The sequence below is a fragment of the Podarcis pityusensis genome (assembly GCF_964106645.2).
Source record: "Podarcis pityusensis genome assembly, chromosome: 3".
NCBI lineage: Eukaryota > Metazoa > Chordata > Lepidosauria > Squamata > Lacertidae > Podarcis > Podarcis pityusensis.
The window spans coordinates 41748809-41820897 of NC_138026.1; the positions used below are offsets into that span (position 1 = coordinate 41748809).

At 41.8% G+C, this 72089-nt stretch overlaps 2 protein-coding genes across 9 annotated transcripts; both read left to right on the forward strand.

Moving 5' to 3' along the window:
• The first annotated feature begins 9108 nt into the window (after positions 1–9108).
• LOC308474066 (hormonally up-regulated neu tumor-associated kinase-like) lies at positions 9109–32468 on the forward strand. Its single transcript, XM_081000061.1, has 9 exons — positions 9109–9446; positions 10201–10493; positions 12322–12377; positions 13818–13956; positions 15573–15700; positions 18344–18479; positions 20227–20404; positions 28946–29168; positions 30859–32468. The coding sequence occupies exons 1-9, from the start codon at positions 9201–9203 to the stop codon at positions 31623–31625; spliced, it is 2166 nt and encodes a 721-aa protein (XP_080856187.1). The 5' UTR covers positions 9109–9200; the 3' UTR covers positions 31626–32468.
• A 2651-nt stretch (positions 32469–35119) lies between these two features.
• On the forward strand, positions 35120–47948 carry LOC308473338 (uncharacterized protein). Of its 8 annotated transcripts, none has more exons than XR_013984051.1 (6): positions 35390–37157; positions 40208–40261; positions 41304–41485; positions 44195–44642; positions 46189–46239; positions 47070–47268. XR_013984051.1 is itself a non-coding variant. In XM_080998751.1 (5 exons), exons 1-5 carry the CDS (start codon positions 35332–35334, stop codon positions 47400–47402), a joined length of 483 nt encoding a protein of 160 aa, XP_080854877.1. In that variant the 5' UTR covers positions 35120–35331; the 3' UTR covers positions 47403–47948. The 8 variants fall into 8 exon arrangements, 4 of the variants coding, with proteins under 4 accessions (XP_080854877.1, XP_080854875.1, XP_080854876.1 ...); XR_013984052.1 differs by having other exon boundaries at positions 44601–44642; XM_080998751.1 differs by lacking the exons at positions 35390–37157; positions 41304–41485 and adding an exon at positions 35120–35334 and having other exon boundaries at positions 44601–44642; positions 47070–47948.
• The last annotated feature ends 24141 nt before the right edge of the window (positions 47949–72089 follow it).

Sequence of the window (72089 nt, forward strand, 5' to 3'; positions counted from 1 at the left end):
GCCTTAATTTTCTCCCTTTTTTTGCAACAGTGCACAATAATTTTTTATGAATATATACAGTTTCAAGGACCACATAATGTCAAACTCTCCAATTCTGCTTGCAGAATTATAGTATATTGCTCAAATGTTGTAATTCAAGAAAACAAGAGAAGTCCTGAAAAATAAATTCTTAATGCATTTGGCCAAAACACGAAGCCTGCGTATTTATGCAAACTGTCTCACACTTCTTTAATGTACACTGGTGAATTCCTCAAGACGTCCAGCAAGTCATCTCTTGTAAATGCAAAGGGAAATTTGGCTCTGCCTGTTCAAAGCAATAATTCACATATATATATATAACCTCCCCACCCCTCCCCAAATAATATATTTGTTGTGAAAACCGTTGGCGGTGAGTAATTGATCAGGGCTGTTCTTTTCATCAAACGTGCAAAGCTTGCTCCTTGTCTGGTGGCAGACACCCATATGGAGCATATGAAAAAGGAATGAATGAAACCCACGCTGGAAATAAAAAATAGAAAGGGCAAAGGTGAAGCCTGAGCAGCAAAACTTGCTCTCCATATGGGAAACAAAAGACTGACAGTGTTTGGTGGTGGTGAGGGTTGTGAGGACTTTCTTCTGCTGCTGCTCTTTGTTTCTTCAGGAATGGGCAAATAACACCTCCTCTGAAAATGGACTACCTGTTTCATTCATATGCAAGTAATGGATTCACATGTTAAGTCTAAAATGGTCCCACTCCAACCTTCATCAACTTCATCAACCTGGAACTCTCCAGATGTTTTGGACTACACCTCCCATTAGTTGTGCTGTGCTGCAAGCAGTAGTGGTTGGCAGGGCAGAGCTCTTTGCCTAACCTGATCCTTCATTACCCATCACTGCCATCACTGTAGCGTACCAGGAAGTGGGAGGCAGTGGTTAGGTCAATGCAGTGCAGGTGCACCAGCAGGAGGTCAGGTAAGCAGCAGGTCGCTACCCAGCCAAATGGGTGGGGTATAAATAAGTTGATGATGGTGATGATTAATCACCATCATTATTATTATTTCTGACTGGGACTAATGGGAGTTGAAGTCCAAAATCTCTGAAGAATGCCAGGTTGCCAAAGCCTATAATAGTGGCCCCAGTCCCACCTGAAAGGAAGCAAATTTAAAACAGAAGAGCAGGAACTCACCTGATGAATCTCTTGCTAGGCCATAACATTTAGTCCCACTTCCCACACCACCGTCTCTCTCCAAAGAGCTTTTTGCTGTTGCTGACAGTTTGACTGGGGGAGTGTGTGTGTGTGTGTGTTTTGCTGGACTGAGGATATATGCATATATGAAATTATGAGCATGCTTTCATTATGATAATTTTTTAAAGGCTAAAGCAGAAGCAGTTGCTGTGAGGAGCAAAGTTTTGTCAAACATTTGCAACAGTTGATATCAAGCCAGCATATTTGGTTTTATAGTTGTCTTTCTGGGGAAATGCATCTTATGGTAGCGAGGAAAGGGATAGATATGGAAAATGACATGGGGACTTATCTAGAAAATGGAATCTTCTTAGGGGCAAATGAGATGTGGCAACAATCGTGCTACTTGAAGTTTAGTACATAGTCACATAAAGCAGAGAGATCGAGACTGGCGCTGTAGCAGAGATAAAGGGTTAAATCACTTCCCCCTTCACAACATAGTCCTGATCTGCCTTTTACACACACAGCCTTCCAGGGCTGCTGCTTGCATAAGAAGGGAAGCTCCTATTGGCGATAAAGAAGAAAATGAGAACACCCTTTGTAATCCCCTTGTAAGGACAAGTGTAGACAGAAACACCCTTCAAATCTTCAACAAGTGGGATTGAACCGAAATGTCTCACAGTGGTGTTATTGAGCGAATCCAGAATCGCTTACATGAACCCCAAAATAGCATGGGTTTGTGGGGGGAAGTACAGAATTAAAATGGCTGATGAATGTGGATCTTCTGAATCCATCATCCAACACCACGAACCCCCAAATGCAGCATAAAAGAATAAATGTGAGTTGGTCAAATTTTATCAACAAGTTCATTTCAAAAGTCAATCCAAGGTTTCAATACTGCCACAAGTCACATGCAAAGGGGTTGCCATATTTATTTTAAGGTACTGGAATATGTTACTTAATATAAAGGGCAGAAGTAAGTCTGGAGGTGTTGTGAATTAATAACTTGCATGAAAAACACACACATGTTTTGGGGGTGATTTATTACGGATGGGCAAATTTGTCAGTTTAGGTTTCTCTGATTCTTCATTTTCCCCATCTTAAATTCAGTTCCCTGCATTGCCTCAGCACTCTGTAATTTTCCTTTTAATCCTCATGATAATTTGTAAACATGTTAGTGCAAATTTCCCCTAATAAACACATTTTTATATGCAGTTTGACTAATATGCACATTTTTGCAAGTAATTCCTCCAATGCAATGCATTTGTGACTGTGTATTTTCACCAATATATACAATTTATGTATACTTTTCCTCTACTATATGGATTTTTGTGCACACTGTTTGGCTGGAGCACGCTATCCCAAAATTCAGAGAAGTGTGAATTTCAAAGGGTGACTGTGTTTTGCTTTGAGTAATGATTCAAGAAGTGTGAATTAGTCCATTTCTCATTAAAATGAAAACAAAATCTAATTTCTTCCTCATTCTTAGATAGAGCAGAGAAAAAATAGTGATAGAAGGAGCAATGGATGGGCACAATGGGCGTGGGTGAAGAGGGAACAGTGACCCACATCTTCTTCTGGTAAATACCTATGAAATGGAGGCAAATCACTTGGCTTCTTTTGTGTGGGATGATTATGTCTTCTCTCTCCACCCTAGAAAGTAATACCGGAAACTTAGCAAAGTGTTGCCCTAAACTGGATTTCTTCCCTCACTGCACATGTAATTGCTATATAAGGGAGAATGGGGCCTTTAATATCTGCATGCCTCTGGCTCACCAAGTAATGAGGGGAACATATTTATTGGTACAAAGGTTGGTGTTTATTGATACTGCCCATTTTTCACGAGTTTTAGGACTCAGTAGGGAAGGCCCATTGACTTTAGAGAACATGTTTTACAATCAAGCTGTTTCAAGATTTATACAGCATAACACGTTTAGCTATTAAATAGTAAATAAAAGGCAATGGTAAATACTGAGCCTCCCTCAGCCACATCCTTAATTATCTGATTTATAAAGCAAATCACCAGCTCAGCTTGGGGATTTCTGTTTACAAATGTATAAGCACTGCTCGGTTTTACGAAGGCTGATAAAAAACACACACACAACCAAACATCTTTTATACAGTTGTAATGTCCTTCTTTCAAATAAAGCTCCTCAGAAATGTAAAAATGCTTTGTTGCTTTTTAAGAAAGATTTTTGTTTGGTCGGATTTCCCCCCCATCCATTTCAAATCTAGACCACTTTTGGCATCTTGTCAAATGACTGAATAAGGCCTAGGATGTAGGGCTGTTGTTTTGGCCTCTGGTATATTTCTGGGATTGTTTGGTTTTTGGTCCTTAATTTTTATTTTTGTAGAATTGTGTGTTAGCCATTGAACCATTTATTAAAAAAACAAGTCATAATGACTGTATTAAAAGGTAAAGGTAAAGGTACCCCTGCCCGTACGGGCCAGTCTTGCCAGACTCTAGGGTTGTGCGCTCATCTCACTCTATAGGCCGGGAGCCAGCGCTGTCCGCAGACACTTCCGGGTCACGTGGCCAGTGTGACATCGCTGCTCTGGCGAGCCTGCACCAGCGCAGCACACGGAACGCCGTTTACCTTCCCGCTGGTAAGCGGTCCCTATTTATCTACTTGCACCCGGGGGTGCTTTCGAACTGCTAGGTTGGCAGGCGCTGGGACCGAACGACGGGAGCTCACCCCGCCACGGGGATTCGAACTGCTGACCATGCGATCGGCAAGTCCTAGGCGCTGAGGTTTTACCCACAGTGCCACCCGCGTCCCACTAATGACTGTATTAGAGTTTAGCTATGGATATAAATTCTATCTTTTAATTTTATAGATCCCCCTGAAAGAGATTCAGCTGGGTTGTGAGATCCATTTTCCCACTGCCTCAAATAACTCTTTTTCCAGTACAGTTGAGCTTTAGCTGTGTGTGTGTGAATACACGTGACCATTCTATAGGCAAGTGGTGCCTTTGCTTAGGTAAATATTGCTCAATCTTGTGGGGAAATATGGTGAAAAAGGTCTGACCCAAAGAAGAACCAGGTCAACTCATAGGAAAATGAAACCATATAAGTAAAATCAAGAGTTATTTACCAAATACGTATAATATATTAGGAACAGTATTAAATTTCAAGTTGTTGCTTTCTCTCTTTCTCCAATTCCCCTGCACCCTGCCACACCACATATCTGCTCTGGAGCATTGTGGGAAACTTCAAAACAAATTTGGGGGCACATGCAGGAGCAGGAGATGGTGGGGAAGTTCTGTTGCACAAGTAAAAGTTCTTGCATTAATGGGACAACTTCATTGGCTGAACCCACTAATAACAGAGCCATAGGTGGCACCAGAGGGCAAGCAAGTTCTCTGGGAGTGGTGGGACTTGATGATGTTACATCACTCCAAGAGGGAATTGGACACAAAAAATATGGGTGCCCCAATAGGGCAAGTCCTGTTGCTCCCAGGGGGACTTACTCTATTGTAAATAAAAAAAAAGTCTGGCAGCAAGAAGCTACATGCAGGAGCTGTTCCAGGCTGAGGGCAGCTGGATAACATAATCTGGAGCTTTTAAAGATAGCTTTGGACTCATGATATAAAATGGACTCATGATCTAATCTAGGTCATGATCCACCTGGATCAAATTAGCTTAGCCCACTTTTGAATCCAATATCGGAAGATTCCTCTCTCAAACTTAGAGTCACATCCAGCCAAGTTTCAGGAAAGAAAGTGGACTTCTTAAAAGTAAACCTAAACATATCTCACTCAAATAGTTCCCAGCCTATGTAGCTTTTGTATTCACCTTAGGAACAGATTTAAAACAAAGCAAATTAAGTTTCACATATGAAAAGCATATTTTGCACATGTAGCAGCGATGTTGCAGGATCTTTCTGCACCGAATGGGTAATTCCAGGATTTTTTAAAGACGTCTCTTTTTCACTACATTAGTTCTATCCTTCCAATAGCAACCTCAGTTGTTACACTGCATAATAGAAAAGAAAAAGAACAAAAAAACAGAGCTCCATGAAATGTGTAGCTCCACCATTAAATCCAAGCACATTAGGTATTACACAGGATGGAGTGCGAAAGGTATCAAACATTTATTATTATTAATTATTATTATTATTATTATTATTGTTGTTGTTGTTGCAAATTCTCACATCTGAAATGGATTGAACAACGCTGCTTCAGCTGGAAAAAGCACAACAGCTTTCCCAAAACAAGTAGCTGGAAGAAGAAAAAATGAAAAGATACATTGGAAATTATAATACATTGGAAAGCCAGCTTCTCAGTGAATCAAAAACAGTTCGGTCTGATGTTAAAATTAAGGACTGGGCCATCTGCTATTGAACTAACAATCTCAGATGAGGATAATGTATCACTTGTCAGCCATGACATCGCATACAGATCAAACACTTCTTTGTGCCAGGGCAGAAACCCACAGGAATTTGCCATCTTTTGCAGATGCACATTTGCTATCTAGGACTGATGTGTTGCTGAATTTATTGATCCAGAGAGGAAGCGAAACTTCAAGAGCTGGGAAACCAGGATTGTCCATAGAACTGCAAGCTAGTACGGGGATTGCAGATAAAAAGCAAACACCAGCTGAACCTCAAAATAGATTTCCTTCGTACATGACATTGAGAACTCAATACATTCTTTCATGCACACTTGCTATGAGCAATATAGAATGCTACTGACTGGATGCAAAGTTGCACCATATTACCTAATGTTGTGCTTTTTAAACCACGTATGGACACAGGGAGATGTGTGGACACACCTGAGTCTACGGATGTCCCAAAAGACCCCTTGAAAGGAATGTGATCTGCAGTACTCTTGCATGGCGGCCATTCTTTTCAATAGGCTTTGCACAGAAGAATTTTCCACTAGGGCTCTGCAAAAAGCCAATTCAGAGGGATCTAGAGAAAGTCAGGTGGAATCAGCCCTGGATTGCTCTAGGCTGGGTTCTGGAGTGATTCAGAGTTAGACTCCCAAGTTAGACAAAGTACCATAGAAAAATGTGTTTATTAGAAGAAATCCATACTAAAATGCTACTGAATTTTCATAAGGACTTCTTAAAAATCACAAACTAGTGTAGAAATATGAAGGACTGAGCTAAAGATTGCAAAAATGAAAAGCTGAGAGAAACCAAAACAGACTGGTTCACCCATCCACAGTTAGATCCAAACTTAGCTTTCCACCAATGAAAGAGCTCCTTTCTTCCATCTATGGAAAGCATGGATTCCAGTGAAGCGATTCCCGTAGCAGAAGGGTGGAGGGAGGTGGCAATTTTTGTGATCCCTCCCCCTCCCCCTCTGATGCCCACCTCAATATCCCAGAGGATTGCCCCCTGCCCTGTGGAGCAGGTTTTTGAAGAGCAAAAGGAGGTGCAGGTGGGAGAGTCAGCCACTGGGAGCAAAGTCTAGACTAAAGTCAACGTTTCACGAGGGCTCTGAGGATTCCCTGTTATGGTTCCTTAGCTCCCTTTGCAGGTCTACAACCTCCAAGACTCTTTGGGAAGAAGGAGTGTCTGTTGTACCTGTTTAAATCTGGTCAGGCCCCTCTCTAAGAATAATGTGATCATTGTTGCATTTGCTTTTGAGCTGCATGGTTCTTCTGTAGCATTTCCTCATTGACTGGTCTGTATTCATCCTGTAATATACTCCCCAATGCTGAGTTTTGCTGCTTTTGGCATATTTGTTCATTTTTATTTGTTCCTTTTGAAGTCTCTCGTCTCCCCCCCCCCCCCAAAAAAAGGCTTTAAAAATATTTGGCAGTGTGTGCAATTTCAAGTCCCCCCCCCCCCAGGTGTCAGATTGGGCTCTTCCCCAAACATAGCAATAGTTAGTTTAGCTGTGTATCATGTTATAAAGTTTGTTCTGCATTTAAGGAAGCTTCCACCCCACTCCCTGGATTTCTTTTGAAATGTGTCGAAAAATATGGGGGGTTCTATTTCATGCTGTGTTTCTTTTTCTTCTTTATTGACTGGTACTATTTGCATCCATCCATCTTTTTTACTTTGGTTTTCAGAAAAGGAGCAAATGGATTAGGTGGTGCTAGAAGGGGTGGAAGAATGTGTAGAAGAGAAGAAGCCACCACTCCCTCATGGCTCTTTCATATGTGAGTGATTGTTTTGCTTGAAGAATGGACTGATCCGCAGCATACATTTAATGCACATGACTTCCCTCAAAAAATCCTGGCACTGCAGTGCTTCGGCCCCCACAGAGCCTCTACAAACGACACTGCATTCATGTACTCTTTACAAGTGACAGTTCCCAGGATTTCTCAGAGAATTTTACATTGAATGTGCTTTGAATGTATGGTGTGGATCTGCCAAGTGTTTATCAAACCAGGGAGCATGGTGGGGAGCGTGCAAACACCAAAAATAGATCCATGGTGAAGGAGAATCTCCACCTCCATCGTTCTGCCTGGACACTGAGGTCCAGCGCCGAGGGCCTTCTGGCGGTTCCCTCGCTGCAAGAAGCCAAGTTACAGGGAACCAGGCAGAGGGCCTTCTCGTTAGTGGCACCCGCCCTGTGGAACGCCCTCCCACCAGATGTCAAAAAGAAAAATAACTACCAAACTTTTAGAAGACATCTGAAGGCAGCCCTGTTTAGGGAAGCTTTTAATGTTTAACAAGGTATTATATTTTAGTGTTTTGTTGGAAGCCGCCCAGAGTGGCTGGGGAAACCGAGCCAGATGGGTGGGGTATAAATAATAAATTATTATTATTATTATTATTATTATTATTATTATGGTGGGAAAGCTTTGAGTCTGAAGGCCACATTCTCTTCACTTCAACCTTCTGGAGGGGAACACATGCCAATGGTGTGTGGAGCCATAGGCAAAAGGGGATGAAGCACCGGATTCGAATTTGACCTTTGCACAGAAGGCTACGTTCCTACACTTGCACACACCCCTCTATCCTCCACCCAGTTCCCAGGAAGCCATGTTTGTTTAAAGTAGAATGACCCTGATTTAAATATCTCCTGGGATAGCTCAGTCGGTAGCGCATGAGACTCTTAATCTCAGGGTTGTGGGTTCAAGTCCCGCACTGGGCAAACGATTCCTGTATTGCAGGGGTTGGCCTAGATGACCCTTGTGGTCCCTTCCAACTCTACAATTCTATTACTTTATTCAATAAATAAATAAATAAATAAATAAATAAATAAATAAATGTAGAGCACAGATAGGGCCTGAGGGTTTAATTGTCTTGCTTGCGATCTCTTTGTCATTCCACCCCCCTTTGTGGGGGTGAGCACTGTGATGTTCATTGTGAACAAAGCACGCGAAAATGGGACGTTCAACCCACTGGAATAAAGGGGTGGAAATGTGATTGCAAGCCATGCAGTTAACATCATGTGTAGTTAGTTCCCAGCGATTACTAAGAGGTATGAATCAGTTAGTGAGTTCATGGGCGTCCGGGAGAACAGCATGAATCTCTCACCCAGCGTGAGGTGAGAGTGCAGCTCCCCAGAGGATTCTTGAGGTGGATGAGGGCAGAGGACCAGCAGCACATTGGGGTCAAGCCGTTCTGAACACATGCTAGCACCACCTTCTGTTTAACTAAACTCAGTGTTCACTTGAGATACCCTGATGCCTTTACAGGAGGAGTGGACACGCTGTTTATCTCTGGAAATACAGGTAAAGCGAGCGACACTCTAATTTAGCTGATTGGTGTTCAGGGCTAGTGAACAGAGCCCTTGGTGCTAATGCTGGCCTCTGTAAACGGGAAGGGTTTGTTCCATGAGATTATGTGACATCGGAGCTGTCAGTTCTGGGGCATTAATTGACATCGTGTATCAGGTTAGGTTAATAATCTCCAGCTTGGTTCTGCTTGAGCAGGCCTGCATGCCGGCAGATAGAGATCAGTGATGAAAAACTAGCCTCCAAGCGAGGATGATCACACACGGCGCGGCCAACGACTTGGCCATTGTACCTCGAGACCTACAGGCACAGAATCTGTTAACCATTCTGTGTTGCCTCTGGGAAGCAGCAGTCTTCGGGAACTGGGGTGTCATCAGCCAGTCTCACTCCCCCGGGGATGCCTACGGCAATCAAAGCTGCTCCAGATGACAGAGGAATGGATCATGCAAACCAGGAAAGGATATTACCAGAGTGGGGGACAAACCATAGGGATATACCTGTTTGTTTCAGCAAGATGTCCCAAGAGTCTAGGAAGAATTTCCCCCATACCAAGCAAGTTGGGAATTACCTAGTGGGCAAAATGATCAACAAGGGCTCCTTTGCCAAAGTGATGGAGGGATTTCACATCCCCACTGGGGAGAAGGTAAATGGAGAGTGGCTAGAAGAGAGTGAGGAACGTTTGCCACTAATTTCATGGTGATGTATGCTGAAGAAGTTTAGGGCTTTGTTTCTTCATCTGCAAGTGCAACCTGGTGCTTTATTTAGCTGAAGCAGCAATGCCCATCATAGTAATAATATATTTACCTGCTATCATGCTCTGGAATATTGCACCAGATCTGATATGTTAATATTACTGTGTTAGGTATGTTGTGTGTATAATTAGATGTTTTCCCTAACTTTTATGAATCACTGTTTTCCTATTTGTGATACCAATGAAACTTGTTTGATTCTTATTTGATTCTGAGTATCTGAAGTAGCTGTGCACCTACATTTTTGTAAATGTGTTGATGGATACACTGCTTATCTTCCTTGAGAAATTCAACATTCAAGTTATCTAACAGAAGTGTAGAATTTGGGAGGCGGCATATGTCTGTACGTGCAGACATTCCACTGTGTGTTGCACAAGGAACACTTTTGCTGGAACAAATTATTAGATCATCATTATATCATGATCTAATTTTAGCAGATATTAACTGCAATCAAAAACTTACAAAGCTATCGACATTGAATATTATGACTTATTGCATGCAAACCACTAGCAGAAAAACTGCATCTTGATCCCATCAATGCTAAATAATATATATAAAAAATACATTTTTGTCTTTGACACTGTGCTGCTAAAGAAAAGTGGGTTGTCTGTATTGTTTAAAAAAATTGACAGCGTTTTTGTTATTTAGGTAGCCATAAAAGTCATAGACAAGAAAAAAGCCAAGCAAGACTCCTATGTCTTAAAAAATATGAAACGGGAACCTAGGATACATCAGATGATTAAACATCCCAATATTGTTCAGCTCTATGAAACATTGGAGACAGAAAACTCCTATTACATGGTGATGGAACTGTGCCTAGGGGGAGATCTCATGGACAGAATTTGCGAGAAAAAGAAACTGGAAGAAAGGGAAGTCAAGAAATATACCAGGCAGATAATGTCTGCAGTAGAACACTTGCATCATCATGGGATTGTCCACAGGTACAGCAGATTTCCTTCCCTCAGATTTATATTTCAGGGGGCATGATAAAACTCGTTTCATGAAAGTATCTGCTGAAGTCTTCCATTCAAATTAGTGAGATTATTAAGTGCTTAACTTTGATCAATTATGCCATATGTATATACCAGGCATGTCCAAAGTCTGTTTTGGGGTAAAATCCTAAAAAAACCCTCAGCAACTTCAGTCCTAAAAAAAAGCCCAACAACTCACACATGTTCACTTCATCAAATCTGGCCCTCTTTGAAAAAGGTTTGGGCACCCCGGTATATACAGTGGTACCTCGGTTTATGAACTTAATCCGTTCCAGAAGTCCGTTCTTAAACTGAAACCGTTCTTAAACTTAGGTGCGCTTTCCCTAATGAGGCTTCCTGCCGCCGGTGCCCTTCCACTGTTTGGCTTCCATTCGTAGACCGAGGTAAAGTTCGCTAACCAGAGCACAACTTCCAGTTTTGCAGAGTTTGTATACCAAATAGTTCGTAAACAGGGCTGTTCTTAAACCGAGGTACCACTGTATTTCAGAAATATCAAATTATTTACTCACATAGAGCATCCATGCAGCCTTAAGGCAGTGAAACCATTAGGGTGAAGTGAATATCTCATGGGACAGATGAAAGCATGGCACCTTGTCATTTAATTTGTTATTACATCCTTACTGCTGGAAAGAGAGAGAGAGGAAACCCCCCCCCCCACAACATTTGGATTTCCTGCTTCAGGTAATGAAATGTCTCAGGCTAGCTCAGTGTACACACACAGTGTTAAAGTAAACAAGTATGGTTTTGAGTGCAAACTGGGATTTATTAGGAGAATGAGCAAAAATGTCCATCATTTTGACAAGTGGGTCATTATATGTGGAGCACAGGGTCAGTGCCTCTGTTAGGCAGTGTGAGGTAGTTACCTCAGACAACCGATTTTGGCTGCCGTGAAAGGGAAGCAAATTTCTGGTTCTTGTTGCTATTATTATCATTATTATTGCTGCTGCTGCTGCTGCTGCTGCTGTTACTTCTGCTATCACTAGCAGAAACTTTTTGCCTCAGGTGCTAAACTGGAGTTGAGAGATAGAAGGGATTAGTTTGTTCAAGTCACTAGCAATGTGTAGTTTGAGGGGGTTTCTCCCCCCTCCAACTCACCTTCCTGAAACTCCCACTTTCTCTTCCCCCTGGAACATGAGCTTTGTAGTCTAATTCTGGCCTCATAGAGAAAGCCATCATCAGTCCCTGTTAGGGCCTGGAATACCTGTGCCAGTCCAGGTACTGATCCCAGGCCTGCTTCCCACTGCCCCATAATATGTCACTCTGTGGTAATTTTTTCTTGGTGGGTGGGAGGGAGAGATGCTTCAGGTTTCTGGACTTCAGTGCCAAGGTCCAGCATTGGCTGCATACTTTGCTGGAAAATATTGTTATAAGGCAACGAGTCTCTGGGGAGCTCTAGGGCAATTAAGTTATTACACTCAGAAAGGTTAGTTTAACATTATTTGCAGAGCAAAATATTATGTGCTAGATCCAGATTTGCTCTGGATTTCTACCAATTCTCCTCCTGTCCACACCCCCCCAGTGCCAACTTAGGGTTGCCATATTTCAAACAGTGAAAATCCCAAAATTGTTGAGCTTTTCCGCCAAAAATGACACTGCCAACGTGGGTTGTCATATGTCTGGAATGTCCAAGGGAATTGCATGCTGAACTGACTAAAATCACCTCCCCACCATTCCTCCGGTAGGAAGTGCCCAATGAATGGAATTTTACTCACAGAAACTCTGTATCCAATCCTGTATTTCAGGACAACACATTTACTTTCTCTCCTGCTTTGTTTAGAGATCTGAAGATTGAAAATTTTCTTCTGGATGAAAACAACAACATCAGAATCGTTGGTAGGTGTACTGTATGGCCGACATACAACTCTCTTCTGCAGAGATTGTTTTTTGTTGCCTTGCACTTATACATAATAACTAGTGGCCAAATAAACAGCTATGGTGTCTGTGGGTTGTGATGGCCAGAGTGGAGAACCTAAAGCTGGGGGCTGGGTGTGGCTCCACAGGCCTCTCTGCTAGGACCTCAGAACTCTTCCCAGCCATGCCCACTCCCCTGGCCACCCCTTCTCTCCCCAGACCACATCTTCCACGCCTGCTGGAATCTGTTTTTGAACTGTGCTTCTTCCTTGCCTGGGTGGAGAGATATGGGTGGCTGTCATAGAAACCTCTGACTTTTGCATGGCTGGAATATAGCTTACTATGCAAAGATATGAGTCACAGGTCTTGTTTCACCCACTCTTTTGGGGGGGCCTCTAAACACATCCACTTTTGCCTCTGGCCCCACCCAGTGCCACCACTGTTGTGTGGCCCCTGGAAAGCTTCCCACAAGGGTATGCAGGCTTGTGGATGAAAAAAAATCACCACTCCTGCTGCAGAGGATACTCAACGTGAGATAAATGTGTGCCCTGGGGACAGAAGGACCTAGGAGTGGAAGGACATCTCTCCCACCACCACAACAATACACTCCAGAAAGAATCCATAATAAACAGATTAATTTGCTCAATATGCTTCTGAAGATCTGAAAGTTTTCTGGACTCCAGGCTGGGCTTAGATCAGGCCCTGGCGCAAGGTAATGGCCTCATCACTGCACACCATGACGAGAAGCCAAAGGCCCTGGTGCGGCCTTCCCTTCCCCACCCCCTGTTTATACATTACTCATTTCCCCTGGTACCCAGGGAGGATTCTGCCACACTCGCTTTCTGCTTGTTTAAATTAATTGAGCAGACTAGGCTCATACCCAAAAAAACACATTTTATATTAACAAAAGTCTTTAAGCAAAAGTCCACCTCAGTCTATAGAAATTCCAGAGGAGTTGGGTTAGACTTCATGTTTCACAAAAGATACCCTACAAAAATGAAACTGGTGACCACCTGTTGTTACTGGGCAGCCCACACTGCTTAGCCCTATTCTTTCATGTTTCTATAAACAATCATTCCCCTCTTTTTCTCCTCACATGTTTTGAATGGTAAGATGCTGCCCACGTTGACTTTTGAAGAGTCATCACTTGGAAAGGTACACACTTGCCACTGTCCTCATTACCTGCCACCCTCATATAGTGGACAATGGGCTGCTGCGCCCTGGACTTTGTTCCAAGGTTCATCTCTAGTGTATCCAGGAAAAAGTGGGGAGTGATGTAATATGAAAACAAGCTGCACCAATCTCATTTAGATTAGAATGTTGCTTGCTTTGGTTAACTGGTCAATCTAAACTCTAAAGATATCTCCAAGATGTATGTTTGTGTGTGAAAATGTATAATTTTCTATGTGTTTGTTTCTTCAGATTTTGGACTGAGCAACATCATGAAGTTTGAGGGCCTTTCTCAAGAACTGTTAAACACTCAATGTGGGAGTCCAGCCTATGCAGCCCCAGAACTCCTGGCTCATAAAAAATATGGACCCAAAGTCGATGTCTGGTCCATGTAAGTAGATTGTGAATATTTTATTGCTCCTAAAGCACTTTAGTAGAGTTCTAGTCATGTAGTGTTCCTGCCAGCAAATGATGGGCTTGTGATTTTGAACAATTCCCCTGGCAGCCCCTTCTTCCCCCACAAAGAAAGTATTCAAGAAATTTACATGCACATCATATACTCGAACATGTACTTTATCTGGACCTGTAAGAAAAAGTATTCTGCACAGTGCCCTGGAATTTTATAATGAAGGGTGGGGTATAGATATCTTAAATAAATAAATAAATAAACCAACTCAGATATTTATAAATCAAACTATTTCTTTTTTACTTTCTGGTAGGTAGCTGTGTTGGTCTGACACAGTCAAAATAAATTAAAAAATTAAAAAGTTGTCCAGTAGCACCTTAGAGACCAACTATGTTTGTTCTGGGTATAAGCTTTCGTGTGCATGCACACTTCTTCAGATATTTCTTTTTACATTGCTGATAATATCTAGTCACATCCAGTCTCCAAGAATTACATTTATCAATTATATCCCAGCAATGTTCAGGAGAATGGGGGCCTCGAATATGATAATTTTAATTTTAAGTGTGTGAGAGACAGAAAAACTTAGCTGGAGCTTTAGACATCAGTATACCAAATGAAGTTAAACGCACCTCAAGAACGGCAAGTGGGTTTCTTGATTTTTACAATGAGAGTAAAAACAAGAGTACTTTGATCTCTAGACTCACATAGCATTAGATTTTTACACTGCAATCATTGTATATGTTAAATTACTTGGTGTTGGTGATATATGAAAGTGAGTGCCTTTAGGACTACCAAGGCCTCTTTTCAACACCCTACCAGAATGTGGAATTCCTAAAGCATGGAAAATTTGAGGGTGAGAGAGGCGTTAGTATACAAGATGTTAATAGGGAGCAACAATAAGTTGTGAGGTTGACTTGTGACTGGAAACAGACAAGACATGAAGCAGGGGGATTTATTGACTGTCACATGCTACAGCTCTTCCATCCCTCTGAAACTGAGGGTATGAAAACTGGAATAAAACAGGTGTTCTGTAAATGCAGCTGATGGTGGATGAAAGCTAATCACATTACAGTCCTCCAAAGCATCTTAAATCTGATGCTGCAGTTTCTTTTAGGCTTGGAACCTAAGTTAAGTTAATGTGAGGAAATTAGGGAATTATTTTTTTCCGACTGCACCCCCTTGAGGGGCTCTCTGGATGGCCAGAGGCTCCTGTACAGCGTGGGATGAGGTAAGACTGCTGGGGAAGGGGAGGAAACATATTCTACAACTGGCATATTCCATTCCAAGAGTCACTAAATGCACAGCTTGCTTCTAAATAGTCATGTAGTATGTAATGGGGTGGAGGTGCACTTATTTTGCAGAAAAAAGAACAATTGTGTGGAAAGGGCCTAGAGTAGATTCTTGTAGATTGCTTGCTTATTCTATTATGTATGGATGTGAGCAGAAACCATCAAGTTTGGTTGATAGTAGCAACTTGGTTGACAAAGTATATAATGCTAACACACATCAATCTATCACTGTATTCCCAAGCATCACACATGCATTTTATAAAGCTCTTCTTGCTCCACTGATGTGACTGTTACTATCTTTCTCCCTGGCAGAGGAGTTAGCATGTTTGCCATGCTAACCGGCACGTTGCCCTTCACTGTGGAACCATTTAATATCAAGCAGTTGCACCTCAAGATGGTGAATGGTGAAATGAATCCCATTCCACCCAACATTTCCACTGGTAAACCATACCTGGCTTTGTATTATACACATGGAGTTTGATCCAGCCAAAGTAAGCACTTTTGAGTTCCTTTGACTTCAGGGTCAGCCCAAGACGTTTTGTTGCCAGAGGCAGAGCTGTGAATGCCACACCCTCCCATCCCCTAGCCACAGATTAAGGGACATACTACCCAAGGCCCACTAAGTTATTTTGGCACCTGAGCAGAAAAACTCATAAGCACAAATACCTTTCCCTGGTGGTCAAATTACAATCATAGTATAATAAATTGCAGGCATTTGTTGCCTTTTCAGGACACCCAAAATAATCTGCCTGAGCCACCCACTAAACTCTGTCTAATGGTAGAACCGGCCCTGCTTGTCTTCCTTGGAAAAGATGTAGGTACATGCTTTTAACACTCCCGTTGAACTCTCTGAACTTAACTTTGGCTGGATTGTCCTCATAATGCTTAATGTTCATAGAAAATGTGACACAAATAAGTTGTGATTTCATCTGCCATCAATCTTGTTAAGGAGTAACAACATCTATGAAGCACTTGTTTGTGATTTATTTTGAAATGAGTGGCTTTTTCTTTGCAAGCATCTTTGGATCTTCCCAGGGCATTTCCTGGGCACACTGCCCAGACATTGTTAATACTCCTAGGTGACCCTGCCACAGCCAGCAGGCATTCATTGTCATTAAACAGTATTTGCAAATGCTCAGTCCACCAGTGACAGCTGTCAAATGACAGTGATGTTTGGTCCAGCAAAGAGAACTATTGTGCGTGTTTCTCTGAGGATGGAGGCTATACTAGCATCACTAGTGTCACGAGCACCACTTTGGATGCTACTCATGGCGCCTTGCAAAATGAGCCACAGCTAAAACACCACCTTCCTGTACCATTTTTAATGACCTGCCACTGCTTCATGGCTTTTCCATAATTTTAAATATATGAGCATATTTAAATTTTATGCTAATAAAGTTTTGTGTGAAAGAAAATGCTGATGCAGTTTCTCCTCCTTTTTGGCAATGTATTAATGACAATAATTATAAAATCATTGTGACTAGGTGGATGGGACAACTCAGAAACACCTTCTGCAATAAGAGACAAGTTGTGCTGGTCACTATGTAACTTGATGAGAACAGGAAAGCCATTTATGCACAACTTCCATTCAAAAAAGATTCGGGCTGGTTTTTGTTACAAAACCAAAGTTTTTTTAAAAAATGGTTGTTGCTTTATTATGTTTCTGTAAATGCTGGAAGCCGTCCAGCGTGGCTGGCGCAACCTAGTCAGATGGGTGGGGTACAAATAATGACTGGTCCCACATCTAATGGGGGTGCCTTTTGCATGGTCGCACGCAGCCCCCAGATCCCAGTGTGACTCCTGGTAGTTCGGGCTGGCTTCATCCTCCCCAGGCTGGATACCTGGAGGTCTCCGCCTACCTCAGCCAATCACCCAATCCCGCCTGGGAAGGCGTTGCCAGGGGATTGGCTAGGTAAGGGGAGGGACCGTCCTGCCCACACAACAGAAGGTGAATCTTACCTGCGAAGCGGCAGTCGGCTCCTACTACTACTGTGTTCACAACAATTCTGCATGCATCTCAATCTGGCTAACCCAACTTGTAGTGAGGTCACCCATCATGACTTGAAAACAGGGCAGCGACCTGCCAAGGCAGCTTTATGCTTCTGCTCCTCCTATACCTACTGAATTGCCAAGCAGCCCAGGTCAAATAGAGTACCACTGTTATTGGAAGTGTTGTCTGCCACCCTGCAACATTATAGTTGTCAGGTCACAAGGCCAAACCTGGACAGCTCTACCCAAATTTAGGCGGTGAGTGAAATGTGCTTCCCCACCCCAGGGTAGACTGAAGGTAGACTTACGGAAGATCTAAAATCCAGGCCTGAAGACACTGGCAGAATTCACTGCTCTTCTGACCAGATGAAGGTCATGTTCATAATGTGTGTGCCAAACATAGTCAATCTAGAGGCTCCATACTGCCTGTCAACTGTGGAATTTTATTGTTCACCCTTCTATTTCCTTATGTGCCTGAAAGAAGATCTGATATTTCAACAAAGGTTGTCCTGGGATTCTCATTTGGTTAAACAGGCTGCAGAGCTCTTGATTTAAGCTTTGGAGTCCCTACAACAGCTTAGGTAAATTAGGTGGGTTGCAAAAGCACCCGATGATTCATTCTGGTTATACTGTGGTGTCAGTGTTTAGAACTTCAAAGCTTACTATTTTAAGCATTAAAAATTAGGCCACCAAAAGTGGGTTCTAAAAGGAATTTAAGTACCGGTATATATAAAGTACAAATGGAAGTATAAAGCTTCTTGTGTAATGCATGAATTCATGAGTCTGAATGATGCTCATGGGCCACTGGTGGTCCCAGACCACACTTTGGGAACCCTTGAACCACACCTTTCTAGCAGCAACTCTCCAGGTTTTTAGGTAGGGAGTCTCTTTCCCAGTCGTACATGGAGATGCCGGGAATTGAATTTGGGACATTAAACACCTGTTTATCAAATAGTTAACAAAATTAAATCCTCTGAGGGCATGTCTTTGCTGATGGTGAACTTAGCAAGTACGAGGTCTAAGGCCAGAGAAAGACAAACTGTAATGCAGGCTATTGCTATAGCTAATATTGTTTTGTTGGAATTTCTGCCCAGGAGCTGTTCATTTCATGCACTCTTTACTTGAACCTGATCCAGCTAAGAGACCTGCTATTAAAGAGGCAATGAAAGACAAATGGCTGAATGACGGTAATATCAGGAAACCACTGAATCCATGTACATATAAAAATAGGTAATTCTTTTCGAATTTTGTCTTCTTTGTTCATTTTCGCCTTATGAATAGCATTTCCTAGGCATAAGGCCAATGCAATTATTTCTTGTCCTTCCTTTAAAACAAAACAAAACTAGAACTGGATCATTTTAATGGGGCACATATAAAGTCCAATCCAAGCCTGTTGGAGGCACTTCCTGGTTCCTCTTAAAACTTTTAAAGACTGACAGAATTTGAATAAATTGGTTCCGAATAGCGTTCTTAGACAACATTGTCCTATAGGAGAAATGCCCCATCCCTAAGCTTAGGACTGAAACGTGTGATTTTTAAATTAATATACAGAACTTTCACTGACTGAGGCCAACAGCCATTGTTTGAGCTGTTCCACTTCAGATTGCTGGTGGGGACTCTATACGTGACTGACAGTGGGTTACCTGCGTTTCAGAGAGAGACACTCCCAGCCCTTCCTGGCGATGCCAGGGATTGATCTAAGGGCATTCTGCATGCAAAGCAGATGCTCTGCCACTGAATTACACAGTTTTTCTCCAAAAAAATTTGCACTGATGTAGTGTTACTGGCTGAACATATAACTGAGTGGCAGTAATTATACAAGTGACATAATATGTACGTTACCCAGTGCGGTGTAGTGGTTAAGAGCGGTAGTCTTGTAATCTGGTGAACCGGGTTCGTGTCTCCGCTCCTCCACATGCAGCTGCTGGGTGACCTTGGGCTAGTCACACTTCTTTGAAGTCTCTCAGCCCCACTCACCGCACAGAGTGTTTGTTGTGGGGGAGGAAGGGAAAGGAGAATGTTAGCCGCTTTGAGACTCCTTTGGGTAGTGATAAAGCGGATTATCAAATCCAAACTACTCCTCCTCCTCTTCCTCCTCCTCTTCTTACCTCTACTGAGATCCAACCCATTACCATTGTTGCTCTACTGCAGCAATAAGATTGGAGAAATGGTGGGTGAGGCAGGATTTAGGAGCTTATAGGCAGGCTGGGGAACTCAAGGGAGATTTGCAGGCGGTGTTCAGATAAATTTTGAAATTGGGATCAGGAAGAAAACAAGGGTTCTTTTGTTGTGGAGGGGAATAACTTTGTTGAGTGAGCAGTTAACCAGATTGAGCCCAAGAGTTCCCTCCATCCCTTAGAAAGGACTGACAAAACCCGGGTCCAGGAGGAAGAGACGCTGGATGAAGATTGGATTGTTATTCTTTCTTTTTTATTATGATTGTTTTATAAAATTGATGAATGTTAGAAAGATGTTGAAATGAAATTATTTGGCTCTAGGAAAAATGTTTAAAGAATTATGTAAGAATATTATGGTTATGAAAAATTGGTAAAAATAAGATTTAAGTTTTAAGTTTTAAGGTTTTCATAGTAAGATAAGATTAAAATAGATTAAGGTAAAGTAATGACAGAATATCATGAAATATGGAAAGGATTTGCTGTGACAATTAACAACTAGGATACAAAAAAGGGAGGAGGAGGAGGTCAAAGAAAGAAGGTAATGACAGTTAAAGAGTTGAGAATATGGGATTTGTTTTTAAATGTTTGTGACATATTTTTGTTTTTTAATTGTGTTGTGTTATTTTTTGATCTTGATTTTTATTAATCTGTATTGTTGGATTGTGGTTTGTCTTTTCTCTGTTTTTTCTTTCTTTTTTCTTCTTTGTTTTCTTTTGTAATTCTAAAATTTTCAATAAATATCATTAAAAAAAAAAAAAGAGTTCCCTCCATCCCTGTCACCAAAGCATCTTGTTTTTCAGACTTCGCCCTGATGAGCTGAATCCTGTTGTTTTGAGTTACATGACGGAAACACTGGAACTCAATCTTTCGGATGTTGTCAATGTCTTGATAAACAACAAGCCATCCTATATAATGGCAACATACTACTTGCTGTTGAAGAAATTAATTAGATATCAGAAAGAACACGGGACAATGAAGGTGAGGTGTGAATCAGTGACTGGATTAGTGAATGCATGTTGCCTGTACCTTGCCTGCAGTTCTGAAAACATGGGGCCTGCATCATTTCTTGAACTCCGGGGAAGCCAGTTCTCAGTGGATTTTTAGTCAGTGTATTTCTAGCTAGATGTAAGTCAGGTTATTAATTTCTAGATCTTCCTTCCTTGGGTTTACTAGATCTTCCATCCCTGGTTTAGATTTCTGCATCCCAAGAAGGGGGTGGGCGTGGCAGAACCACTGGGGAGCTATGCTTGCAATGCACATTTGGTGGTCCTCAATCCCAGAGAGTAGATATGGCTGCATTTTATCATTCCTTTTCCTGGTGTTGAAGGGTTGGTGTTTGGGCAATGGTGAGAGCTAAGGATGCTGCATGCCAAACATCTCTAATGGAGGGCAATGAGATAATGTGGATACTGCACCTGCCCAGCGTGATCCTACATTGATGGAGTGGGCAACATTTGGCAGGAGCAGAGGATAGATATTCTGGCTTGTTAATAGACATGGTCTTTCTGACGGCGTTTCCGTGCGCTGCTCTGGTTTGCCAGAAGCGGCTTAGTCATGCTGGCCACATGACCCGGAAGCTGTACGCCGGCTCCCTCGGCCAATAAAGCGAGATGAGCACCGCAACCCCAGAGTCGGCCACGACTGGACCTAATGCTCAGGGGTCCCTTTACCTTTACCTTTACTCTGCAGTTTCTAATGGAGTTGTCTGTCAGATGACAGAGGTGTGGGGGGGGGGGGAATCTGAGTTGTCCTAGGGAACGATTATGGTTCTTAGACTGAATACTACTTTAACTTAGAGCAGGAGTGGGGAACCTTTTTGGACCAGTGGCCCAGATCAATAGAGATTTTGAAAATATTGCATTGTTTATAAATGATTTTAAGTAAAAAAATAACAATAAATTCTCCATCTTCAAGGGCCAACTTTGACAGGTAGGTTGGACCACCCACCAGTTAGTTATCCGACATTATAATGATGTCAGGTGATCGAAAACTTAGTGCACAGCACTTCCCAGTCACCAAGCATAAGACTTGCAAATCCTCTTGTGCAGCATTTTCTGAGGACATGAAAAACAGCTGTTTGTCAGACACTTGGAAAATACTGCACAAGGGGCTTTGCAAGCCCTGTCCTTTGGTACTTGGGAAGTGCTGAGCACCAAGACTGCATACACACATTTAAAGCACATCATTTCTGCCAAAGAATCCTGGGGATTGTAGCTTACCCCCTCACAGAGTTAAAGTTCCCAGGATTCTATGTAGAAAACAATGTTCTTTAAATGTATGGTGTACACACAGCCTATGCGTGTTCATTGGTATCATTTTTGTTTAAAGCAAGTAGCTTTCCCACTTGGAAAGTAAAGAATTGCTTAAAATGACCTGGAGCAGATTAACTTGTGTTTGCTAGTAGCTAGAAAAGCTTTCTTGCTTGACACAAAAGTTGTTTTTGTGTATGTTATGCAAGCTTCTGCCTTGCCTTGGCAATTTACCTTGCTGTTACGTTATCATTTTTGTTGGGTTATGTTGCTGTTAGTTGTATGTTTTGGTGCTGGTTTTGGACATTTTAAACTCTTTTGAGCTCTGCTTGCTGGAGTGAAATAATGAATAAAACAATAATATTTCAGTGTCAGGGAAGGTGTGAAGCAGATCACACTGGAAACCTCAAACATTTTAAGGATTTCTCATTGTTTTCTTTGAGAGGTTGCAAGGCCATATAGTACATGTTTCATTTTAGCCCTGAGTTTTTAATGCAGAGATTCAGGGCTTATTAAACAAATAAACAGGCAGGGGGACATCTTGGTACTTACTTAGAGCCAAATTACTTTAGGCATCTTTATGTTTTCCCTCACTGGTAACCATCACTCTTAAGAGGCTAGCAGCTCAGTCATAAACATCTTGCTCTGTGTGGACAGGAAGCCAAAATCTAACTTTAAAAGTGTAAATGGTTTGGGAATATTTGACCAAAACCAACATTTCTTAGAATACACATTCGAATGTCCAATCCAGGGCGAAAGCTTGTTTTGATAAGTTTGACTCATGAAGTTATGGCTCTGTGCAAATTTTCAGTATATTGCTTTGGCATACTTAATTATTTTGGAACCTTCCCGGAAAGTTCAGGTGCCTCTAAAGTTCAGTTGGGGGCGAGGGTGGTTCAATTTCTCTTGGTCTGAAGCCCTGGAAAGCCACTGCCAATTGGCAGTGGCGTAGCGTGGGGGGTGCAGGGGGTGCCGGCTGCACCGGGCGCAACATCTGGGGGGGCGCGCTCGCACTCGCAGCTCTCTGCCCCTACCTGGCTCACTCACTCTCTCTCACTGCAGTGTTGGCTGTGCGAATCCGATCCGAGCCGCTGGGTCGCCGCCCACTGTGGAGGGGGTGGGTGCCAGGCGTGCGGTGCGGAGAGAGAGAGAGAGAGGGACTATCTGGGGGAGGGACAGTGCAGCGGCCGCCCAGCGCAGCGCTGAGCGCGGAGAGAACCACACCAGACCAGACCAGGCAGCAGCAAGAAGAAGCTGGCAGCGGCGGCAGGTTAGGGGGAGCAAATTACTTGCCTTGCCCCGGGTTAGGGGGCGCAAATTACTTGCCTTGCCCCGGGTTAGGGGGCGCAAATTACTTGCCTTGCCCCGGGTTAGGGGGCGCAAATTACTTGCCTTGCACCGGGTGCTGACAACCCACGCTACGCCGCTGCCAATTGGTAGACAATACTGAGCTGGAAGGACCAATGGCCAAAACATAGTTTCTTGTCTTCATAAAGTCAGCTCACAAGAGTAGTTCCAGAAACAGCTCTTGTCACAAAAGGAATAATGTGAGCAACTTTCCCTAAAGACTTCTGGGAACTGTAAGTTGCTAAGGGTACTCAAAATTGTAGCTCTGTTAACTCCCATGATTCTTTGGGGAAAGTCTTGTGGTTTAAAGGTGCATGAAATATGCTTTAATTTATGGTTTGTGTGCAGCCTCTCCAAAGATTTTAGACACTTTTCTTTATTTTTACTGCCTAATGGTTACTACATATGCTCAGGTGGAGAGTGGTTCAAAAATTAGATGGGCCTTGTTAGGGTTTTAATTCTTGCTCATAGGAACTTTCAGGAATTTTGTAATGAAGCTGTTTCCAAGACTCGCTTGATATTTGCCTGTTCTCCTGTATTCCAACACAACCAGGGGATCATGTAGTGACATGTGAAATATGCCAGGGGAATTGCAGGGGGCAGAACTAGATGACCCTCATGGTCCCTTCCAATGCTACAATTCTATGATTTCTCTACATGTGACTTTGCTCATGGGCACATTATAGGGTGGAGGTGGTTGCAGCAAGCACATGTTTATTTCACACCAGGGTGTACAGCATCATAGGTTTTGTAGTCTTAAGGCTAGATTAACATTTTGCATGCAAAGTTCATTCTGCAACTGATACTGTAGGATTTCACGATATAACAGTGCCATCACATTGGTTGATATAAACCCTGTTGCAGAGTTTAGCACAATTGCAGAAGATGATTTGGCCAAAAGCGTGAAATGCTGTGAAAGTGATCACCAATATAATAATACCTAATTTTCATTCAAGTGACTGTGTAAACATGACAACCATGAAAACACCTTGGTGCAAGATGAATGCAAGACAGATTTGTTAGAAACATGGCAGATATCAGTATGACCACCTTAATTTTTCCGAGAGATATTGCAAATGCCAGTATTCTGTTGTCTTTAAATGTTGACAACAAGCCAGATATCACTTTTGCTTCATCCTCTTGACATTCTGCCATGCCTGGAGTGAGGTGCAGACACAATGAACCCATTGATATTTGAACACTTGAAACAAATAATTTACAACAAAGTGCTATTGAATAAATAACTGAAAGCTTCAAATAAGCTAAATAACTTTCCAGTAAATTCCTATGCTGAAGTCATATTTTCCCTCTAGATTGGATTTCATAAAAGCTTTGCAAGCAGCTATGCATCCTATATAAAAAGGAGAACATTTAAAAAAAAAATCATTGGGATTTATTTTCTGACATGGATAACAGAGAAAGCCAGATACTTTCACTAGCCTCCTGTTTGGGTTGTAAAATAAAATGCAATATGAATTTAAACAAGGCGCATCTTAATGCTCCGATGGGGACAATATGGAGCAACTTAAGAATCCCTTGACCTGCATTTGAATCAGATAGAAAAAAACAGAACCTTGGAAGTTCAAGGCTGAAATCTTCTACTATCCTCATTTTCTCTGTATCGCCAGCCCAGCAGATCTGTTCCCTGTGGTCCTTTAACTAGTGCTTAGTGAGGACTTCATGAGTGCTTTCAACTCCATTTGTGCACTAACCAAAAAGTCAAAAGGTCTTCTCTTCATAAATTCTTCTGATATTAACTCTAAACAGTTCCCTTGTGAATTTCATCTGTCATTCCAAGTTGTACTTCTTTTACATTGCCATAAATACTTTCTCTCTCACGTTGGCTTTTAGGCTCATCAAGAAAGCCATCCAGCTAACTTTATTTTCCCCTTGACTTTTGTTTATCCAAGATATATGGACAACTCTTACAATAAATTCTCAGGATAGCAGCAAGTTCGCACATCTATTGTTCCTCACTCAGCGAATGCAAAATCTGATGGCTAAGACTGAATGTATGAAATGGCCATCAGTGATAAAAACCACAGGCAGAACTTTTGTACAACTTCACATCGCTTTAGGCATAATACAGTTCAGCAGAGGGCAGCAGCATTCACTGATCTTCAGCATTAGAGCTGGCTCTGCCATTAGGTAGAATGGGGCAACCATCTCAGACAGCAAATGCTGAGGGGCAGGAAGCAGTGGTGAGGTGCTGAAGGACAGAGATTTATGTTCCATGCAGCCTACTACCCACAATTATTAAGGACCATGGTGTCCTACTGCCTGTGTCAAAGTAAGAGTCAACTGTCAGTCCAGTGGACTTATATAAGCTGAATCGGGTCTTCCCATCGTCTTCTTTGACTCAGACAGCAACATGTCTTGGAGTGGCTGTTCTCAACATTATTGAACTGTTTAGGGCAGTGGAGGGGGAGAATGGAAAAGTTTCTTTCACTGCATTTTATGTACTATTGCATCAAGCCATTAACCATTTGCACATTAAAAAAACCCCAAAACCGACAGCATCCATTCCTTCCTGATTGCTTCTCCATAAGGCTGTATGTACAAGCTGCTGAGTTGAGACCCTGGGGAATGGTGGGTTCATGGGAAAGAGAGAGGCCATTTGGTCTACGGTTTGAGCATATCATACCAATCCTGGCACAACTGCAATGGCTGCCGATTACTTTTCAGGCCCAATTCAAAGTGCTAGTGTTGACCTATAAAGCCTTACATGGCTCAGGACCTCAATACCTTAAGGACCACCTCTCCCCATACGAACAGACCCAGACCTTGTGCTTGTCATCTGAGGCCCTTCTCTATGTCCTCTCTCCCAGAGAGGTTCAAAGGGTGGCAACAAGAGAATGGGCCTTTTCTGTGGTGGCTCCCCGATTATGGAATGCACTCCTTAGAGAGGCTTGCCTGGTGCCACCATTACATGTCTTTGGATGCCATTTTACTATTAGGCTGTCTCTCAGTATGCTTTTTACTATGCCTTTATTATGTTTTATCATTGATGTTTTGCAATGTGTTTCTAATGTTGTACAGCTCCCTGAGATCTTTTGGTGAAGGATGGTATATAAATTAAAATAATAATAATAATAATAATAATAATAATAATAATGCATATGGGCATTGCTGAGGAACAGTACTCTACTGACATAATATAGCAGTCAGCTTCTGCATAAGTTTTTAAAAACTAGTAAAATAACTGTCCTAAAAACAATTTAAAAAACACCACACACACTATAAATGCCTGTGCAGACATGTTGGGAGTTAGGTGTTGCTCAACACCAGTGATGTCACAAGAACTAGCTAGTAGGTGCCTATGAAAGTGATGTAAATACACTACACAGAACACTACAGGTTCTAATAGATAGGCTAACTGAGTGGTGTGTGTGACATTTTCTCATTGCCAAAAAAGAAAAGAAAAGATGTTTGAGTATTGAGAGAATGTGATTTCCCACAGTAGACACAAGGAAAGAGATTTGATTCCCCACCCCCTCATCAACTAAGTCATAACTGTGCTTTGGTTGTCCAATAAAACTCTTTTCTGGAAAGCCCCTAAAGGTTCGATTTATTAAAGTTTAACTTCTCACTTTCTAAAATCCTGACTGCAAACAGCTGGTCACAAAAGATTTAGTTTTAGGCATGATAGTAATTTTGTTTGGTGGGGAAACCTACTGGAAATTTGGCTTTTAAATGACTACAGGCAACCGAAACCCTTTTTCCACGATCAGGCTTGAGCCATAAATTATTGGATAAGCATAAAACATGGCCTGTCCTTTTACACACTGTGATTTCTCCAAGCAACCTGTTTGCATTTTATGTGTTTTGTTGTAGAAAAGAGAGCCTAATGATTACAATTTGCCATCCAAAACTTTATAGTTAAGCCTTCCAGAAATAGTGTTCCTGCCAAAAAGCTTCCTGCCCAGGTGCTTAACCAATTAGCTCTTAAGAGGCCTGGCTATAAAAACGAGCCATGGCAAGCTTTCTGATGTACTGTATATAACGTGACAGTTTGCAAAATCTAAGATGAAAATTTGTTTTCTTAACCAGGAGTGTGCAAAATCCTGAGAGACGCTTTGATTGCTTTGGCTAAAATACTTATGTCATCTCTTATTCCCCACTGATGCAGTGTGGTTTGAGCAGTACAGTTGTTGTTGGTTTTTTTAAAAATAACTTACCCAAGTTGCTCAAGGACAGAAAGTCCTTGAAGATAACGGATATAACCACATTTCTGCAAGTTTTGAAAATATTTGATAGGGACAGATGAACCCACAGGAGTTTCAGATTCCCAAAGTGTTTCAGATTCCAAGAGACTCAGTCTTTTAATGTACTCTACTAAGGCTCAAAATTCATTCAAGCATTGGGAGAGCCAGTCAGCCTATAAATTTTACTTGCTTCGAATAAAGATTTCTATAGGATAGATTAACAAGGAAAACCTTTCCTGTAAAAACAGTGGCTGTCAAGGTTTAATATTGTACTATATTGGATTCAGTGTCCAACTATCTATTAAGACATGTCAGCATTATACATCAACGGTGCTATCTTTGGCTCTTTTACTCAGAAGATTTGTTTATGTATTTAGTTATAGGCTGTTTTTCTACACTGCCCTTCATCCACAAGGATCTGGCAGGTAGTGCACAAAAGTACATAAAATAGCAAATAAAATCAAAACATCAGTTAAAAAAAAACCATTCAACCAATTGCAAAAGTTCAGCCCTTGGGGCCAAATCCAACCGTCAGTCCTCACCCGAATGCCTACATGAAAAGGTGTGTCCAACAAGGTGTCATGGACTGGCTGGATGCAGAAGAGTGGCGGGAGGCCCCAGCTGGGGAACCCTCGAGGGAAGAAGGCTCAGAGCCAGGGGCATGGTGGTGGGACGATGATGAATGATCAGAGGGAGAAGAGGGGAAAGAGTGGGAGGAGGAGGTGTCGGAAGCTGAAGAGGTAGCAGGATTTCGTGAGCAGGAGGAAACTGTGGCAGAGAGTTGGACAGACTCAGAGGCAGGAGAGGAGGGGGCCCAGGAGACAGGCTACTGAAGAATCCAGGGAGTCTCCTACCCTTGCTGTGATCAGTTCCCCTCCCACCCGGTCTCCCAGAACACAGAGAGGAATGAATACGGTGGAGCAAAGAGAGACAAGATGAAGTTGCCTTAGATTGCTAAGGTAGGACCTGAGCGGGGAGGAGCCTCATTGGGGCTAGACCTACTGGGAAGTGTTGCTGCGATCACTAGGCCCACACTGCTTTGGTTTCTTTGAATAATGAGTTAACTTCACTGACACCGGGTGTTTTGTTACTGACCTGCCCTTGACTCCGGCTCCTGACACAAGGCATGTAGTTAAGTGGTAGAGGATGTTTTGCACGTAGAAGATCCCAGCTTCATTCCATGGTACCTGCAGCTGTAAGTGGTGTGAAAAACGTGTGCCAAAGAGCATGGAGAGCTGCTGGCAGTCACAGTAGACAATACTCTGCTCAGTGGACTAGTGGTCTGGCTTAGTATAAGACTGTTTCCTGTATTTGGGTTATGGCTCTACCAACAGATACCAAGTGCAGCTGGAGAAAAGGAATTTCTCATAACAGCCCTTGTTTTTATACTGTTGGTTTTATTGTACATAGATTATTTATTGCAAAAAATGTAAACATCCTATTCCATAGTCTTTGCAGTCACAATACCAGTTTTCACAGATTTAGAGTTAGCCAGTTTAGCTGCAGACTAAGTTTGTTGAACCTAGTTCCCTCTGAAACCAAAGGGACTTAACTTGATCACGACTAGCTTTTCACATTGGACCCCTCTTCTTAACCTACCCTAGTCTAGTAACAAAGTCTACATCCCACCTAGATACCTGAACTTACCACGTTGCAGTTTCTTATCACTTCAGCTTTTCCATGTATGGTAGTATTACCAGTGTCTGATATGTCTACAGAAGGAAAGTACCTCAGAAAAGTTTGATGTTAAACTTCCTGGGACCCTAAGCCAAGATGCAGATGATATGCCAGCTTCTCAAAAGACAGAACAGGTTACAACAGAAAACTTGAAAAGCTGTGAGAATAAAGTGTTTCCTTCTGTCCTGAACTCAGAAATGCCATATGCTATCCAGGAAGATGAAATTGCCATCACTCTGGAAAACCAAGGAATTTTACCAGAAGGTAATATGTGCTGCTTATCTTCATAATCTGGAATGCGGTTAACTGTACAAAGGCTGGGGTGAGTGGGACTTTAATTGAAATTAAGGTAACCAAGGGAGATAAATTACATCAGGAGTAGGGAATTTCAGGTCCAGGGGCTGCCAGGCTTCTATGTGGCTCTCCCTTCAATGACCCTGCTGCACACCCTGAATATTTTTGCCTGACTAGAATGTTTCCTTGAACTCTGGTAATGTCTTGCTTGTTTGAATGGAAGATAGAGAGGGGATTGTGTGTTTAGAAACTAGCCTCCAGTAACAAGGTAAAGTTTGTATTTGGTGCTCTACACACCTTCCCCTCTGGCCCCACACTGTACTGGCATGTGGCCCTCAGAAAAGAATGAGGCCGTCAAACTAAAAAAAAGGTTTCTTACCCCAAAGTTACATGGTAGGCAGCACTGTTACCGCTGCTGTTGTAGGGGCACTCCATGCAAAAAACCTGGGAATTGCAGGTAATGCCCTCCATGAGCAAGTGGCTATCTAAAGCATATCAGTGTGCATTAATAGCAAAACTAATTCATTGAGTCAGAATGAAAGAAGGAAAACAAAGATGAAACAATTCCCCTCCCTTTTTCCAGCACTTTATTTAGAGGCACAAGAGAACCAATACAGGTACTTACAAGAGCATAGTGGTTTCGTTTGTCCAAAAAGCAAACAAAATACAGTATGGGTTTCTATCAATTTATAGATATTATATTTGAAAAGCAGATATGTAAAGCATATATGTTTTATCTATGTCATTCTAAGATTTTCTTTCTTTCTTTCTTTCTTTGGAAAATTAATTGTTTTTAACCTTAACTTACATCAGAGCACCTTAGCTTATTGTTTTAAAGGAAAAGGATAGGCCAGTATGAGCAAGAGGAAGGAGAATTTTTTTTTTATAGTTCCTCTTTTAGCCTTTTGCCCCCTTGCCCACCTTTCACACTGTTCCAGAGTGTCCCCTAACTTTCCAGAACACCTTTGGAATACTAAGAGAAGGAGAAATCAGCAAACATTAGCTTCCTTCTTTCTGCAGGAGAAGTGTCCCGTGAGTGGAGATACTCTCACAGGAACCCTCGATCCAACTTGTCGTCATTTCTCATCTACAATTAACCCAGATGTGTTGTGACTCATGGCCAGTCATGACATAAAATTTATATCTGGACATGATGAGCAGATGATATAACTGGGCCTCTCATGAAGTCTGGAAGGTGCATATGTATACAATTCAGCACGTGTCTTTTTAAATATTGGAAGTGGCAACTATGAAAGGTTTTAGCTCCCACTTTTAAATATCTTAAAGGGACATACATTGCACCCTTAATGCTTGTAAGAGGGAGTATTTCATTGCAAAACAAGTCAGAGTGTAATATTCTCTGCAAAATATAAAGTGCAAATTTGTATTTACTAGCATTACTCAATGGTTTCATGTAGATGTTGAATGGGGGGCAAGATAGAGCTAAACAGTATCCCCCCAACACTTAGTGTACCCCTTCTTATTTTCACCAATTTTTTTACCTTTTATTATCATTTTGAAAGAGCAACGTCCAAAAATCTTATCATCATACCAAATGTCAATCACAAATTTGAAGTATAACACATAGTGATATCTCTACTCTTTACTGCAACTATAATTTCTACATAAACTGATTTCATATACTCTATATTCCATTTAGTTTCCAAGTTTGCAGACAGAGAATTGGTTCATTTTGAACCTCCTAAATCTCCAAATAAATATTTTTCATGTGAGCCATTAAATCAGACACAACTGGACCAGCAGGAAAATATAGAAGATATTAAAGGTTTTTCAGAAGAGAGAAAATCATATTTATCTGAGAAGCCACCTTCAGCTTTAGGAAATAACCCAGCATATTCTATGAACCACCAGGCTCAGAGGTCCTTAATGTCATGTGCAAGTAGACTAACACCAAGGTCAGCAATTGAAAACAGACTGGTAGACCAAAGTCCTATGGTTTGTCCAGACACAAGAGTCAAAGATCTTCTGAAAGCAATGGATGAGAATCTTCCATCTCTACCATTGCAATACCAGGAAAAAGAAAGCTCAGCTCTCTTGATTATGGAATCACCACACCTATCACCTTTACCAAGGCTGAGACAAGTTGCCCTGACGGACCCCATCACTAAAAAGATTTCATTGATGGGACTATCACAGCAACAACCCAATGGCTCATCTCCATTTTTTGTCAACGGGTCAAGACCGCCAATTTTCCCCATGACCCCACAACAAACACTTATGGTAAGAAGCTTGAGGCAATCCAAAGAAAAGTCAAAAGACTTCTTCAACAGTGGCAAGGTTAAGAGGAACTTTGTACAACTCAAACACACACCTAAGGATGTGGACTTGAATCTTCCAGTATTATCTCCACCATATCAAACAAGGTCAGGGAAAAAACCTGAGATTTTAAGACTAGATTTTGCATAATGTTTGCAAGGCAATATACTAAATGAGTAGCAGTGGTGTGTGTGCACGCACACACATGAAAAAGTGAAGAGACAAAGTGTTTGGCAAATAGCTAGGAAGATTGTGACAGGAGAAAGGAAATGGAGTGGGAGTAACTGGTAACACAGAGTACAGAACAAATGGGTCCAAGTTACCTGTAGTTGTGCACATTATAACCAAAGAATAAAACTCACAAACACACCCACAAGACATAGGGTTGGATCTCATAGGTTGATTTCAATGGAACAAAATGCAACTAACATCCACAAGGGAGGAAATGAATATTCATTAGCTGGCAGTTTTTTTGTTTCTATTCCTATTTTCACAGAACTCATTTGTGAATCCTGTGCCAAATAGTTAAATGTGGTTATTTTATTTTTAAAAAAATGTTTACACAACTGTAGGTACTTGAAATTCACTGTTTCTTTCTTTCTTTGTTATTATGAGAATCCATATTCATGATGAAAAGCAAAAATGTGTCCTGTGGACTAACAATTTATTGGTGAGCACTTTCTGGTACACCTAAGTTATCTAAGTCATATGCCTGAATACTTCCCGACAGAGAACTTGTATTGTAATTGTAAGCCTGTGGCAGATATTTTTTAATAGCAAGAATGCAATACCACTGCTCATGTTCCTCCTATGCCATGTGGATCTATCCCTTCACAGTTTGGATGAATCCCAGAGTTGGACTTGGGAGCCTGGGTATAAAATCTTAGCTTATATTGGAGAACTCATGAATTGACTTCAACTGCAACTCCCTGGCCAACATTACCCCAAACAATACCATTTAAAGAGATGTTAACCTTTTATACTGTAAACTTCAAGAGAAACATGAGAGTGGGTGTATGGTACAAGAATGGTTTAACTGTGTTTGGAATAATTCACTAGCTGACAACTGTCTAAACAAATTTGAATACTGAGATGGCTGGACTAGGGAGATGATTTTGTATGGTGTGGCTTTATTTAATGAAGAAAGAAACCAATTGAACTGGCACACATGGCACAATTTTTTGGAATGATGATGAACAAAGTTTCATAAGCAAATTATTTGTAACCACCTCTGTCAAATCCGAATATATAATACACCATATGTTGCACTGCTATTTTTTGTAAAAATAAATAGTTTATAAAAATTAAAAAATGAAAGTTCTACTCATTGTGACATCTGCTAGGACTCTGGCACTTCATGCGCTTGTAATGTCCATATTCTGTCACCTCTGCCCTTTGCTCATAAACACGGAAACTCATAGATTTCAAACCTTTCCTGCTCCAGGACCCACTTTTGACTTCAAATGTCAACATGGATGTCACCCCCAATTTTCCCACCCCACCCCACCCCCAAAATAATATACTGTGTTTTTCGTTCCATAAGACGCACCTGGCCATAAGATGCACCTGGTTTTTAGAGGAGGAAAACAAGAAAAAAAATATTCTGAATCAAATGTTGTACTAAACTATTTAATAAACTACCAGTATATCAGAATAATATTTCAACCATGTAAAGTGAACAGCAGTCAACAGTAGCATTAAGAACCATCATCACTGTCATTAACAAATGAAGAGAGACTTTATCCCCTAGTAAGGGGTGCAGGCAATGGAAATATATGAGCTTCCCACATTGAGTGTCTTAGATGTAAGGACTGTATGGTTTGGCCTTACACAATTGTTTTAATAAAGCCAAAAGAAGTGGGACTTTCTTCCTTTTTGTTCAGTGCAGAGAGCTCTGGGGGCTTTCATATGAAGGAGGAATGAGGGAGAAATCTGATTCAATTCCCATTTAAAGTCAAACCTATCTAATTCACACCTTCGTATACAATACAACGACCAAACCACAGCCACCCTTCAAATTTCACACTTCTGCAAAGGAAGGCACTACTGTCCCAGCAAGACCAGTGGCGGAGGGAGGGTCTTGCGTGGTGGCACGTCACCAGTGGGGATGTGGGACGTTGCCCATGCGAGTGTTGTCCCAAGGGGGTGGTGCGGGCGTGCACATCCATCCCAATGGGGCGGCCGAGCATGGGGGTGGAGGGGTTACACATCTCCCGCTGTGCTTGCTTTACACCCGTGTAAGTGGCTCCTTTCCCGCTTTAAAGCGAACCACAGAGGAGGGACGGATGGGAGGCATGGCTCGCGTCTGTCCCTCCTCCACGCAGCATTCGCTTCATAAGACGCATATACATTTCCCCTTACTTTTTAGGAGGAAAAAAGTGCATCTTATGGAGCGAAAAATACGGTGTGTCATTTTTCTGTCACTGGTGACCAGATGCAAGTTTTTTTTCCAGGCGTAGCCTGCCATGCAGAGGTGAAAAAGCTTCACTTATCAAAACATATTTGCTTATATATCATAATTCTGTCCTCCTTTCCATTGGATCATATTCTCTCTCTCTCTCTCTCTCTCTCTCTCTCTCTCTCTCTCTTTCTCTCTCTCCTCTGCTCAGGTAGGGATGGGTAAGAAACCTATTTGTTTCACATTTTTATGCAGATCTCACTAATTTGCACTTCCCAAAGCGATATGTAATCCAAAACAAAGGTACCCTTCAAAATTTGAAGCACAGGCCTCTAACTCCCCCCCCCCCCAAAAAAAAACAGTTTAAGAAACCTATATTGGAGGAAGTGCACACAAATATTATTACATTAGCTAATGAAATAATATATAGAAATTGATTATCTTAGGGAAATTGCTTGCAAAAACATGTACATTAGGCAAATCACATGCAACTATGTGTATATCAGGTGAAATGCACACAAAATGCATATAATCTTTTTATGAAGGCTTTTTATCAAAGATTTACAAACTGAGGTGGAAATGGTGTGAACTGAACCTAAGACTGGGGAAATGAGAACCCAAGATAAGCCAGTGTTGACCAATTCATCCATCCTGATTAAGGTATGCCTAAGACAGATAGGTTTAAATAGAAGACAGTTACTCAGGACTATCCATTGCTTTTTATAATGCAACCCTAACCACACTGTCCTTTTAGCCATAAAAATACAGTACAGTTAATAATTTAGCAGTCAGGGAAATTTTGTTTAGCCTCTAAATAGCCTCTGAATAATTGAGAAGGCGTTCTGACACCAGATAGCTTTTTCAGTGCAGCGACATCCACCTCGTGTAAAATGGTGAAGAGAGATTGAAATGAATGAACCATCCCCTGAAGACTCTCGCATTACGGCTTATGAATACGCTCTCCAAATCAGAAGCCAATGAAAAAGAAGACGGCTGCTCATATTCACCAGTGAGAGAAGCCACTTCCCATTCGTTCACTTCTTACACGCAATCTGCTGAAAATCTATGGCTGATAGAAATCAAAGGATGAATTCTTTGGTTATGACTCGGTGCATTTCTGCATATATATATATATATATATATATATATATATATATGGGTTTTTTTGTGTGTGTTTTAAACTGAAGCACATTGAAATTCTAAAATGAAGCAAAGGAGATGAGGGAGAAGGGAAAGGGAGAGTAGGGTTGCAAAATCTCTTAAGGGCTAGGTATGCAGAGGGTAGCTAAGGAATGGTGCCTGCCAAAACTAGCATGGTGCCTGGTGGGATAGGAATTGAGCCTTGTTGTGGGCATAGGATTGCTCCTGGTGGTAAGTTGGAAGGTTGGGCTATGCCTGATGCTTCAGGTTGAAGCCTGATGGATTGTGGGATGAGCAAATTGCAAAACCTTACAGGAAATGGTAAGCCGGTGTGATTCTGACCCACAGATAATATCCCTTCCCTTGTACACCCTGAAATCTAAAACCCTGAAACTTTAAATCAAACCTAGAGACCTGGCAATGCCTAGATGGTAGAAAGGAAGGACAGAAGAGGCATGGCACAGAGGAGCTGTTCTTTATTTATTGCCGTTTATTCATTGCTTCCCATGAACTGCCATTTATTCATTGCTTCCCAGAAAATATCTAAAAGTGACTACACAATGAAAACATCAGTAATAAAAGAAATTACAATTTCATATATTTACATAAATGAAAACAGTTTAAAAACAATTATGGACACTCATATGTAAGAACAGTTACAAATCCAACAGAGACCAGGACTGAGATCAAGATTTTCAGTTGTTGGAAAAGGAAGGCGTTCAATAGGTGCCAGAATGACAGTAGAGATGGTTCTGGTCTGAGGGAATAAGTTCCAAAGGGTAGGTTCCACCATGCTGAAAACCCAGTTCTTACACTGCACAGAATGGGCCTCTTGAGAAGATGGTATACAGGAGGGCCTTTCCTGCAGAGCTTTGTGATTTGCAGGATATATATGGAGTGAGACCATTGTTTAAATTAAGAGATGAGAGACAAAAGGGCATAGTCATGGATACAAAGGAGGGCGATGGGTGACAGCAGGTGAATGGACAGGTATTGGGGGAACAGGAGAAATGGTGATGTATGGTGTGGGGGTTGGGAACTGTGGTCTAGGGAGGGGTAAGAGTAGTTAGGAGAAACAGAGAAGAAGATGGATCAGAAATGGCCGGTAGAATTCCTGCCCTTCCGGACACATTCTCCGCTCAAGCTAGGACATATACCAGCTTGGAGCAAAAATGTTCCCTCAGACGAGATCTCTGTGGGAGGCCACAAGATGAATGCTGTTACATTTTTAATGCTCTGTTAACTGTATTGGGTCAAAGGTTCAGAAAGGTGACAGCGAGGGCTACATTGCACTTAAACTTAATCATCTGCTTTCCAGTCATGCAGGTGGAAAACTCCTAAGCCTTTCCAGGATGCTAGCCTCTAGAAAATGTGGTGCTATTTGCCTCATGTATAAAAACTTTTAAAACCAATAAAAGTTACAAGCGGCCATACTGCCATTTCCACAGGAGATGTACCCAGTGAGCAACAGAACCCAATTTTGCCTTAATATTGGTGAGCCATGAGTAATACAAGGGCTATAAAAATCTTCAGTTTATATGCAATAGGTTCTCTCACATTGATGAGCATTGCTTTTCACTCAGATACTTTAAAGTGACAGGGTGACTAAACGCTCAGCTAGATTGATAATTTCCACAATCAATCAGTAGCTCAGCTCTATAAATGTTTAGCTAAGAAATGTCATTCATTTGTTTCAGTGGAGCTACCTTTTTATGGGAATTAGCTCCCCTTTACAGAGTTATGTAGAAGACAGGCCCTATAATTGGTTCCGTCCAATAAAAACTATTCAAGACACTCTCTTTTAAAGTTTAAATAACAAATAACTTTTACTTTGTGTGCTTGCACTTGCAGATTAAATATACCACAGCTGAGTGTTACTTATATTACTAATACATATTACATAGATTTGTATCAAAGATAAATACGGTTGCAGACTGTTACAGACTGACTAACTCTGAGGCAGACAGCAGCACAACAGAGCATACCTGCTGCTCTAACAGTTAAGACTGTCATAGCTGTACCAACTGCCATAACTGCCTCAGGCGTATAGGAGCCAACTCCTAGGGGCCAAGGGGTCTTCCCCCCCCCCAATAAAATATTTGAGGGGGGCTTCCCCCCAGTTGATGGGCAATGCCATTCAAATGGTGTGTGTGCACTGTCATGTGATCAGTCAGGGTGATCACATTTCCAAGCCGGGTTGCACTGCTAACAAAGTGTCTCAAGGGGGCTCAGCGACTCCTTCAGCTTCTGGGTGGCTCTGTGAGAACGGCCATTCCCCAAAAAATTTGCCACAGCCACCCCACACCCCCATCCCAAGAAATGAAGCCAAACTTCCGGAGGGAAATGCTCAAAGCTCAAGAAAGGAGAGGATGTTGAAGTAGCAGGGGGATGTGTATTTTATTTTATGACAGATCAGACGGTTTCCTAAAGCTACAGATGCAAGTCAAATACTGTGGTTGGTAAATACCCCTAGTACATATGCTTAGGATTGCACCCTTTGTTAATTTCTGCCACATCTGTGGAATCCAACTCTGGATCTTGTGTGATCCCCCCCCCCCGAGAGAAATATGAGGAAAAGTAGCTCTAAGACTAGCTACAAGATTTATTTAAAGCATATGGCTTACAGGTGCCTGACTGTCAGTCTTCATGCTTTCTTACAGAATAGGTACAAAATCAAACACAAGTCCCTACTTTTATCATTTTTCAAGCTAATCAACTTAGACATCAAAGTGGATTTTTTACTCCTCTCTAAACTACCCCCCCCCCATGGTACTACCAGAGGCGTACCTGGGGTCCCTTGCATCCTTGGCAAGGAGCTGTATCAATGCCCCCCCCCCCCACAAAAAATCACTTTACCACAATAGCTACATTATAAATTACTACATTTTATGCAACCTAAGTACTCAAAGTGTCCAGAGTGAGAGCGAGGTGAGGAGGAAGGGCGAAAAAGATGACACACCTTTGTGCCATGGTGTGAGAAGGATGGGAGGCTTCCCCTGTGTTTGATCTTTCCACGACAACGGTGGCACATCACCAACATATATGTCATACACCCCATAGTTTGGTAGGTTATTTTTGCAGAGGGTGGTGGGCCTGACCTATATACTCAGCAGGGACAGTTTCACAACCCCCTTTGTATGCTTCTGGGTACTACTTCTGTACCCTAGAGCTTCCTAGTTCCTACAATCAGTATAGTTTTATAAATTCATTCTTATGATTCCCACTTCTGTCATATAGCTAAGACGCCAACCACTTTGCACTACACTTTGCACTACAAGCTAGTCAATAGGCTTGGGGAGGGGCTTGGCTAGAGCCAAGATCTAAATGCCTGAAACTCAATTAAAAATCATTTGATCCAAGCCCACTCAACGCACACTCACATGCTTATATTTATAGGACAGCAGTGAGGTGACGTTGCAGTGCATTGCCAAGTTTGCCTGACAATTGACCTTGTGAATGCTCCACCATATATCATGATTGCTGCTTCGCTGGTGACCAGTCTGAAATATTCCAAACAGAAAATATTGCACTAAGACCTTGACAGATTAAAGCCTTCACAGTATCTGTCAACACACATCTGCATCCCAAAATGGCAAATCAGTGGCAGCTTTGCCATTTCACCCTGGTGTGCTTGTGTAAGGCTATCATATGAGAACTCTCAGCTCAGCATTAGTACAAAGCTTTGGCACATAGGTGCAGAGAGAGAAAAGGAACATAATTATTATTTTTTTGCACTGATATTTCTGCAAGCTCTCTGCACCTATGTGCCAAAGCTTTGTACTAATGCTGAGCTGAGATTTCTCATATGATAGCCTTTGGTTTAAATTTCTCCACCTCCAAATTTCACAACACGCCCCCCCCAAACTGACCCAAATGGTGCTGATTTTACACCCAGCAAAATGGGGACTACTTTTGGCTAGCCCTGATTTTTTACAGCAGTGAGATAAATATGATCACCTGCAAGTGTTTGCAGACCAAGCCACAGTGCAACAGTGCCGTGATATCTGGATAGGAAAATCCTCACAGGTGAAGGGTGTTTCTCCTACAACTTTTCCTCAGCATACCCAAACATGCATTTTCCTCCTCAAGTTTTTGGGCCTTTCACCTTCATTTCTTTTCCTCCCCTCCTCCTTGTGAAAAGTAATTCCCACTTACTACATCTGTGTTTTCACCCCATTGTGCCTGTCTGAACTAGAGCTCTAAAAAGAAAGAAAAAAATTCTTAGTGTTCCTAACTAAAAGGAAATTTCCTCCAAATGTTTTACCATGGTAGGGAATTTCTTTAAAAACATTAAACTGGCTGCTTTTTAATGATGTGTTTAAAATTAAACATTCCCAGATGGGATGTATATTATGGACAAACCATGTCCTTCAGTTCAAGTACCCTGTTTACTTTAAAATCTGAAACTAACTACAAATGCAAACCAGTTTTTATTTTCAAGCACCTGGAAAAAATTACCAAATTCTTAGGTGTGCATTGTAATGAGAACAAATACAGAAGAGTGTGAATTCTTGGGTTTCAATATCTATTTTTAAATTGTTTCCCGAGTAAGCTTTCTATTTAGATTTAATGAGATTCTAACTGCATTTTAAAAAAGAAAAGAAAAATCCCAGACGATTATTAAAGACATATTCCTGTAGGTTTTGCACACATAGTTTAAACATTTCTTAAACAGTGTTTCAGATCATCGTTGGCATTCCAGATGAGTTATCTTCCTAAATAAGTTGAATTATTAAACTTTTACTAGAAACACACACTGCGGGGGGATTAACTGTTTTTCAAGAGACACAAATCTCTGCAGTTGCTCAGCTCTGACGGATCTGTTTTTTAAATGGTTTGGCTGCCATCCTGCACACAATTAGGCCTCTAAAATCCAATTGATTTGTGATAGAATTTAAACTGCTTGTGTGTGCTGGATTGTAGTCCAGGTGATTTTAAGGCACATTTTTTTGCCTATTATTTTAAAGCCACCTAAAATCAAAGTCTATTAAAACATCACCATATACAGTGGTACCTCTGGATACAAACAGGATCCATTCCGGAGCCCCGTTCGCATCCAGAAGCGAATGCAACCCGTGTCTGCGTGTGCTCAGGTCGCGATTTGCCACTTCTGTGCATGCGCATGACGTCACTTTGACTGTCTGCGCATGCGCAAGCAGCAAAACCCGGAAATAACACGTTCTGTTACTTCCAGGTCACCGCGGAGCGCAACCCGAAAGCACTCAACCTGAAGCAACTTCAACCCAAGGTATGACTGTACAAGATAATACCAGAAGAGAGAGATTATTGTGATAAACAGGTCATGGGACCTAAGAAAGCTGCTCTGTGCAATCTCCCATAATAGTATTGGGGATTCAGCAGGTGGTTATTTAAAGGTGCATTTATCTGCCCCACTCTTTTTGATAGGTTCTCTAATATTTCCCTGTACTGACAAATGGTGAAAGTATCCAACAGATCCTCTTAACTGGTCATCATGGATTTGGTTAAGGACCAGCACCAGAGGTTGGCAAAGTCAGGCACCTTCCTAGGCCCATGCCCCAATTGGGGGGGGGGGGGTACAGCCAATCCCTAGAGCCTCCTGGCCTCCTCCTTCTCTTTGCTTCTGCTGCTGCCCGTTCACCTGCCCTCACCAAGTGAATGAGCATTGGGAGGAACAAAACAAGGAGCAGTAACCACAACACATCTTGCCAGCACACCTTCTTTAGGAGATGGTATAACTAGGCCCAAAGGAAGAAACCACTGAATGGGCAGTAACAACTGTACACAGAAGAGGCGGGTACTTAGTGAGATGGGTCCACTGAGAGAATCTCACCCAAAGACCCTCAAATCTGGAACAAGCATTGATTTGGTTGACCAGCTAGAGCACTTCAGATATTATCTGTATGGGGGGCAGGGAGTGCTCATTTTACACAATGATGTCACCACAGTTTGTCATAAGTATCCTTGGGTGGCACTCCTGTTGTTACTGAATTGCAACTCACATCATCCTTGGCCATTGGCTGCGTCATCTTGGGATGTAGCCCAACAACATCTGGAGGCCCACCCACGCTTGCATGGCTTACAGGATGATCATTTTCCCCACCCGTCTTACTGCAACTTTAGCAAAGGCACAAGCAGAAAGAACTACAGCTTTCTCCTGTCTTGAGGTGTTGGAAAGCAGAAGCTGCTGAACTTTTTGCTGCTCAGGCGGCTTCTAAAAGTTCAAAGCTGCTGTCAAGAAAAGGTGGTAGTCCTAGCAGCTAAAGGGAAGTCTCAGAAATACTGTTTTTTGTCTCTCTTTTTTGTTCCAGCTTTCTCTTCTCATTCATAATCAAGGGCCAAACTAGACATGTCATTAAGCGTATTTTTGTATTTACTCCAGTGGTGGATTTGACCAACACCACCCCAAGCAAAGTATCAGTTTTGGAAATGTGATTTTCTGCAGGAGGAAAAGATTCAAATCTCTCCCTAGTGCAAGTTACACTGAACACAGGTGCAAGCTCTCTCTATACATGTACACAGTTGTGTGAAAGAGCATACGCTTGTTGATTTGTACAGATCAACTATTTGTATATACAGGTGCACAGATTGTACACTTATTGAATGTAACATGTCAGTGCTCCTGAAGTCTGCTGTAATCCTGACTATCAGCTGATGCAATTTACATCAAAGCCGCATTTTTTAAAACCCTAGATGCAAAAGCTCAAAAAAGACAAATGCCTAAATAAAAACAAGGGAATATACTGCTGGTGTTAGGTACAATACAAAGTGAATGTTTGGTCTCACCAACAAGATCAGAGATCAGGAACTAGGTACCCTGTCAGATTACAGGGCCCATCTCTGACCATTGGTCATGCTGTCTGGGGCTAAGGAAGTTGGGGTCCAACATCAGCTGGAGTGCCATAGATTCTCCAGTCCCTGATCTACATACAGCCTTGTTAACAGGGAGCATCTTGCATTATGAGACATTTAGTGTATTTAGAGCAAAACTGATTTTGTCTACTCATAAATGGGGAAATGAGGAAGGAAGATCTCCAGAAAGTACAGACTGCAAATCATTTCAAAATGAGATATGTCCCAATCACAGAGGCCATACTGAAACATCACCTCATAATTGCTCAATATACAAGTCAGAACATGTCAAGATGAAATGCTTGAGGAACATGGTTAGCTATTATTGTGTTTGCTCTTTCCGGGGTGTGATGGAATGCAGAATGAACCACACGGCAGGAATTGTTGTTCTTTTTTAAAGCTATAAAATGAAGACACAGGCAGATCTGTTAAATGGCATTCTCCCTTCAGGAGTATACACCATGGCTTTGTCCATGGACTTGAACCACAGCTCCCATCTTCCCTGGCCTTGCTTGCTGGGGCTGATGAGAATTGTAGTTCAGCAACATAAACACAGGTTCTCAACACCTGATCTAACTCATGGTGTTTTTTGGAAACTACCGCCCAAATGCTATTGACCAGTAAGCAACTGGACACAAACAAACAAACAAACAAATATCATGAGCAGCTCATACCATTACTGCCCATGAACTGTCACACCATTGCACTTCCTGGATTTTTTTCATGCAAATATTTGTGCTTCTTTAGTGGTACAACATTTTGCATGATTGGTGTGGACAGGTGTTTCCTTCTGTACCTCTTCATGGTCATTGCAGCATCCATGCTCTTGTATTACCAGAGCCCTTATTTTTATCTACGCATTTGCAACATGACATCCACACCCCTATTCACTCTGTTTCATTTTATCTGATAATTTGTGTACATAAACGAAAACTGACTATTCCACTGTCCCAGGACCTGATTGCCTCATTCCATCTCAATTCTCCATTTTTTGGGGTGGTGGTCAAATGGAACAATGTTTATATGGGTGCTGGTTATGATATACCATTATTTCAAATAGAATATATAAGAAACGAAATTGGGAGCTGGTTATTTTCATAGGGCTCCTCTGCTCTAAAACTTGTTGACAGATTGGTTCATCAGCCACTGATCTTCTTGTCCTGGGGTCATGATATTGGATAGCAATATCTGTTTCCACACCCTTGTTATGGATACCAAAGTATGTGGTAATGAGTGAATGAGAGCAAACTCTCTCTATAAACCTTCCTTAAGGCAAACTCGGGGTATTTTCACACACATCTCTGAAAAGGTGTAGCAGAAACACAGGGCAAGCCGGCACAGCCTGATGTGATTAATACTTCTCTGTTGCTGTTATCTATAGAATCCTCCCCAAATGGACTCATATTTTTGGGACATGTTCACACCAATCAATTCTGTGCCCCAGGGAAAGGAACAAGCTAAATGTCCTGCTGATCACAGCTCTCAGTGAATCTTTCTGCTGCTGGGAAGTTTATGCCTGCCAATATTGGGGGGGGGGTGCTTTTAAGCACACCTATTTTTCAGCAAGTCTGAGTGTTTACTTCTGAGCAGAGCCACCGCTGGGGAGGCCTCAAGCCTACTGCTCAAAATAGAGCCGTTCCCATTCAGCAGGTCCCAGCCAGCCCTTCCCTGGAGTAGGAGAGATAATGACTGGTGACCTGAGTGAGTTCACATTGGCCAATCGACAGGCATTTGACAAATAACAGGAGCCTTAAGCACTGTTTAGGCTCCAGAGAACAAATGAGGAGAAAGATGAAGACAATCACTAAGGTTGTGTGTTAAAAACAATTTCTCCACTTCTCACAGTCTCTTGCATTGCAAGCTGTCTTTAAATAAAAGTGCACTCTCTCCCCCACCACCACTATCTATTGCTAGCCAGATAGAACAAAAAAAACCCAAAACAAAACCCCTCTTCAGATTGCATGTTTCTGTTTCATGTCACTTGTCAAGGAAAATGAGATGATAATGCCAAAACTAGTAGTGCTGTTAATAATATTTATTATTTATATGTTTTAAAAAGAAAAGAGATACGCATAGATCAACAGAGAGGAAAGGCATTGCCCACAGGCCCATAATCAAAAGAGGGAAGGTGAGTGTGATGGGAAAGGGGATGGCTTTTTCATCGAACACAGCTTGAGGAAGGGCAGAGCATCTGCCTTGCATTCAGAAACCCCTAGCTCATCTCCAGGTAGGGCAGGGGGAGACCACTACCAGGAACCCTGGAGGTCTGCTGCCCTTCCGTGTAGACAATACTCCACTAGATACCGCAATGTTCTGACGCAATGGAAATAACATTTGTCATTGTTTTCAGGTGCTTCATTCTTAAGGTTTCATCTTGCATCCTTTTGGCTTTCAGAGAATATGAAACACCTTTCGGGAAGGATTTTACTTTATGGAAATCCCATATGAGAGCACATGCAGTTTTATTAGCTATATTTTCAAAGCTGGGTTGGGCAAAACTTTAGAGCTGCATCTGAAGAATCTGTGACGTTTTCTTTTTAGTGCTGCTTGGCTTTATTTCTCAGAAATAAAGACAAAGGCTGTTCTTTAAATAAATCTGGATATACTGCAAGCCCACTTCAATGCCTTTTGTCCATAATCCTGTATTTCCTTTCCTTTTTATAAATGACACTTTATTTAGCTCCCTTTCAATATACTATGTATATTGAATACTATATGTATACTACCACGTTTTTCTTTTCTTTTCGTTGAATCAGATTCCCATAGATGATGGTAGTGGAAGAGACAGCTGGTTATTGGTAGGCACTCTGCTGTCTTGCACTCTCAATCTCAAAAATATGTTTTCTTGATATTATGTGCATTGAGTTTCTAGTGCAATAATCACATACCTATGCATTCACAGGTACCTCCTCTCCAGTCTTCTGTTGTAGAGATCCTACATTATTTTTAGGCTGCATACACACTAACCTGTTTACAGTACAAAAATGTGGTTTTTTGCCATCCAGAATCATTGGTGCTCATCCTCAACATGCTGCTTTCAATCTAGAATTATTCTAGAGCCTGCTGTCTCCAAGGGTGGCTATAGCTTCATGACACATGGGTTTATCTATACTTCCATTTTTCCTTCCCTTTCCCCCCTGGGGAAACCCATTTTTAGTGCTAAATCAGAACAGAATGGTGATTAATATACACAGAATAATAAATTATACATTCTTTATCAACCTTCTGAGAAAAATACAAAACATTAAACAAAGCCACAGTGACTTGCGAACTACCCAACTTTGCAGGTAGCACACTCCCAAGATAGTTTTCTGAGCTTCTTCAGTGGTCTAATCTCAAAGTCTTGATATTCAGTCTTATAGAGAATACTCTTTCTTGGCTTAAGCTTAAGAGACTACCTGCAAGCCCCAGTAAAAGGGCCCCATTGGGGGCGGACAGCGGCCTCTTGATTACTTGGACTGCCAGGGCGAAACAGGTGCAAAACACCAGCACCCTGTCATCTGCAACTTCATTAACATCTATCTACAACTCCACTAGCATCTCTGGGTATTGTGAATAACACCGAACTTACCTTTTGTTGGTATCTTCATGAACTTATCTAAAAGACTGAGTTAAGCATTTGAAAAATCTATTGAAACCAGACATTATAAGTTCATCTTAGGTTGGGTAGTTCGCAAGTCTCTGTGGCTTTGCTTAAAGTTTTGTATTTTTCTCAGAAGGTTGATAAAGAATGTATAATTTATTATTCTGTGTATATTAATCGTCAACGTGTTACATGAGTCGCACCACTTCTATCAGCAGCACAGGTTGCATTTTTCTAGCATTAAATCAGAACAGAATGGCAATTGGGTTTTCCGCATATTGCAGCTTGTTCCACTTTAGTCCTAAAGAGCAGGTTTTCTGGATGAAAGTGGCAGGCCAAAGGCAAAACCTGTCAGACCCATGCCTAGAAAGCAATGGAAAGGGGGGGGGGGATTGTATGGCCCCATGCTTTCTAGGCATGGGACAAGCGGATAGATCCGTACCTTTTCCTCCCGACATGTGTTCTCTGTCAATGAAGAAGGAAGTGGTAACTGCCATCTTGGCATACACCCACCTGCATTGTCATTGGTTACATCTGCTTTCAAAGGGGCAAACAGTGGAGTCATGCAGAATCAATCTGCAGTGAGCTTGCGTTTTTGGAAAGGAATAGTTTCTCAGGAAGTGCTTTTCAGAGGGAAAGAATATACAATAGATCTAGATTTTGTGTGGACTATGTGGAAGTACTCAGGGCTCCAATGAGCTTAGAATAAAATGTTGCATGTACACAGCCTAAGTTTTTATTATTATTATTATTGTTTATAGCCAGTGGCCATTACAGTACAAATCCTGCCAAACAACCAAGACAGTCCAAGGGTAAGTCAAAACATATATATTTTCAGAGCTGCAAATTTTCATAACTTAAAATGTCTCATTGGCCAGCAGCCATCTAATTTTGAAACCATCTGACTGACTTTCTGAAATAAACAGAAGAATCTATCCCTGGGTGAATCATATAAAGGACAGTACAGCAGAATATAGTGTGTGATGTCTCTGATCTGATTCAAGCCATGTATATAATCATTTGTTGGCCCGTTAAAGAATTTACTGGTCAGATTTCTAAAATGAAGTTCGAGAATCAGGGCTCAGAGAGAAGGTGATAGGCTGTGCCTTATGCAAGTGTTCCTTTAGTGATTGTACACATGAATGTCTTTGTATGGGCAATTGGAAGCACTGCCCCTAATCTAGTTCTCGAGTTCCCTGCACACAAAACAGGACAACAGTCAAACCAGAAGAAGTCTTTCCAGCTTAACTATAATACAATGCTGTTTTCAGCTATTTCGTGTAAGAACTGCTTTTGCTGTAATTCTGACTGATCGATTTCCCCATTCTCATCTACTGGACAAGAAGAGAGCAAACCTTACGAAACCAATTTCCAATTATGAGACCCTGCTGGTCTCTGGGGCACACCTGCTGTATCTTTCAGTTTTCTGGATTCAGCAATTCTCCAAGGGTAAGGGTGGAGTTACTAAAATCCTACTGAATTGATGACTTTCTCTTACACACATGGCAATTCCATACAACACTATGTAATGCCTAGCCAGCTAGAGCAGAAACTTTAGGTTCCATTTAGTTAGTTGTTTTTAAAGTCAGGAAGTTAAATGTGCCATAACAACAACAAGAACTCTTCTTTTTTCTATTGCCAGGCTTTAACGATTCTCATACTGGGCGATACAATTGGTCTGTTAACTGGAAATATGTTGAAGGCCCGTTCTTCTTTCCTGAATGAAACACTGCCTGTGCTGACCTTGGCTGGAAGTTTATTGTTACTCACTGTCGTGAAGAGAAAGCAAGAGCCAGTGACAATTTGTTCATACAATTTAAAATATATTATTGAGCCTTTCAGCCACATTGAGAGTTCTTTAATGATCAGCAGATGTGTTGCCTGTGTCAGTTTTCTTTGGACACAAACAGAATCTGCTCAGCCTGTCCCAGGATCCCTTTGGCCGCTCAGCTACATCTCAAGGCCCACTGCCTAGCTAATTTGGTGTTTGCTCCCTTGTGTGTCATTATAACAGGGCTGGGGAGCTTCAGCTGTGTTTTCCTGTGACCTGGTGTCACCCTGAAGCAAGTTTGGTTCTTCCCCTCCTCTCGTTCCTCCTCGGTGCTTAACAACAGTCAAATCACCTAATGAGTGGCTTGAGCTCCCGCTCCCGAATTATTTTCTTAAAACAAATTGTTCGTTGTTTTCATTCCACAAATGATATTGACCCACCTTCATGATCTTCAGAAACTGAAAAGGAGGCAAATATTCATACCATGGTCAGCAGCCATTTTGAAGCAGCAGTAAAGCAGGAGTTGACCAAGGTGGCCTGCAGACAAGTCCTTTTGCAGCAAGTTACCACAATCCATGCATCCCCCTTTGCTGCAGGGCTGGCAACTGAGGGGGGGGGGTTACTTGGGCAGCCAGTAATTTTATGAGAAACTTTCAGAAGGTTCTCTGTGTTCCTCATCAGTAATAGACTCGTACTCATAGAGAGCCAGTGTGGTATAGTGGTTAAGAGCGGTAGTCTCATAATCTGGGGAATCGGGTCCGCGTCTCTGCTCTTCCACATGCAGCTGCTGGGTGACCTTGGGCTAGTCACACTTTTTTGAAGTCTCTCAGCCCCACTCACCTCACAGAGTGTTTGTTGTGGGGGAGGAAGGGAAAGGAGAATGTTAGCCGCTTTGAGACTCCTGAAGGGGAATAAAAGGCGGGATATCAAATACAAACTCTTCTCTTCTTCTTCTATACCTCCTCACTCTTCCCATTCTACATTTCTACCGTTCTTTGTTGAAATTTGTGTGTGTACAATCATAGATATGAAATACTTTCACTGGCAATGTGAACTAAGAAACTCTGTGATGTCTTTATTATTTGATAGACTCCTAATCTATCCCATCAGCTCAGGGTACATAACACCATAATCATTATTTCAGTTCAGTTAACAAGTGGGGAGGCCTCTAGACACCTTTCCCTATGCCTAAGTGTATTTAGATCCATGAGATCAGGGTTGGCAATGTAATGTCCCCCAAGACATATCCAGGCTGTCATAGCTTTTCCAGCTTCCTCTTTCTTTTCTGAAATGACGAGCAGCCTGCAGGTGAGATCTAGCGCTGCAGGAAATCATTTCTTTCTCAGCACATTAAGGTAGAATCCTTGCCAATCAACACATGTCTCAGATGAGGGTGGGAACTTAGTGTGCAGTGGAAAGCAAAATAACCCTTATTTTGCTAAGAAGGGTTTAGGAGAACGTTAGAACCTCGTGTACTCATAACAAGCAAAAAGCACACTAAAACTAACAGACTCCAAATGTTTTATTAAGCACATATTTGCTTCCAATGGTATGGTTTTCATCTCCAGAAATTGCCCTTGCAACTTTCCAAGATGTAACATTTCTGCCCATTCTCTTGTAACAGATTGTAAATGCACCAACATGCCCAACATGCTGTAGGCTGCAAATCTTGAACATGCACTGGAGCACTGCAAAGGCTTACTCTCCCTCTCCTTGTATATGCCTTGCATTGGGTATCCAGTAGAGTCACACTAAGGAGGAAGAATCCCACTACTGCAAACTGCCTCTCCCAGTGCAGCGCAGCTTTACTCATGGGATGCTTTTAGCAGGGGCCACAAGGGACTGCAATGGGGAGGAGACAGCAGGGGATGTTCTTGCATGACAATTATTTTGCTTGGCTAGCACTGGATATAGTTACTCGCATACAAAAAGTAATTTATGAGCTTGGGTATTTGCATAAAACCTTTGGGATTCTTCTCTAACAAAAATGGGGAAAAGGAGAAAAGGACAATAAAGGTTGACCTGCAAAAACAAACAAGTTGTATTCATGCATCTAGCTGTATAGAGTCACATCTTGTCTTCCTGCCTTTGCAGGTGTGTCAAACATCGTTAGTGCTCTCTTGTCACCTTAGGATGCATCTATTCATCTGGACCAGGCTTCCTCAACCTCGGCCCTCCAGATGTTTTGAGACTATAGTTCCCATCATCCCTGAACACTGGTCCTGCTAGCTAGGGACCATAGGAGTTGTAGGTCAAAAACATCTGGAGGGCCGAGGTTGAGGAAGCCTGATCTAGACTTTAGGACCCTCCAGACACTAGGTGCTCTGCCCTGTGTCTGCTACTTGTATCGTGATTACAAGTATTTTCTAATTTTAGTGAGACGCTGAGATGGTTGTATGTTATTGTTTTATCCGATTTTGTAAACTGTTCTGATTTTCGAATGAAAAGCAGTCTGCAAATGAAATAAACGCTTGTCACTGTCTCGGGCACTGTGGGAAATGGGCCAGCAGCCTGACTCAGTATAAGGGAAGTTTCCTATGTTCCAGAGTGGCAGTCCTGAAATAGAAAACGAGAGGGGAGGTGGTGGGTCATTGGCAGGAAATGAAACTCTCTTGGTGGATACAGAAAGCCATTTACCATAAATGTTATACCACACATTTACACTTTTGTGGGATCCGGGTCTTTCTACCAAGAAAAATCATAATAAATGATCAAAGTGTATTTTCCAGGAAAAGTCTAGTACACTTCAGTTCTATTGAAATCAAGGTGAACTCTAGCCCAATCCTAAACTGAAATGCACTGAATCATATTGATCTCAGTGGGATTTATTTCCACATGAAATGTGCTAAAGATTCAGTAATCTGTTTCTAGCAGATTTGTGTGTCTTTGTTCTATTAAGTGTTTTTATCTATCACTGGGTTGCAGTTATGGGCTTCAGAATGCCACCCCCCCGCCAAGACTGGTGAGACAAAGACCGCATTTGAAAATAATATTTGATCCAATAAAGCACACATATTATTAAAAAAAACACCATAGTCTTCTTGTTAAATATGATCTACAGGCTTTTGAAATGTTCATAGTATATATGTAGTCAAGTATAGGATTTCCAAGCCAAACACACACATTAATAAAGGATTACTTTCCTTACACGTTCAGGTCACTTTCAGATAACCTGTTTACACAGCATTCATCATGATTTATTTGCACAAAATTTGCAAGAAGGTTAGATGATAATGGCAATTTATTGAGAATTCGTTCTGATTTGTTTGCATCGAAGTTAGACAATGTTGCAACAAGCATGTGTTATTCCACAACTTCCAGTGCATTACCCCTTTCTTTATTGCAAAAAGTCTGATTTCGTGGAAAGTGGGTTTGTTGCACAAGTGCGCCAAATCAACGTTTATTGTGTAAACTGAGTTTGTCAGCATATTATTGAATTCCACCCATAAACAGTGAAATACCCTCAGGGTTTGTGCCTTGTCATTGGGTTGTTCAGGGGAGAAAAGGGAGCTATAGTGGGCTTTTAGTTAGAGCATATATTGCCTTGCAACTAAAATTGGAGTTTACAAGTCTTTAGGAGTTATTCTTGAAGCAACAATTTTTGGATTTCAGAATATTGTTGAACTCCTCAATTCAGAATTTATTTTTATTTTTTCCACTGAGGGAATCCTGGTAGGGATGGGTGAATCTGTCAGTTATGGTTTTTCTCTGTTTCTCTTTTTTCCAGGTTAGGTTCCACATTATCACAGTGATTTGCACTTATTTTTAGAAAGTTCTCAAAAAAGTTCACCAGCAGATTCATTAAGTTCAGAGGCTGAATATGCATCTCTGCAGAACAATTTCCCCTAATATAATGTATTTCTGTATGCTATTTTCACTAATGCACACTTCACCACAGCATATGCATTTTTGAACGCATTACTTATCTGGTAAACTGCATTGCAAAATTCAGAGAAGTGCCAATTTTGAAGAATGGCAGTGTTTCAGTTCACACATTATTTCACATTAGTTAGGCTCACCTTTAAATGTGAAATGAATCAAATTTCTCCCACATCCCTACTTGTATACGACACTGGTATTGTTTCATTGCTCCCTGTATGTTTGTTATAATTTTACCGTGATATGAAACTTGAGATTCCTTGACATTGCACACATGAAAACCAGAGCAATGCCTGACTTATGTTTCTGAAGGATATAATAACTGCAGACTAATGCAACTCATCAGGTTTCTGATGAACTGCATTCATAATTCATCACTGCTCGCAGATGCTAAAAAGGACATAACTGAGCAGGAGAGAATCATGATGTGAACTAAATAGTTTGGTGTTAATGCATTTCCCCAGTTGAGTTGAGCTGAGCTGTCACATTTAAGGCAGATAAGATCAACATAGTACTGCATTGTTTAATTGAGGATAACCAAAGTATATTACAGGAGCTCAAAAAACAATACTTACTGGTTTTCTTTAAACATTTATCTAGGATTTCAAGGCCGGTGACGACAAAAAAAATATCAATGCAAGTTAATAATAATAATAATAATAATAATAAATGCAAAAGCAGCAGCAGGTACATTAATGTATAGATGGTGCAATCCCATGGTGGTGGTATAAATATAAAAGTAGGTCTATCCAACACCCTGATGAGCTCAGGCTAGCAGGGCAGAAGTGATTACAGAGAAACACTTCACATTCCTATATCCTTTTTGGTTTTTTAAAAAAGTTTCCCTCCCATAAGAAAAAAGGCTAACTAGCTATCTCTCTAGTTTGGGGCATGCCAGGGGGTTGTAATGCCTTAGGATCCCTTGGATCCAACCTGCTTCCTGAAACAGCCCCAGAATGCTGCCTTTATGGACCTTCTGATGCTGGAGCTCCAGTGCTGGGATTAAGAGACGCTGGTAGTAGAAAGGAGTGAGGAATCCAAGACTGGGCCTCCTTTTCTAAACACTGGAGCTCTCTCTCTGCCCTCAGAGAGGTAGATCTGATCTATGGTTCCTGTGTGCATTTTGTCAGATGCAGGAAGATCCAATGCAAAGGCGAGGAACCTCAGGCCCAGGGCTCAAACGCAGCCCTCTAGGTCTTTATATTTGGTTCTCAGGGCTCTCTTTAGGATAAACCTTTTTCCCAGGCCACACCCTTCACTAAGCCTGGCTGAAATGGGATGGGGAACTATAGCAATGCCTGGCTGAATGATGGAGAGATGTGGGCAGGGACACGTATAAACTACTGACTTTTGCATGACTGGAATAGCCTACTGTATGAAGGTAAGAGTCACATCAATTGCTTCAACTAATAATAATAAATAATAATAATCATGCTTCCCCATGATGGAATGTTCCCCACCCTGATCTAATGCAAGAATAATTCTTTAGATTTGAGAACAGCAAATACATTTAAAAAATATTATGTGCTCTTTAGATTGACCAAAGCACAAAAACCTTACCAAACTGTAAACCTATGCAATCTAAGGAAGCTTCCAGCATATGTAAAGAAGAATTGGTATCTACATTCGTTCACCTGAAATCACTACATTGCAATTAATAAGGCCACTACACTACTAAGGGAAGCTCTAAACTATGTTCAAGACTGGTCTTCCTCATCATCTTGGACTCCAAAAATATGTTTATGTGCATTCAAGGGGCCTGTGTTAGGACTTATCCAGGCATAGTCTGCACTTTAAAGCTCTGTATCTGGGTTCACCCTTCTATTTTGCACTGAAGTTTCCCTGTGAAAACCCCCTCTTTAAGGCTCAATTGGAGCAAACGAGGATCTGCAGGAAACCTGCTCCAATTCAGCTTTAAAGAATAAGTTTTCACGGGGGGAAAGGCACTCAGACACAGAACTTTAAAGTGTGGACCCATACCTGGACAGAGCAAGGCAAAAGGTATGGATAAACCGTTATCCCAGTGGTATTATTATTATTATTATTATTCTTTTTTAAAGCAGCTGACCCCCATGGCAAGTTACCACAAAGTACTTTTTAAAAAAACCAAAAAAACCTTACATTTCATAAGGAGTTTGCTGTACAAAACTGGATGATGCACACAACTGGTATCACAGTGCTTTGGATTCTGGCCATACGTGTATGTGCAAGTTCCTATAAAATTGGTAGGATCTGCTTGGATATTTGCCAAAGGCTGGAAGGCAAATAATTGCAAAACTCTCTTTCCAGCTGTATAATTGGCAGCCCCCAAACTGTACATCTGTTGGCCTGCATCACCACAGCTAACAAGACATTCAAAGGCTGGCAAACCTGCCAACACAACACCCACATCCAGGCGCTTGCTTTCAAGAAAATCCCATGCAGGGTTGCGCCAAACGCCTGCTTCTCTTAGAACCATTGGGGTGTTAGGATACCATGTGACAGGTTTGTAGCTGGCGCCTTCCTCTCTTTCTCACCCACTTGACAATAATCACTGGTGCTTATCTATATATATATAAATGACAGCAGTGCTAAAGCGCTCAAGAGAAAACTGACTGTATGCACAGTGGTTTGTGTGGACAAAGGATTAATTTATTTGCCATTACGTTCAAGAGTAGCCTCCTTAAACACAAGTAAATTGCTTGACAATAAGCACTGCACGGCCTGTGCTGGTAAATTACCATTAATAAGAGAATAGTAACTGGTGAAGATTCACTGAAGGATATTCTTCACCCAAATTTGCTATGGTAAAATGGTTCTCTGTTTCAAGGGTTAATCTAGGATGCTCAGCCAGTTCTTGATGTGAAGAAAATGTTGATGTATATGCACATAAAGCACTAACTCTCCACAGACTATGACAGTTGTCTGCATTATTCATTTAGTAATCAGTAACATCTTTAATACAGATGTAGACCTTTATGTTCGTGCCAGTTAATCCATAGCAAGAAGGGGAATGTCATCTAATAGAATGTGTGCGCATGTGTGCGCGCGAGTGAGCGTCTCATATGACTGGTCAGTTGGCTATCACAGTTCAAGATGCCTTGAAGAGCGAGGTCAAACTTTTTTGCCACAATCAACTGAGAACATTTCAGCTTCACTGCTGATATCAGTTGACCAGGGGCTGATGCACCTTCTCATTTTGTTCCCCCAAAGCCCCTCCCCCACTACTCCTCACCAAAGTCCCTGCCTCCCCTTACTCCTCATCAAACCTCCATAGCTTGCCTGAGCCCCTGTTATCGCTTGACCTGGGCTGCTGCCACCAGCCCAGCTCCCTCACCTCCTCCACCTTCTGCTCCCTGGCCCATACCGCAGTATCACCCCTCTTGCTCATCCCACCCACTGCTGCCAACTCAGCTCACTTCAATCCATCACTACATGGCCACTTGGCTCACCCTGCTTCCTGCCTATGTTTCCCTAGCCCTGGAGCATGCAGAGTCCATTGCCAGCGTGACGAAGGACCGGTACAAATATAGTCTAGAGATATAAATGCAAAATACTTCTCCCTTTTATAAGTGAGCAACTGTAAACTGTCAGAATAGGTAACAATGGCCCAAAAGGTAAAATTCCAGGCTGCTTGTGTTGTTTATTCAATAGCAAGAAAACGCTCAATCTGATTTCAAATTCTAGATTATTCTTGGCATAGAATAATAATAATAATAATAATAATAATAATAATAATAGTTGTTATTATTATTATTATTATTATTAATAATACCCCGCCCTTCTGACCGGGTTTTCCCAGCCACTCTGGGCGGCTTCCAACAGAATATTAAAATACAATAACCTATTAAACATTAAAAGCTTCCCTAAACAGGGCTGCCTTCAGATGCCTTCTAAAAGTCTGGTAGTTGTTGTTCTCTTTGATATCTGGTGGGAGGGCATTCCACAGGGTGGATGCCACTACCGAGAAGGCCCTCTGTCTGGTTCCATGTAACTTGGCTTCTCTCAGTGAGGGAACCGCCAGAAGGCCCTCGGCGCTGGACCTCAGTGTCCGGGCAGAATGATGGAGGTGGAGACGCTCCTTCAGGTATACTGGACCGAGGCAGTTTAGGGCTTTAAAGGTCAGCACCAACACTTTGAATTGTGCTCGGAAACGTACTGGGAGCCAGTGTAGGTCTTTCAAGACCGGTGTTATATGGTCTCGGTGGCCGCTCCCAGTCACCAGAATGCTGCATTCTGGATTAGTTGTAGTTTCTGGGTCACCTTCAAAGGTAGCCCCACATAGAGCGCATTGCAGTAGTCTAAGCGAGAGATAACTAGAGCATGCAACTAGAAGCCATACTCACTCCATTGAACCTAAGACAGAAAGGAAGACAGAATTCTCTACACTATCAAACTTAGTAATACACACACACAAACACACATAGTGAATTTCTTTTTAAGCCCAAAACAACAGAATATTTCTAAAGTATATTAAGTAATATTTATTATATAATAGGTTAATATTTCTGAAGGGCATTATTTAATAGAGATGAAAGGCTTCCTCTGTTCTTGTCCCAGAGCTCTTCATTAGCTGCCTAAGGCTGCAATCTTATGCACTCAGAAGTATGCCTCATTGAACTCAATGGGGCTTACTTACGTACACAACCATAGTATTGCATTATAGGGCTACTATCACATGCACACTTACTTGGAATAAACCCTACTGTATTCCAGGATACTTATTTCTCCAACAATCCTGAAAAATAAGTATCTCAGAAAATACCGGTGGAAATCAGACTGTATCGAAAGCTAGAATTGCTTGGTCAATGTACCATAGATTCCAGCGTATTAGGCGACTGGGCGTATAAGACGACCCCCCAAATTGGCAGCCACCCAGTCTTATACACCCAGTCTTATACGCGGCAGCTTCGCTGGGCAGCAGCAGTGGGCGGTGGGCTCCGCTCTGCGCTGGATGGAAGCTGCCCAGCAAAGCCGGCTTAGCATCGCTGGGCTGCTTCGCAGGGCAGCTTCCTCCCAGCACGGAGTCCGCCGCCCACTGCTGCTGCCCAGCGAACCCATACCCGGCGTATAAGAGGACCCCCAACTTTTTAGAGGATTTTCCGGTGTTAAAAAGTTATCTTATACACCGGAATCTACGGTATTGGTGTGTGGTGAGTTTTCAGCCACCTTGCAGCCTAATGTGAAGTTTTGTGTGTGTGTTATCTGGCTGTGAAGTCCATGGAAGCTCAAAGGATAAGGATATTACTAACTGGCTGCTATGTGACACATATACAGTCACGAATGACTACTGAACTAGTTACACTCATGGCCAGTGAAAGAGTTCACACATGACAAAATTTGTACACGGGCCTTTCATTCAGTGTAAGAAACTTTACCAAATGTGTTGAGTGCCTGTGGCATCATTGCAGCAAGAAGCCCCAGTCATTGGCTAGTTCCTGTGGCATGAGCATTCATCCAACATGATGGCAAGCATCGAAGGTCATTTGATTTTATACTCAAGAGTGATATCAGTGTGCAAACCTAATCATGTGCTAAGCAGTTGTAAGAAAGTTGCAGACTCTTCAAAGCCCAACGAACAAAGCTTGGTTCATAACTTGGAACATAGCTTGGTTGACATGGCTCTGGTTGAAGACTGTTCAAGAGAAGCCAGATGCACTCAAAGCCAGAGGTTTTGTCAAGATAATTTCAGCATTCTCTCTCTCCTAGGGAAGGAAACAGATCTGGCCCTTGGAAATACTTTAATAACGTCTTTCTGGCAAATTTGCACGTCAAGGTAATTAGCAGCTGCGCAGCAAGATGGTGGGCAGATGCCTCAGACTGAACTTCCGCCTGTGGCTGCCAGTCTTTTGCAAACACAGCTATATCAAGCATTACATTGCGAGTTAAAATGTCAGCAAATAGAGATAAAAAGAACTTTAAAATTGATGGAAAGCAGCCTCCTTGGACTCCAAGAATTGCAAAAGAAGGCACACAGGACAGCGAGTGCAGTATATAGAACCCTCCTATAAAATCAAATGGTTTGAACATTCAAAAAGGAAATTTAGGACATTATCAAGAGATTTCAATCATTCAGCATGTATAAATCCAAAAGCTCCATTTAGGTTGCAGGGGAACTTCAGTGCTGTTTTAAATTAATGGCTGTGGTTGTAACACTAAATAAAACCGTATGAATACATACCCTCCAACTTTTCTCCGATGAAAATAGGAATGTCCCATTCCATAATGATAATTTTACTGTTTATACCCCACACATCTTACTGAGTTACCCCAGCCACTCTGGGCAGCTTCCAACATATTAAAAAAAACATAAAACAAAAAAAATTTAAAAACTTCCCTATACAGGATTGCCTTCAGATGCCTTGTGGGCTGGAAAACTCCAAACCTTCCAACATTTCTCCTATGAAAATAGGGACATCCTAAGGAAAAGTGGGACATTCTGGGTTCAAATCAGAAACCGGGAAAGCTTCTCTAAATAAGGGACACTTGGAAGGTCTGCTGGATATAGAAGTCAGGGCCAGGCCTGCCCTACCATTAGCAGAGTGAGATGGCCACCTCAGTCAGTGATTTTAGGAGCCGTGAACGACAACCAGTTGTTATTACTGTATTTTTACTGGAACAGAATCCCACAAGAGGTTGTGGACTCTCCTTCCTTGGAGATTTTTAAGCAGAAGTTGGAGGTTTAACCAAGCAGCCAGATAAGAGGGGGAGGGAAAGGTGAGGTTTTTCCCCACAAACAGCATATTGCTTCTTGGCAAACATAATTTTCTTGGCTGAGTGGGTTGCATACAACCAATTGTACCAAACATATGAGCTGGTAATACCCAAACCAAGGTTGAATGCATAGTTTAATACACTTAGCCCTTTCAGAAAACCACCATTTGTGCTGATGAGTTGATTAGTAGGAAGGCCAAGTGAGAGAGAACAATCCAGCTGCCCCTCCAAAACGTCTGATCAGTGCTACCACCAATCTTCTGATAGGCCTGTAGTGACTCTTTCCCATCCTACAAATGCACAGTTGTGATGTGGTTGTTGTGTGGGATCCAGATATACTTTCTTCAAATAGGGATGGCAGACAAATCAAGTCCAGTTCATATTTAAAGGAAAACCTACCTAAGTCACACTTTGCAAAACAATTCACGACCTGTAATACAGCCAACCTTCAAAAGTTGCACTTGTCTGAATTTTGCTATGCAGTTCTCCAATCGAGTAATTTATATAAAATGCATACAAAAGGGCAAAATGTGCATTAAGATGTTCATATGTGTGTGAAAATAACATATCAAATGGGAAATTGCTTTACAAAAATGTGTATTTTAGGCAAAGTTGCATACCAAAATTGTCCATTGGGAGAAATTCACAGTAAAATCCTGCTGAATGTTCACGAGAATTAGAAGTATGGAGGACTGGAAGTAAGACTAGAGAAAGGAAAAACTGAAAGAAGTCAAAATTGTGACAGATTCGTCCAGCCCTACTTTAGCCACATGTTTATTGCTTTTTCCAAGTGCCTTGTTCCAGTAACATGCTTAAAATAGCACACTCATCTTAACATACCACTGGTGCTTCAGTAGTACCCACTTGTGGGCGTTGGGAGATCATATATACTAGCAACTGCAGGTTGCTGCTGGTTCATCAAGATCAATATCCCCTCAAAGACATGCATCATTTCTTTAAGTCCTATGGAACTGAGAAATAACTGAGAACTGAGAGCTTGGGGACTGATGAACTTAAGAAATAGACATAACGTGGGACAGACCCTTCTGACTATGTATTGCTATAATTGGCCACATTTCATCTGAAAAGGAAAAGAAAAGTTGTGGCGAGCTTCAAAGCGGGTGCAACAAAAGTATCTACAATGATTAATGAATTAACATTGTCAAGTAAACATTCTATTCTGATGCCCAGACACTGCTACGGGAGAGATTCCAGAACCCACTGTCATTTTGCCTGGAGCTCATTGACTTTAAGGACTCCACAGCTGTAAGAATTATTTGAGTACATCAGGACTGTCAACTTCACGACTGATTTTTCTGAAGAATTCCTCCCAAACTGCTATTTATTGATTTCAGATGGGGAACCCATCCTATGACTTGAGGAAATGCCACATGCCTACTAAGCTACTGCTCTGTCGTTGTTGTCCCTCCCCCCCCCCCCCATTTTCCTTTTGACCCTGCTAGAGGGGGAAAGTCACTGTAAGAAAGGAGGGGTTGGGTACTTATAGCCAAGTTTTACTCTCAAAGCATAGATAGTGGCACCATGTTCTTTTTTATGCTTCTTTGTATAAAGCAATTTGAAGAGCTGTAGAAATAGCTTCTGCTAGTATGAGCCCTTATTCTATCTTTTTTTGCCAGATTTACAGCACATCTGCATTGCAGTAGGATTAATGGAAGGCGCCACAATTTAAGAAGGATGTTGACAAGCTGGAACATGTGCAGAGGAGGGCAACCAAGATGATCAAGGGTCTGGAAACCAAGCCTTATGAGGAACATAGCCTGGAAAAGAAGAGACTGAGAAGAGATATGATACCCATCTTCAAATATCTCAAGGGCTGTCACATGGAAGATGGAGCAACATTGCTTCCTCCTGCTTTTGAGTCCTGCAGTCCTTGTGCATATCTATGAAGCCAACTAGATACGATGGAGCTAGTTACGTTTGTTTAATTCATATATAAGGTATGGTGGGCAAGGTGAGGGTCTAATTTTAATATTAAAAGGTATGGGTGCATAAAGGGAGCTGAGCCCTCCCACATGATCTCCCCCCACAATCTATCATCCCAAGCTTGGGATAAATTCCTGGGGCAATGGACTGTGTAGAGGGCTCTTGTAGGTGACATATTTATTTATCAAACATCCATCCCAATTTGCTTGCACAAAGCTTTCACCAAGGTTAGATTATAGCCACTGTTTATTTGTTTGTTTTTAGGGAGATTACAGTTGTACCTTGGTTTACATATGCTTCAGGTTACATACGCTTCAAGTTACAGGCTCTGCTAACCCAGAAATAGTACCTCGGGTTAAGAACTTTGCTTCAGGATGAGAACAGAAATGGTGCTCCGGCGGCACGACAGCAGCAAGAGGCCCCAGGTTAAGTACAGTTTCAGGTTAAGAATGGACCTCCAGAACGAATTAAGTACTTAACCCGAGGTACCACTGTATATGACAGTGAGTCTTCATTCTGATTTGCTTATATGAGGTTTTGACATCTTTCCATTAATTGTTTGTTCATACTACACTTTTCAATGCAGTTCCCCATCGCTTTCATAATTGCAAAATTCCATTTCTTTTTGAAGTAGATTTGTTGTGCTAGGGCAGCAGAGCACTTTAATTGTGCAAACCTCAATTTATTGGTATTTACTTGAATTCTTCCTGTGAAATACTGACCGTCTGGAGGCACCCACAATGAAAGATTGTCCTTCCCTTCCTCCATTTGACGGAGTTCAAATTTTCACTTTCCCCCATTTTATATGTGAATGGGGGAAGGAATGTGTTGGCCCCCTTCACTTGAGTTAGTCCTTATGGTGACTTAAAATTGTTTTGACAGTCGTGCCCAGCAGGGAATGTTGGGGACTGCTAATCTGTTCAGAGCAGAAAGTTCTAAGCAACCTCATCCCAGAGTTCTTTGAAGGAATACACGATTGTTAAGCCAGTGTAAATCCAACAAGAAAGGAGGTGTGTTGTGGGTTGGATGAAGAAGTAGCAACTATTATGTTTTTGCCTAAGCTGAAAGCCTGAAAACCAGATGTGTGGCACTAAGGATGTGAAGCGCAGATGTTGTTATCAGGCCCCATACCAGAGATCCACAAAAGGGACCAGGAATCGTTAATCAGGTCCCCATCCACTCCGTCTCCTGCCCACCAGTAGTGTGCAGTCCCCAGAAGATTAGCTATGTGAGGATTTGAACTTCAACCTGCAAAAGATTCCTCATTCCTGACCGAGGGGAAGGTTTGATTTAAGAAAGGGCTTGCTGTAAGCTCTGGCAAGGTGTCTTTTGATGTGAGTGTGTTGAAAAGAAAAGAAGGGGAGCCCTGCAGAGTGTTTGAAAGGTAACTGACAGCTCTCCAGTGCTTTGTTTACCACATGTTTGTGGATTTACAAGTGTTTAATCTCCAAGTGTTTCTTGCGCCATATAAAGAAAAACTGGACCAATCTGCTGCTCAGAATCATCTGACATTGTGAAATATTCACACCTTAATGACAAGAGATAATGCACACACACAATAGGAAAAGTCTGGTTATTTCTGAAGATGATCGTGTACACCATTTTGGCTTCCTGAGCCACCTGCTGCCATAAAGGCTGCTTTTCATCTCTTTATTCACACACGAATCAGTGAATACCGAACCCTTGATCTAGACACTCTAAAGAACTGGCTTCTTGCTTTGATGAAAGAGAACTTAAAAGTGGGAATGGTGTGACAGTGCAATTCTGCTCAGGTTTCATGTATAAGTTTAAACACCTGTGCTTTGAATATGTGCAATATAGCATGTTTCAGGAAGGAGACAATTTCAGGTATGGAAGTTAAAGCAAAAGGAAAAAACAGTTGCAGGCTAGGGAGTCACAAGTGAGGTATGAACGTGCATCGAAGGCAGCAAAGCACTTTGCAGTGTGGTAGAATGTGGAAGCATTTCCACTTTTTAAAAATAGAGAAGGCATGTGTGATGGACAAAGAGAACACACAGTGCACTTAACTTTCATGTTCAGTTATCCCATCAAAATCAATGAGACTCCACAGTTCTTAACTGGTGGCAAGCCCCACTGGAGTGTACTATCCCACGGTAGATGCTAGCACACAGTCCAGCAAGCCAGCAAATCCAGTCCAGACAGGCCACATTCCCACCTCTGCAGGCGATCCAGAGGCCAGGGTACCAGGAGGTCTGTCCCACACAAGCACAGTCCTGAAGAGCTCCCTGGAACATCCACTTCCGGGGTGGCGCCATCGGTAATGACTCCCTCTGATCTGGAGGGCCCAGCTCCACGGGAAACGGGTCTTTTCCGCTACGGCGAAGCGGGGACCCTTTCAAAAATCACAGGCGGATGAAGCCTGTGACCATGGGACTCTGCGGGCACCTTTAGCGCCCCCCAAACCCGCAAAGGAACCCACTAACGGGCTCCGGAGCGAAGAGGGGGAAGTGGCGCGGTGCTGAGAGTCAACTGCTTCTTCCATGGAGCGAAGCCGCACAGCCGTTGCCAGAGAGCGCTGCCTTTTTCCTGGGACAATTTGGCTTCTAAAATAATCACCCGTGAGTACTTAAATTTCGGACAATTGGACTCTAAATAAGGATTCGCGAGCAGAAAGGAAAATTGGACTTAAAAGTTTATTTCAATTTGGCACTGAAATGGGAAGGTCTAAACAGGAAGTCAGCCTTCCGTTTTTTTGTAGATAGATTAAAGCAAAGACATGGCAAACTAGAGCTCAGAAAATCGCTTGTAAAAGATTAACTTTCATCATCTAAAATTGTTGAACCCCCTTCGGAAGCAGGAGAAGAGGGGGGATTTTTTTCCGGACTGTTTAAACCTGCAGAAGTGAGTGTAAAGTAAAGTAACTTTCCACCGTCTTGATCCTGGAGCGGGGTGTCAGGACTGACGTTTTTTTGAAGCTCATTGACCAGAGACAAACGTTTTTGACAGATAGCTAAAAGAAGAGAAACATAGTGATTCCATTGTTCCCCTTCGCATTTTAAAGGAACAAATATTGACAAAATATCTGAAAAAGGAAACTTTGTTGTTAGATTTGTCTTTAAAAGAAAAGAACAAATAGAAGTTTTCCCCCTAGAGGGAGCCTGTGAAACTGTAACCAGTTCTGAATCGGGGAGCTTGCAGCTGTTACAGATTACGATCATGGGAATAGACTTCTGACCTTGCAGGACAATGTATTCAGAAGCTCTGTTGTGTGCTCTCTGTAAAACAAGTGCCCTACTGGAACAGCTACATGAGAAGACGGACTTGATGACTGATGCGATCAGAAATTTTGAACAGGCAGTGGGAAATTATATGGAGCCCACCCAGGAATTAAATCAGGAGTGTGCCCTGACAGAACAGATGAGGGAGGAGGATGTTGCTGAATCTTGGGCGCCAGAGATGGAGGGAGCTGTGGCCCAGCAGGAACATGAGCTCTTGGATTTGACAAATGAACTTGGAAAAAGCCAGATTTGGAAAGATAAAGTTTGGTCTGGTTTGGAAATGGGGGGTTGGATAGACCCCCCTATGCAGGGATGTTTGGACTTTTCAAGTCTGGCAATGGGCCGTGAGATGTTTGGGGTTGTGGGGGCTCTTAATTTTGGAGGGACTTTGAAACATGTTCTTAAATACCACATGGAGTTTAGTGTGGACTATGGAAAGGGGGCTGATTTGTTGAGAAGGGTCAAAAACATTGCTAAGCTGGAGTTCCCACGAGTGAAAAGAGCAGGAGACAAAGGAAAATACAGCTATAAATATGAAGAAGAGCCGCAGAAGGGACATGGAAGGGACTTAAGGGCCTCGGATATAAGATTACCAGGTTAATGCGCTAGATTGATGGGATAAAAAGGACTGACAAAACCCGGGACCAGGAGGGAGGGACGCTGGATGAAGATTGGATTTTTTTTTATTTCTTTTTTATTACTATGATTGTTTTATAAAATTGATGAATGTTAGAAAAATGTTGGAACGAAATTATTTGGCTTTAGCAAAAATGTTTAAAGAATTATGTAAGAATATTATGGTTATGAGAAGTTGGTAAAAATAAGATTTAAGTTTTAAGCTATAAGGTTTTTTATAGTAAGATAAGATTAAAATGGATTAAGGTAATGCAATGACAGAATATTATGAAATATGGAAAGGATTTGCTGCGACAATTAATAATTAGGATACAAAAAAAGGGAGGAGGAGGAGGTCAAAGAAAGAAGGTAATGACAGTTAAGGATTTGAGAATATTGGATTTGTTTTTAAATGTTTGTGGTATATTTTTGTGTTTTGAATTTGTATTGTTTGATGTGGTTTGTTTTTTCTCTTTTTTCTTTCTCTTTTTCTATTTTGTTTTCTTTTGTAATTCTAAAATTTTTTTCAATAAATATCATTTAAAAAGAAGAAGAAGAAGAAGAAGAAGAAGAAGAGCTCCCTGGAACATCCAAGCTGTGGTCCAACCAACATAGGCAGCTGAGCCAGCAGAGCACCTCAGCTCTGCTTTTGCTTTAAACTTTGTATGCTGATTGCAGCATCTGGGCTTGACGAGGCAGGTGACCCTCACCTGTTCCAAGCCTACTCCAGCTGAGGAATCACACGCTTCCTCCCAGAGCTAGTGAGCCCCACCTGGCCAGCTAGGGAACAGGGCTGTGGGTCCTTGCCTGCCTCAGCTTCCTAGAGCACCCCTCCCACTGCTCCCTACACCTCAGAGCCCTCATGTTTGTGGAGATATGGGCCCCTCTGGCTCTGGTGACGGGTCCTGCTTCTCTAGTTCCTGTGCACTGACTCCCATCCCCTCGCGGTTCTCCGTCATCCAGTAAGTACTTCCTACACCAACCTCTCCTTCCCCAAACCCAGCTTGCCCCAGTGTGTCCCCGTTCCGGCTACACCAGGAACCTCTTCCTCATCCACGTCGTATCGCCAGTTCATGACAGTGTCTGTGTGTGTTGATGGGTTGTTAAGAAAGGAAAAGAAGTAAGGATAGTTCATGAAAGTGTACGGCTTTTCTGTGGTGGGAGGGAGAATGTTTCCTGCGTTATCACTTTAAAATAAAAATGTAAAGAGCTATACAAGGAGAATACTCAGCTTCTAAAAAGTGTTCTTTTTTTTTAAAAAAAAGAAACTTTAAAAAAATGATTGTGACACTTTTGATCTTTTAAATGCCACAGGCATTGGTGAGTGAGGAAGAGTTACATTGCAGGCACTCCAAATGCAAGTGCGCTGGCATTCTATGTTCCATCCATCATTGTAATGGGCATTATTGTAACAAGTACCAGGAAAATGCAAGGTGCCTATAAGAGAAGCAGCATTATATTGAGATACGGATGGGCGAATGTGCCGATTTTGGTTGCTCTCAGTTCCTTATTTCCCCCATCTTAAATCTGGTTCTCCACATCAGTTTGCAAAAAGTTTTCTAAAATGAAAATTCACCAACATTTTAGGTCAGATTTCTCCTAATATACATGGTTCTGCAAAGTAATTTCCCCAATATGCAGTTTTGTATGTTATTTTCACTAGTATGTGCATATATGTGTATGCTTTTGCCTTAGTAGTAGGCTTAAAAAAAAAAAAATCAACGTATTACTTGGCTGGAGAACTGCATTGCAAAATTCAGAGAGGTGCAAATTTCAAAAGGATGTCTGTGTTTTGGTTTGCATATTGTTTTGGAAAGTGCGAATTAGGTAGGTTCCCCTTTAAATGTGGACTGGACTTGATTTGTCTCCCATCCCTATATGGGGAAAGTATATCTGGATCCCACAAAACAACCACATCACAACTGTGCATTTGTAGGATGGGAAAAAGTCATCTGGAAAGGCATAAATAGTGAAGATCTAATCACTGGCAGTATACTGGGAAAGGTACATTGAATAACATTGTAAAAAATGATGGCTTGCAATAAATTGAAAGCAGGTATAGAAAAATGTGGTAGACACATTGCCAAGAAGGTGCTGCTCCAACAGATTTTCTGTCAGAGACTTTGCTATTCTGTATATGGCATCTTCCCTGTAAGCGGACTCCATAGTTGCATAAAACAAGAGACACTTTTCACTGACAGCACTAAACTAACCTGCCAGATAGTGGGCCTTGTGAAGTGGAGCAATGAAGTGCTAACAAGGACCATGTGTGAATGACAATAGGGATCATACTGTAGATCTGGCAAGGATTGCAGGAGGAAATAGCAAGGGATGGCAAGGAGAATGAGAACCCAAACAGAGGGTGCAAACTAGATAGTTTTTGTTGTTGTGGATAAGCAGGAGTACAAGGCATGGGGAAGAGGAAGTAAGCATTTGAACAAATGATGGGGTTCATAAAACAAAACAAAAAACCCTCCAAACCCTACTCTTGCTGTTTTTAGGAAGTTTGTTGTGGTTCAGATGCACTAATGCATGGGAACTAAGCTAATCTCACTTACTGCGCACAGCAAACCAGGGCAAGTGTGGTTAACAGGGGAAAGATGCCGTAACCCAGTAGAAAGATCAAAATCCAAACATTTTGGGAGAACAATATTACAGGGAAAAGCAAGCCACATCTTTCTGGTTCATTGCTAGCCTCTCACAATGTCAGCTTTTTGTATTTGGCAATGACACACCCTTGTTCCTAAGTAGCTTTCAGAGTTTTTATTTCTTTTCTTTTCTATTCTATTCTTTTTGGTGAGGATGGGTTTTCTATAAGTTTCTCTGGTCTTTATATGCTTCAAGTTTATTATATTGCCGAATATATCAGGCCCTGTTGCACAGTATCTCCAGAACCCAAGTATTTTATATCACACTACTTGCATTTATTAGATGGGAAGCCCATGCCTACCTGGAGAAAGGTGTTCCCTCCACAGCACTGAATTTTAGGGCTATTATACAGCATGGACCTATATTGGGCTTTATAGGTCAAAACCAATATTTTGACTTGGACTCCTGAGGCCTAGTCAATAGTCAAAAGAAATATACATGTGATATTTCTCTAGAGATCGGTCTGTGAAAAGGGAAATGTATTAATCTAAAGCAGAATAGGAATATGTCAACATGGATGGATGCATGGATAGATAGTATGGACAAATACCCTACTTCACATAGGACAGGCTTGTATTTGAAGGAGTCTTCTATCTGAAGACAAAGAACTGCCCTGATCACTTTTGGGAAGAAATTACTTACAAATATGAAGGGAGAGCAGGGGCATTGAAATTGTCCATCAATAGGTAGCATCTAGATAGCAGACTGAGCTAGTGCATAGGCTTCTTGGTCATTGTTGTTGTTGTTGTGTTGTTTTCTTACTTACCCTTCACCCTATGAGATTATAAGATACATTGTATTTCTATTTAAATTATAATAACTATTTTTAAGTTTACACATATACACAGAGCCATCTTAAGCAAATGCAGCGCCGGTGTGCAAAGATCCGCCCCGCACCCCTAGGTTGCCTAGAGTTGTCGACAATTTTTTAGGGAAAGAACCCCCCAAATTGTTGACTTTTAAAAAGGAAATGGTTGTTTACCTTTAGAACAGTTGCGGGACACAGAGACTCACAGTGCCAACCAACGGGGGTGCCAGCACCCCACGCACAGGGGCATACGAAGGTGGATGCGGGTTCCATGCTGGGGGGGGGGAAATGTCGGGCAGCACAGTCACCACACTGTCCACCCACTGCCTCCCCCCCCCCAGCTGCATGGCGGCTAACTGTTTCGGTTGCGCATGCCACACCTGGAGCGTCGTGTAACATTGTAGGCGCTGTGCTACACAGGCTGGCCAGGTGAGGGGACAAGACCTTGAGGAACAGGATATGCTGCTATCCCTTCTATCAAGTATATTATTTATTCAAACAACAGCATACAAAAAAATTACCCAAAAATTTGGAACCCATCATTTCATAGACACATAATTATAACCATCCTATTCCAAAGTACTTGAAAACCATTTTCTTGTCATTAATATAAACTTGTTGGGAATCACTTACTGTTTAAAAGCAGAATAGACATTTCTTCTCATCTGAAATTCATCTTGACAACAGCTGGGCGGGAAATATTTGCTATATTTTTCCACTCACAAAAACCCTTCTGCTTTCTCAGGGGGCAAAAAAGAGAAATGAACAAAGAGAAGTTCTCATCTGTTAACAACCTTAGATTAAAACAAAAACAATTAAAAGAGATATTTTCAACCCAGGGGAGTTCAATTTGTTGGCTTTTCATTCTGGAGATTCCGTTTTTCAGCCTGAACTAGAATTATCTTAAAAATTAAGGCTGAAATCCCATATGAAGAAACATTATGAATGGAACAATATAACAAAAAACTATGATATGGCTAGATTTGATTTTAGTGTAGCTTGGAGTAAGCTGAGGAGACTCCTGGAGATTCATTTTTTATTTGAAGTCTTGCTTTCCTCCTTCCACTATTTTTTAAAAAAATTCTCTGCTTAGGAAAGCCATTTGACTCTTTTGAAGGTGAAGCACTGTTCATATTTACAAACCAACATAATCTTGAAGCATTGTATTGAATAGCCTGTATTTTAGCCTCCTAGAACATCAGTTCTTCCTGATGTTTAGGTTGAATGCATTTTGTCATCAGCGCAGGAGAAAACAAGCATGCTCCATCTTCCATGTTTTTCCCCCAAGATTTTTATTTATTTATTTTATTTATTTTGTTTATTTTATTCCCCCCCCCCCATTCTTTATACTCACACTTTCATCCAGGAATGTCGAATAAGTTACCAAAAAAATCATTCACTCGAGAATCTAACAATAAGATGCATCAAAATCATCCTCATATTAGTTATACTACAAAATAAAAATTAAATGCTTCATCTTCCATGTGACAGCCCTTGAGATGGCTATCATATCTCCTCTCAGTCTCCATACTCAGGCTAACCATACCCAGCTCCCTCAACCATTCCTCATGAAGCTTGGTTTCCAGACCCTTGATCATCTTGGTTGCTCTCCTCTGCACATGTTCCAGCTTGTCAATATTATGTAGGAGAAAAGTCCTGTAGAATATAAATAAAAATTTAGAATAAAAATCATGTGCTTTGGGGAGTTTTCATTACACTTCTTAGAAGACCAGACCTTGGGCAACTGAGATAGATGAGTGATATCCCAGTGATTTCATCAAACCCCTTATCAAGTTCCATAAATTAAACAAGACAAAAAGACCTTTAAAATCAGCAAAGAGCACTATTCCTCCACCCTTCCTAAATATATCAAGGAGGAAAGGAGGAAAAAATGGTAGGTTAAAACGAACAATGCCCTGAGGCATTGACTAACTTCTTCTTTTACAATAGGAACTTTTTTATTGTTCAGATTTTCCTGCAAATACATGGAGAAAAAGCCACAGCAGTATTGAATTCCTCCCACAAAAGTTGCCATTTAAAAGTCTCCTAAAGCGGCTAAAGTTCAGACTGTGGTTGAAAAATGTACTCAATGGCTGCTTCAGAAAGTCTGGAGAAAGACAAACCCAGCTGACCTTTTGCCCCTACAGATGTCCTCTTTATGTGCGCATACATTTTTTAAACCAACAGGGTGGGGTCTGTTCATAGTTTCTGTCTTATTCTTAATTATGGAGATACACACACACACACCATTTCTTCCCCCTTGTTCCACCCACCTTGTAGCAGTCATTACTCTACCGTAGCCAGTTGAACCACACATGATACTAGTCTGCTTGAAATACAAAACAGGCCCTTATGGAATCTCAAAACACTACTTTGCACATCCTACCACTGACCACAACAGAGCTGTAGTTTGCCAGTGACACAAGGGGGGGGGGGGAGAGAAGAAATACTTTGTTTTTCCTAATTCCTGTCTTTCTCTGTCTCTGTCTGAAACAAAACTAACCCCAGAGCTATTATTTATAGTTATGAGGTGAGAGCTGAAATCTAGCAGGCTGGTGAGAAGGGCGGGGGGATACCTTTATCCTTTCTAGAGGTATTCAGTACAGTAGGATATATCTAATCAACTATAGTGCTCTTTCCATGGTGGCAGTGGCAAATTTATATGTACATAATGGTTTATAGTTTATACCTCAATCATAAATACCCCATTGATTACAAATTCTGAAATAAACGCCAGGTATTTCACAAGAAATTGATCTGCAGTTTCTAATATAATTCTATTTAATTGGTGGTCACTACAGCAGCTTAAGTCACATTCACACCCAGCATTTAAACCACTGTGATACCACTTTAAACAATCATGGCTTCCCCCAAAGAATTCTGGGAACTGTAGTTTGTTACGGGTGCTGAGAGCTGCTAGGAGACACTTATCCCCCTTGCCAGAGCTACAGTTGTCAGAGTGGTTTAACAGTCCGTCGTTCTTCATGGGGATCTCTGGAAATGGTAGCTCTGTGAGCATTCATCCTGATTTGCTTGTGGAGAGGTTAAATGACAAGGCTTCAAAACTAAACGTTGCTTTCAAAGCAGTTGTTTCCAGCACATTTTATCACAAGACGTCTGAACGTTTGGGGGAGCGGGTTTCTTGTGCAAAACACCCCAGTCAACTGTATATGAGCAAACTTAATGTGCTGCTGTGTGGCTGAATCACCCCCCACACCATAATAGTGACAGTCTAGAAGTGTCCTAAAACCTTTATTCCTCTTTGCAAATGGTTTCAACACATACGTGTGGGGGGGGGGGTCCTTGGCAAAGTGTTTTGAATCCCCAACTCAGCTGATTTCTGGTGCTTCCAAGCATCCATGATCTGTTGATAGTTGGTGCTTGAAAAGAGCCCTGCTTAGCTGAAGCCCCAACAATCGGCTAGGCTTGGCTTGGGGAGCACTGTTGTGCAGACAAAGGTTCTGGAAGAAGCAATTTGGATTCAAAGTATTTAAATTCCAGTCACATTTTAAGGAAAGAGGAGGGGAATGCTTCACTTAAAATGGAGTGACTATGTGTTTTTCTGAGAAAGTTGTATGCAAAATGCTGGAGGAAGTGCTCCAAATATAAACTGCATACTGTCCAATATTTCTCTCATGAAAATAGGAATGTCCCATTCCATAATGATAATTTTACTATTTAGACCCCACACATCTTACTGGGCTGCCCCAGCCACCCTAGGTGGCTTCCAACATATATAAAAACATAATAAACATTAAAAAAAAAAACCCTTCCCTACTCGGGAGTTCCTTCGGGGGTTGGATAACTCAATACCCTCCAACATTTCTCCAATGAAAATATGGAAAAGTGGGATTCCAGGATCAAAACCGGGACAACTTCTCTAAATCAGGGATGTCCCTGGAAAAGAGGGGCACTTGGAGGGTCTATAAACTGCTTTCTCCGAAAATTGAAAAAATGCTCTAATGGGATAGCGTGTGAGAGGGGTGGTGGTGTTGAGTATGGGGTGGAGTGTGTTGAAGAGCTCTTAGTGTGGGGCAGGGTACGTGTGGGTGCTTCACTGTGGATGCAAGGGGCTTGCATCATGAATGGAATAGTAGGTTTGCAGTGTGATTTACATGCACTGTTGTGGAGTGTGGTCTCTATTTGGTTATTCGGCTGATTAAACACATCTTGTGGGATTGCATTGCTGCCGTGGCTCTTGCTCCACGTGTCCTACCTCACAGGGTGGTTATGAGATTAAAGGCTAGAACAGAATTGCCTCTGTCCTCTTGTGTTCAGTGTAGGTGTGGAGGGAGTGTGCTTTTGGGGGAAGAATCAAAGTTGAACAGTGTGTTGGTGCTCAGAGATATATATGGGGTTGCAGGGAGGTGGGCACATGTAGGACTGTGAGGTGTTTTGCTTCCTAGGACAGTTTCTCATGTTTCTGAAAAGGTTGGTAACCCCTCATCTAATCACTGAACTACATGGCCATGTGGGGTTGGCACTGCAGTGGGGTGTTTGCATGCACAGGTATGGTATGAGGCCTTCCACTGCAGTTTCTCAGGTTTCTAAAGAGCCCATGTGTACTTCAGAACTAAAGGAAGAGGCAGTGCACATAGCATTCACTAGGTGGCTCCTTTAGAAAACATTGTGATCTTTTAGTAACGTTTTAGCTTTGCTTTTTTGCATTCAGTCCTGTATGACACTATTTTGCCGGAACTTGTTTTCTATAGACTTTAGTGGGTCAGGAAAACCTGCACAGGTTTTGAACCACGGATCAGAACTTCACCAAACTGATGGAAGTATGTGCTCCCCAAGAAGCCTGGGGGAAGCATCTCAATAGTTTTCACTAGAATTGAAAAGACATGTGTGATACACTTTCTTAAAACCTGGGAGTCTAGGGGGCAATTTTCAGCTTTACCTGTGGTCATTTTATCACGTTGGTTTGAAATTTGGTGTGTTTGTTGGCTTTGTCAAGTAGATCGTGTATTTCAAATTTAGCCCAATGTGTGCCTTTTTTTTTTAGCTGCAGGATTTTGAGGCTTATAGAGGTAGGCCCTTGTTTTTGCTACTTGACTTAACTAT

Bases quoted from the DNA above. Each gene is read 5' to 3' on its own strand.
- LOC308473338 (XM_080998749.1), top strand. From the start codon at position 37,137: ATGGGCAATGCCATTCAAATG. The intron at 37,158-40,207 runs GTGTGTGTGCAC...TGTTACTTCCAG, and splicing joins TGGGCAATGCCATTCAAATG to GTCACCGCGGAGCGCAACCC. The intron at 46,240-47,069 runs GTAAGTCAAAAC...TTCTATTGCCAG, and splicing joins ACAACCAAGACAGTCCAAGG to GCTTTAACGATTCTCATACT.
- LOC308474066 (XM_081000061.1), top strand. From the start codon at position 9,201: ATGCCTACGGCAATCAAAGCTGCTCCAGATGACAGAGGAATGGATCAT. The intron at 12,378-13,817 runs GTAGGTGTACTG...TTGTTTCTTCAG, and splicing joins CAACAACATCAGAATCGTTG to ATTTTGGACTGAGCAACATC. The intron at 13,957-15,572 runs GTAAGTAGATTG...TCTCCCTGGCAG, and splicing joins AAAGTCGATGTCTGGTCCAT to AGGAGTTAGCATGTTTGCCA.